General features: G+C 39.5%; 1 pseudogene; it reads left to right on the top strand.

Annotated features, from left to right (window-relative positions):
• The first annotated feature begins 19,081 nt into the window (after positions 1-19,081).
• On the top strand, positions 19,082-64,550 carry LOC149208560 (OBERON-like protein; annotated as a pseudogene).
• The last annotated feature ends 7,539 nt before the right edge of the window (positions 64,551-72,089 follow it).

Raw genomic sequence — 72,089 nt, 5'->3', positions numbered from 1 at the left:
ATGCGATGAGGATCATTGGACAGCAGATTGTCCACACAGAGCTGAGATTAAAAAATTCTTCAAGAATTCAAAAACCTCGGCAATATTAACTAATCCGTTTCCAAATCCAAGAACAAATCTGGATGACAGTGGAAATGCTTCCCCGTCTCAAGTACTGATGTTGTCGGTTTCCAAATAGCAAAATGATGCTTTGATATTGACAAGGAATAAAGATTACGAGAATCCACAACTATCGAACAACAAGGATAAAGATCAACCTAGTAGTTCGACAACATCTTTGACAGAAGTTGCACCGCCCATCATTCCCGAGTTGACAATAAAACCGCCAAAGCAAGTAGTACACAAGTCGATGTTTAATCCTCGTGCTAGAGCAGCACAACATTATAATATAGTGGAAGACTTGGCCCAATCGCCATCCGATATGTCGACGCTTGAGGTACTGCAAAATTGCCCATCCCAAAAGTAGGCTTTATTATCAGCCATCGGTGGGATAGACCCAAAGGATTCCAATCTTGTATCCTTTGATCATAAAGGATACGATCCTCAGTTACCAGCTCAACTAGCTTTACTTATTCAAGTGAAAGCCCTCAACAAAACTGTTCATCAAACAATTATTGATGACGGGGCATCTACATGTATTATGTCGATGAGTTGCTCGAAAAATTTAGGCTCACCACACTTGTCGCGATCGTCAACAATGTTAAAAGCATTTGATGGATGATCATACACCCCATATGAGATTTTAAGTAACTTGCAAGTTGAACTAGGGGGAAAAATAGTAGGAATTGATGTTGAAGTAATCGACGGAAACCTCAATTACAACATCCTACTGGGAAGGCCCTGGATATATGCCATGGCCGCAGTTGTGTCGACCTACTTCAGGAAGATTGCATTTCCCTTCCAAGGAGGAATTACAATCGTTGACCAACAAACATTTCTCCCCAACAGTTCACAAGTTACGGGAAGCATTCCAATGACTTGTGGAAGTAATCATTCGCTTCAAAATATCGGAGTAGGTCTCCTAAAATACCCTGCCTTAATGGGTACTTTTTCCCTACCGCCTCCGAGTAATCTGGCGGAAGTGGCCACAGTTGAAACCTGCAATATGAAATCTTCTATATCTAATGGACTCGGAAGATTCCTAAACATTTTGTCAGCATGGATCATCGCCATTTTAGAAATATTGTAGCAATCAATTTTCTTGGCCTGGGGGGCAAACCCAAATCAATGCTCATTGAGTGTTTGGATAGATAGGTCTAAGGAATATGGTACCTCTTCAGATCCTTGGTCACATGTACATTTTACAGACAAAGGAATCATTCAGTCAATGATGATAGGAGAGGCACCATGGGAGGATTACCACCATCGCTCCCATCTTCCAGATTACCATGAAGATTATTATAGCAACCTTAATCATCCATCAATTTTTTATTTTCTATCAAACACTGTAAATACGGTGGATTTCGAGGATGGTTATTATCTCGTGTCGACCTCGTTGAAAAATGAAACAAGGAGTCCTGAGGATAGTTCTTTTCTAGTGTCAACCTCATTAAAAAATGAAACGACTCCCTTTCCAAATCGAGTCTTTGATTACGATCTCGTAAAATCAAAGTTGAGTCTTTCGAAGATCTCAAAGGTAAAACTTCATTCCAACCACCGAGATGAATGTAATGAAGCTTGGGGGGCATGCACCTCGATTAGCGTTATTATGCTGGGGGCATGCAAACTTATCACGAGCAGTGTTACTGCAGGGTTCAAGCTCGTTAATAAATAAACCCGCCACGAGCAGTGTTACTGCAGGGTTCAAGCTCATTAAAAAATAAACCCGCATCGAGCAGTTTTAACGCGGACTTCATGCTCGTTAAAAAACATAAGCAATGAGCAAATGTTTCCTCGAGCGTTTAAGCTCAATAAAAAATGAACCAATTCCCGGTAAATAATCATTGTAAATGTAGTACTTCAGCCTTTAAAGCCTTGGTCGTGTTCCCATCATCACCTCCACTCTGTATTGGCTGATCACTCACCTTCATTTGATTGTTTACCCCTTTTGAGGAACAGCTGCGAAGAGTGATCCCACTAGCCATCCTTGTCACACTGCCGTGATTGGAAAATTCCAACCTTACCTGGAATCATCTCCTACCCAATTTTATCACTCGTTCCTCAAAAGATGAGTCTCCCTTAAGCTCTTTTCAACTGACCCGTAAAATATGAAAAGATTGCCGAGCCATTGGCCTCTCCAGCTCGTTAAAGGGATCGGAAGTGCTATCCCTCCTTTAGATTTTAATCTTTTTGGACCTGAGGGATTATTACACAAAAAGATCGAGCGCTTGTTTTGTTCGGCTCGTTAAAAGTATCGAAAATTCATCCCTTCTGTATTGTTTTATACTTTTTCGGACTCAAGGGATTAGATGACAAAAAAGGAATTTTGGAGTTTCCTTTACATCCCTTTTCAGACTCTCTAAAATTGAAAAGGACTGAGTTATCTTTGTCGTTAAAATCGTTAAAACCTAATAGCGACAAACTTGTTCATAGCAGACAAGAGCGAATTTCACTATCGCTAGGCTCGTTAAAACATAGCGATGGGTTTGCCCGAAGGGAAAATTATAGAACAAGCATATGTTATCCTCCTCAAGCTTGACAAAAATAAAGAGGTACTGGTCAGCAATGACTGGGGAAAAATTGGGAAGAAAACTTGAAGAAACTTTGTTGGTAGCAAGTCGCTCTTGAACATAACACTTTCACTCCGCATCCAAGTCGGGTTGGGTTGTTTCATTCACCTGTCACATCACCATGGTCCCATCACACCATCCACATTTGGGGTTAATGATACCAATCCATCACGTCAGTTTCGCCGATATGTTCAAGAGAAGTCACTCAGAGAATTCACCTGTGTCTCACCCACTGCAATACATTTATGCTCCATTCTTTCATGATCGCCACCCTGAACCTCATATCACGAAATCGTTTTCACCTCCATTAAAATCATTTGCTCCGTTTTGTGTCATTGATGTGGGATTCATTAAGGCCCTCCTATGATAGATCACTTCTTGTCGACATCAGCTCATTATCCAAGAAGTCGATCTAGGGACACCCCTTTCAGTACTTTGAAGCTTGCATGCCTCAATGGCAAGTTTCTCACTTGCAGCGACAGGTTTACATCAATGGCCTTCAACCGAAAGATTTTGCATGGTGTTCGATGCCAAGTCCTTTATTCACACCACGTGAATTGTATTGCAGTACCTTGAGGGTCATTATCATTATTGGTGATTCCTCTCGTGCCTGTTAACAACTTACATCATTGGCTGGTAATCAGGCGATGTCTTTCCATGTTCGATTCTAGAACATCTCTCACATCGATCGACTTGTACTTTGAGTGAAGATCGAATGAGTTTGAAGACCCCGGATCTAGTTTTATCCATCCAGGCTATGATATATATTCAGGGAAATAAAGACATCAAATGTACATCATTGCTGTACAGATAATCATCCAATCAAAGGGATGATGGCACTACCAGAATCATCAGTCTACACTCAGATGATTGTCTGTCCTATGTACATGAAAATGAATTTATAAAGCTGAGCATGGGAATGCCCGCCTCAGCTAGATGATGAAAATATTATGAAGATAATGTATTGTATTGTATCTTATTACAGGTCTCCTCCTAGCTTGAAAGAACTTCAGACCCTCATGATAAAGCATTTCACCCGTCATCAAAAAAGATTAACGACCTCATGCTTTAGGGGGCAACTGTTATAGACATTTTTGGGCACTGCAACCCCAAGCATAAAATTTCCATAAACCAAGGGCTCCTAAGTCCCTAAAAGTGTTGTTCCAACCCCTAAAGGAACAAGGTCAACTGATTACAACTTCTCCCAGAAGTTCTCCATGAAAAACTACTCAGAACTAGTCAAAACTGGATCATCTCACTTGCTCCATGGCTAGGGTGTGATGCATCGCACCTTGTACACACGGGAAGTGCGATGCATTTCAAAAATCCCTTCTATGGGGTGTGATGGATGAGAGTACACAAATGGCGGAAGCAGTTTGCTAAGTGGATGATCTTGGAATCTTCCAGAAACTTCTCTTGGGACACTTGCCTCTTAGAATCGCCCAAGGATGAGTAAGAGATCAATGAGGTCTCCAAGTGGAATCAAGAACTATGAAAGAGAAGACACTAATAAAAAACCAGAGCTAACTCACACCTCTGCAAATATCTATATATATATCTCTCATCCCAGAGATCTGGAGGTAAGAGGCTGGAATTTTGCATCTTGTAAGGAATTGTTGTTAGTTTCTTGAGGAAACATCATAGTGTTGGGTGATCTAAGCTTTGTATGAGGTGAAGAAGGTCTTACTTGCTGAGAGGATGATGCTGGGTCAGAACAATTGGTTGTAACTCTCTTGGCTCTTTCTTGATTATCAATAAAAGCTATTCAAGTTTTCCTCCATACTCTTGTGTCGTTTATGTTTTATGCATTTGTATGGTCAATTTGCATCTGATCCTAGATTGTTTATGATAATAGATCCATGTTCTTGTATAGCGTTATGCTACTTTGATTCTACAGGTACTCTGTGAAGCTAGGTGTACAAGGAAGCAAGTAGCAAAGGACTATCAAAAGAGAGAGGAATCGAACTAGGATCCAAGCGCAAGACAGAGGTTGGTCTCCTTTATTCTTCTCTCATCTATCTTTCATAAAGGAAAACGAAATTAGCTTTACTTTGTTTGTTTCTAAGGTAGCTACCACACCTTAGTGGGATAAGCAGTTCTGTATAGACACTTTTCCCTATAACACAGAGGTGGTATTAGTGGAAGACGCTGCTTAATCAACCGGACCACACTTCTTGGAGAGAACCTCGCGAGCTCCTCCTCGCTTTCCTGTGAAATAGAAATTATCGGACTGTTCTCTAATCCTTCGGTTCCTCGATAGCCTCTTCCACTCCGTGTTACGCCAGACATCAATAAATGCGCATAATCTATTTTTCACACAACAACATCTTAATCCAAGTGTTCAACGATTTAATATACTTACCCCGGGGTCCTTGGAGAAAGCGCCTTTCTGCTTCACTATAACTCACAGTTGTGTCTATTGTGAACTCAGTAATAAACCCTCCTATTACTCGATCTAACTAGTGATCGACTGTGCGTGCGATTTTATCTTCGAATGCTTCTAGCCTACACACCAATTCTAGGGTCCACACAATAGGTTGATCTAGTCTGCACCTTCCCACACTATCTGCTAACCTCGCGATCCACTCATACAACTCTATCGAGAATGTTACGAAGAAGATTTCATGGATATCTATGTATAGGTAATGATCCAACCACCCTTATTCCGATATCCACAGGTTTCTATTTTCCTGAACCACAAACTCGTGAAGCTTCTGATCCATCCAATCTTCAAGTTCTTTCTTTGTAGGATTCCATTGTTCCGACATTAGACATCCCTTAGGCAGATCCTGGTCCCGACAGTGGAACCATTTGTTGGCTTATAGGGGCCTGACCCAGGTTCAGAAGAGTTATTTAGCCAAACAAATCCCGCATCTACCGACCCTTTCAGCAACAGCCCGCGGAGTGCAGACTGAGGTCTCACCCGAGGTAGCAGCGGAGGGTGTTGGAACCAGGTTTCCAGAACCTTAGGATGTCTTGATGTGGTCTAGAAGGTTTGCACACCGTTCTGTGGCTTCGCGCCACTCTGCCCCACATAGATCCGAACCCAGGAGACTCCTTAATACTTATTAATGCATTGTTATAGATTAGATCTACTTTTTATGGTCTTTAAGCAAACATTTAACAGAAATGACCAGTTCAAGCAACCAGACAGATATAGATTTGCAGGAACTCACAACATAAGCATACGCGCATAGATCAAACAGTTATATCAACCATAAATTAGCCAGATCCGCAATAATTCAAATTTAACACAAAATTTCAGAATCAACCTATCTTTATTCACTTCCTTCACCAATACATCCAGATCAACCCTTTCACTTTGTTGTAGGGGTCTGCGCATATAGTTGCGGACTCTACTATGCCTCTGCGCGCACAGCTGCAGAGCCTCTATCTACCTACCAACACCCTTGACTCAAACTTACGACGCTTCAAGACTTCGCTCCTCAAAAACCCATTACATTCCAGATGCAAAAGTACATTGTCAAAAACATACTTTCTACCCTTAGAGCCTCGCTCTATTTATACATTCCCATGGTCCGCAGACCATGGGCAGGCCGACTCACTTCCTATTATTTTACATTATTTTTGGGCAGACAACCCTTTGACCTAACTCATTTACAATTCATGCTCTGTGCACTTCGCGAAGTCCTTACCATACCTTTCCCAAAATTGCGGGCTTTAAGCCCCAAAACTATTATGCGTGCCCTCTGCTACCCAACACACACATTTACAGATATATGATTAACTCCACTATCCTCGAGGAGTATCGTGGAGCATTAACAGGTGAGGTGCTTTTGTCAATAACCCTTCCACACCATAAGACATGTTTACAAGCTATGTAGTTATAGCTATTCCTTCTGCGACGTCTAATCTTCCATGGATTTTGCAAGGCCCGATCTTCCATGGTTTTTGCCTAAAATAGGTATTTTTTTCTTCTTCTAAAAAATTAGCTCTTTGAACAAATTATCATCTCCAGTAGGTGAAAACGGAAAACATTTCTTTGGTCTCTCCTTGATAAGGATTACGTTTTTTCCCCGCAGAAAAGATAGGCGGTAAAACTGCAGGGCACTTCAATCGACAAATTTTCCTTTAAGTTAGATTGAATACACAAGAAATTGCTCCCAGTAATGGGAAATGTAATGCTTGAGACAATAACAAGGGTCAAACTAATTGACTTAAATTTAACCTTCAAAACTAGGACACCAGACAACCTGAACTTTAACCCTGCTTTCGGAACAGGACACCACGCAAAAGGCACACCAGTCTAGATATTCTCTTTAGTAGTCCATGCCACCCATACCGTCTCTCATACCTAGGACTTCCTTCTTATCCTTCAGAATCACAACAATGATGCACTCAATTGTGCTTAACAATGAAGACACACTTGCAGCATCAGCCAAAACCACTCTGATCACTTTCAGGGGATCAATAATCCCTGCCTATGTATTCACCTTAGTCAACATCGTAGCCAAGGTCAAGATTATATTTCTCAGTAATTTCCCAACAACCACTGCACTTTCCACACCAAGCATTTACAACAATCGTACATGAAAACATCTTCAATCGTATACGCAGTTTGACCTTCCTGAGGCAGAGTTTGTCATTTTTTCCTGAGGCAGGGTTTGGACCCTTTCCTGAAGTAATTTGGGCCTTCACTTCCTTATTTTTATGGGATTCCAATTCATGCAAATCTGTAGACTGAATTATAACATCCTTGACAATATCTTAGAGATCGTTTTTTTCAAAAACAATGTTACCTTGGCTTTTGATGACACCTATCTGGAGGCACCATCTAATTTGTCCTCAAATCTAAGACTTGATGCTGCCATCTCTGAGATATATTTTACAAAATTTTCAGATATGAAAATAAAACAACAAAAATATATCCACAAGAGTGATTAGTCCTTCAAGCAACAATAATGCGACCCTCTAACTGCTGGTCTTTTATTCTGGTAGTTGATCTATTGTTGTAGACCCTTGAGGGTCTCAATTAGAGATGATCCTCTTATACCATGTAAAATTTTTCTAATTCAAGAGGACAATTGTCTTGTGTTTCTTTCTCAAATAAGTCAGATCTTGAATTACTTTAATAACTGAATAAAATTCTGAACATGCAATAGTCACACATATAACTGGAAAACCTAAAAAATGGACTCAAAATATTTTTTCAAGTACACACATAATTTTTTCCTTCAAATTAGCTTATCATTAATGATTAAAACTTACAAGGACACATCAAAACTAAGGTTTTCTGCTTCCTAGACACTCAAATCTGCTCTATCTCCTCACTGGATACTCAAAACCACACTTTACTGAATTGTTGTACAACACTGTTCAATATGGATTCTGATCTGACCTTGGCTCCTCTCCTGTGCTTTGAATCTGCTCAACTGATCTTTCTCTGACCTCTTGTCTTTTTGATGTACAAAAATGTTTGCATTCAACTTCTCTCATCTTGTTCTATTTATGCTCTCTGACTCTAATTGAGAAAATTAATCTCCCCTAACTTAGCAACTAATCTCTTTAATCCGAGCAACCACCTTTTCTCAACAATTATGTGTACAGCTAAGATTAGATCAAATACAAATCACTAATATTCTAAAAATATCTAGAATATTTCATTTAGATTTTTAAGAGTTAGAATATCTAGTGAAATTGATCTTTCACTTTATTTACTAAGTGAAATTACAAGATGGTATTATTTCACAGTTTTACCAGGTGGTCACCAAAAGTTGTCTTGAACCACTTCTCACACATTCACACCTTACATGTGTAAAAAGTTCCTACATGATTTATACTTATCGACATACCCTGTATACCTTGTACCTAGTTCCAAATCAAAGCAAAGGTCTTAGCAGAATGCCATTTCTCACATGCTGCTGGTCACACTAGCTTCTTTAACACATATAACAACAAGAGTAATTTCTTTTAGAATGGACTCTAATAAGAGGTGAAAAATATTTTTTGCTTCATGTGATACTTATTAGAGGAATAAAATAGAGAACGTGAGAAGTCTAGGACTAATGCATGCCTTGCCCATTCCGAATAAAAGGTGAGAATCCATTAACATTGTCTTTAGAAGTTTTCCTCAGGCCGGAGGGAAAATATCCATATTTGTTATTTCTAGGGTGCTACTGAAAAATTCTCACACGTTGTTCAAATATTCATGCCACATGTCTATAGGCTTCATGGATTTAAGAAACATCAATTTGGAGTTAGAAGAGCCAACTAGGTTTAAAGAGAAATTTAAGGTTGAATGGCAGCTTTAGGGTAACAAAAATTAGTGGTATTAATTTGAAATTTTAACAAAATAAAGTTTATTGTGTAAAATTGGTTATCCCACATGCAAGAGATAAGTGAGCCTTCCTGAAGGCTTTAGATGGGCTCTTAAGCCTAATACAAAAGTATATTTGGGAATGTTTTCACGTGGGTAATCTATGAGAAACAGATTCCTAGGTCAAGTGAAGTATCCATATTCCTCTTGGACAGACATGGATTCACATCTAAACCTACCTAAGGAAGCATTTTGGGGTAATGCTTCAAAAAATGTGCCTCGAGTGGCTGCACCATGGAGCAAACTTTCATTGGAGTAAGGTGTGAATTTTGAGGGGTATTTATTGGTGCAAGGTGTGAAATCTGAGGGGTATTTATTCTGTGAACTTTGAGGGGTATTTATTTTGCCAAAATTGCTGAGGACATGCACCATGGAGCAGAGTTTCATTGGCATAAGGTGTGAACTTGACGGGTATTTATTCTGCCAAAATTACTCAAGACATACATCCAATCTAATCCCTTTAGATCAAAGTGAGAATGGAACCCTCGTGGACAAAAAAACACTTGTTCACCTCACCAGTGAGTCAATCACCCATTGGCAGCAAAAGCCATTTTATCCTATATATTGTTGAAGCATTTTCTTTTTCATATTAATAAAGGCTTTTTTTTAGGGTTTTCCACAAATATTTGAATGTTGTTCTTCTTTATTGTCAAATATTCAACGTTCTATTCCAAAATTCAGAATTTTGTTTCAGATTTCAGGTATTTCAATTTTTTTTTCCCCGGGGAAAAGTATCGTAAATTTCATTATCAAGGAAAATTACACGTTGTAAATGCCATAGGCATATGCAGAAAAGTGACCGTTGTCATCTGAGAACTATTTTGTACTGTAGAAATCTATACAAAAAACCCAAAGAAGGGTGTGCTAATAGTATCTGATCATATACATTATTATTTACATATTCAATTTTTTTCAAAATTTCACCCATGGTGATTATTGTTCTGTAGACGAAAAATAAATAAGAGAAATAGATAAGTTAGGGCTTGTCAACCCTCTGTAATTCCTTATCCATGTATGGTCTATGGAAATACTGGTAGATCTATTCTAGTGTGTGCTCCCTGATCAACCATTCCCCTCTAGGATTATGCGTTGCTGCTTTTGAAAGCCGGTGCACGGGTTCATTGCGCTCCCTGTAGATATGAGCACATGAAACATGATCAAAGTGTGTCTTTAAAACAAAACATCACCCAATATGGTTCTAAGTGTATATGCATGGCATGTAGAAATGCAGTTGAACCAGTTAGTAACAATCTTGGAGTCCCCATAAACTTGTAAATATCTATCGTTTTTGTTTATAGAAAAATATAAAAGATGACAAAGTGTAAGGAGCTCCACAAATTTATTTGTGCCATCTCCCAACCCCATAAAAATATGGAAATAATGTGTCTCAGATATATGGAGGATAATGCCACTACCACAACCTTGTTCCTGTGCTGATCCACCGAAATAGGCCCAAGGGTGCACTTTGTCTATGACCTCCGGGGTGATGGTTCGAATCTTGGCAACCTGTTCATCAACCGAAATTTCCATATAACTATTACAAATCTTAGGAATAATCAAAGGCCAAACTATATGCTTCCCACAAAATATGTTGTTGTTCCTGCTCATCCATATGTGCCTGCACACAATTAATGGAAGATTTCGGGATCCTGGGTTTGGAGCTTTAGCGCACCACCAGTTCCAAGCATTTAGTATACCATCACCAGCCCAAGTAAGTGATAAATTAAGAGTATGTAACACCTACACCTAGACCTACTGTGTTTTAGGGCAGGAGAGAAAGAGATGGTGATTTGATTCCTCCTCCTCACAACATAATACACACCATGTAGGTCCCTGAAAAGATCGTTTTCTGAGATTAGTTCCGATGGGAGTTTTGTCCATAATGATGTTCCACATCAAAAGACGAGTACCGAGCGGGCCTTTTAGATTTCATATGCTGCTCCACCAACTATCCAAAGAATCAAGTTTATGGCTAGCATGGATAATAGGATATCCATCCTTTGGAGTATAGATCCCCTTCTGTGCAAAACCCCAAACCAGTTCGTCATCCTCATCCCTTAGTATCACATGGGATTCAATTAAAGCTGCCGAATATCTCCTCCACTCCATATGCCATTGATCTAGTATATCCAGGGCCTCCACTAGTATATGTAGTGGTGTTTTATAGGTCCCCTATCTTTGTGATGTTTTCCACTCCATTATGATTTAGGAAGGTAGTCAAGCCAGGAGGGAGATGGTGTGAGTTTCCGCAACCAATCCATGGATCAGTCCCAATGCGGATAGACATACTGTTTCCGATCTACCAAGTAAGACCCCTTCTTATGATGGGAAGGGTATTTATAACAACCCTTCAAATCACTAACATTCCTTTCCTGTTCCAAGCAGGTAACCTTAACCAGTCCATGATTGTTCGTGATGTTGGGTAGCAGAGGCCCCATGTAACAGTTTTGGGGCTTAAAGCCTGTAATTTTGGGTAAAGGTATGGTAAAGGCTCTGCGAGATGCATGGAGTGTGAATTCTAATGAGTCAAGTCAAAGGGTTGTCTGCCCAAAGATAACGTAAAATAATTCGGCCCGCCCATGGTCCGTAGACCATGGAAATTTATAAATAGAGCAAGGCTCTAGAGTTAGGAGTCAGTTTTTTTGGGGATGTACTTTTGGATCTGGAATGTAATGGGTTTTTGAATAAATAAGTCTTGAAGTGTCTATAAGTCTGAGTCGAGGGTGTTGGTGGGTAGATAGAGGCTCTGTAGCTGTGTGTGCAGAGCCTAGTAGAGTCTGCAACTATGTGCACAGATCCCTGCAACTGAGTGCGCAGGGCAGATCTGGTTGTATTAGCGAAAGAATTGATTAAAGATAAGTTGGTTCTAAAATATTGTGTTGAATCTAAATTATTGCAGATCTAGTTAATTTATGGTTGATATACCTATTTGATCTATGTGCTTCTGTTTACATATTGAGTTTATGGAAATCTGTATCTTTTTTGGGTGCGCAAATTGGTTATATCTAGTAAATGTTTGCTTAAAGACCGTAAACAGTAGATCTGATCTACAACAAACTCAGTAATCATAAATATTAAAGAATTATGTTGTTTTGGATCTACGCGGAAGCAGAGTAGCGCGAGGCCACAAAACGACACGCAGACCTTCCAAACCACATCAAGACATCCCAAGGGTGTGGAAACCTAGTTCCAGCACCCTCCCCTACTACCTCGGATGAGACCTCAGTCCCTGCTCTACAAGCTGTTGCCGAAAGGGCAGGTAGTTGCGGGATTTGTTTGGCTAAATAACTCTTTCAAACCTGGGTCAGGCCCCTATAAGCCAACAAATGGTTCCGTTGCCGGGACCGGGATCTGCTTAAGGGATGTCTAATGTCGGAATGTTGGAACCCTACGAAGAAAGAGCTTGAAGATTGGCTAAATCAGAAGCTTCACAAGTTCATGGTTCAAGAAAACAGAAATCTGCGGATATCAGAAGAACAGTGGTTGGATCATTGCATATACATAGACATCCACAAGATATTCTTCGCATCATTCTCGACAGAGTTGTATGAGTGGATTGCGAGATTATCTGACAACGTGGGAAGGTGTAGACTAGATCGGCCTATTGGGTGGACTCCAGAATTGGTGCGCAAGTTAGAAGCATCTGAAGACAAAATCGCACGCGCAGTAGATCACTGGTTGGATCAGGTAATAGGAGGGTTTATCACTAAGTTTGCAATAAACACAACTGTGAGTTATAGTGAAGCAGAAAGGAACTTCCTCCAAGGACCGCGGGGTATGTATATCAAATCGTTGAATAATTGGATTAAGATGTTGTTGTGTGAAAAACAAATTATGTGCATTTATTGATGTCTGGTGTAACGCGGAGTGGAAGAGGTTACCAAGGAACTGAAGGAGTAGAGAACAACCCTCTGATCTCCATCTCACGAGAAAGCGAGGAAGAACTCGTAGGGTTCTCTCTGAGAAGCATAGTCCGGTTGATTGGGCAACACATTCCGCTGATACCACCACTGACCATGCCATCACCTACTTCACCTACATAAAATCCATCTTCACCGACTCTGCCTCCACCTCCACCACCACCGAGGGTTGGGATGGAGAGCATAGTTAAGTTTTTGATATTTAAGGGTGTAGGAAATGAGGAACCAAGTCAGTTCTGGTTTGTGGTAAGGGCTGTATGGGAAGCCCAAGGCATAATGGATGATAACATCAAAAAGGCTACTCTAGTTAGCGCACTACAGGACCGAGCATTGACGTCATATATAAAGTACTCAAGCGATCATCCGAATGTAGGAATAGTGGCGATCCAAGATGCATTCAACAAGGAATTTGGTTAGCCAAAATCAGAGACATAGTCAGTCATTGGGTTCAAGGAGATCACAATGTTACCTAGCCAAACCCCATGGGACCTAGATCAGAGATTGAAAAGAAAAATCCGCGAGGCTAACATGACACTGAAAAATGCGCAACACTGCACATGGTTTGTGGCGTCTTTGACACCACATATGAGTACAACACTATCACAACAAAAGATCTCAACCCAGGCTGAAGCATTAGAGATAGCGATGAAGTTGCATGAAACTCCAATCCAGGATCCGAGGTTGGGAGTTCAACAAATCCACATGCAAACAAAAAACCTATGCTTAGAGATGTGAAGTTTGAAGCAAGGAAAAGCACCTTGGTCAGAGGTGTGCAAAGAGGTGTGGTGTATCAAATGTAAGGGCCAGGGGCATGATAAGGATCATTGTCCGGTCTTTGTGAACTATATGATGGTGGGGGGGCCAATACCATTGCAACTAAAGGTTCAGGTAGGGCCAAGAGCGGTGCCTGCACTCTGGTGCATGATATGTCAGGTGGGCAGAAAGCATGCGATGAACAACTGTCATCTATTACAGAACCTGAGACAACCTCCCCTAGCAGTTATTCTGCAACTTTTGTAGGATAGTTGGCCACGATGAAAGAAACTGCCAAAGTTATGAGTTATTGATGTATAGAATGCCTTCTTATAGGATGCAGATGGAGGTGCATAGGCAGGATCCCGCCACAGCAATAGCACAGTGCGGATTCTAAAGACGCGGACGGGGACGAGGGGGAATGGGACCCAAATGCGAACTGGGACAATTAATCTGCTATAATTGTGGAGGACAAGGAAATTATGCGCATGAATGCACAAACCCTACCAGAGCCTGTTGCCTGTACTGTTACCAGTTTGATCACAAAGCAGTTGATTACCCCACGCTAATTGCTCAGATGTGGTAAAAAAGGGTGCTTATGGCTATGCCCACTCAAAACATCCAAATGATGAAGGCTGAGCTGCACAAGGAAGACCCTAACATAAACATGATGCTCAGAAGTGGTGCAAGTACAGGAGAAGATAAGGGGAAGCAACCAGAGGAGGATGCATGGGTTCGTAAGGCCCCTGCAAAGCAACCGGAATTTGATTTAGAGTGCGCAAAGGAAACTTTTTTGGAAGCCAAGAAGAACTCTGCAGAAGCTTCTACTTCGGGTAGTGTGGAGTGAACAAAGCCAAAAAAGGACACTTCTATGCTAACTACGTTCTTGGAAACTTGCATGAAGCTACTAAGGGATACTAACGTGGTGAAGGGATTGCAAGAGTTGATAACCAGGTGTGCAGGATCAGATGAACCTCGAATGGTCCAGAAGCTAGGCAAGCATGTGTTGCACACTGGAAGGGAAATGTGATTGACTACCCAGATTGGGGACTATGAGATGGATCAGGTTGTTTTAGACTTAGGGTTGAATGCAAATGTCCTACCTAAACAAACATGGGAGCGCATGGGCAGGCCTGCACTACAATGGTCTCCTATCCAATTATGGATGGCAAATCAACAGAAAATCTTTTCAATGGGAAGGATGCAATGAGTTATAGTAGATATTGACGGTGTAAGTACACAAACCGATTTTGAGGTCATAGAAATTGTGGATGATAGTACCCCATATCCCACATTGTTAGGAATAGACTGGGAAATAGATATGAATGGATTCATCAACTTAAAGAAACGAAAAATGATCTTTGAGAAAAAATCTCTCTGTGTAGTGGTTTCACTGGACCCAGCCGAAGGGGTGCATTATACCAAACCAGTACGCAAGAAGGGCAGTGACGATGAATTGGATTGTATCTACCAGATCACAACACAGGATCAAGACATAGTGAATCCAACAATGATAGTTCTTGCACCTTGGACTCAGATGAAGATATTGAGCGATGGCAGAACCAACTGCATGAGGTAACAACAGTAAATTGTAATAGGATGGTTAGGGAGCGACCCATTGATGAGGATGCCACGAAGGACGAGGAGCCAGTCGACCCATGTGAACCGATGAATCTGAAGGATGGACCCATGAAGACAGTGTGCCCGACAATTTTTCACAAATGGAATACATGCCCAAGGGTTCAACGCGGATGTGAGAGGCAAGTACGCATACAGGTTAGAGGGAAATCCAGTTTGCCAGTGGTCTGCGATAAAGTCAAGAGGGGAACAGGGGGGAGCACGCTCAACGTCCATTCGAGAAAGTGACCTACTGGGAAGTTGTAGATACCATGGGTGCACTGGGCCTCTAATAGAAGAAAAGCACAGATGAGAGGGTCAATAATTAAACAAAAGGAAGCCCAGAATAAGCGAGGTAGGAGCAAGCCTCACGAAGTTAAAGCACTATGGGCACGGCTAAGAAAGAAAAACACACTAGTCGAGAGGGAATCAGCAAGATGAAAAGCAGTGATGCCCATGAAGGCCGCGCAGGTCCACACCTAAGGGAATCAGGCCCGGTCAGGTATCCCGCAGAATGGGAACCAACCGCCACCCTGTTATCATGGCTGCACCAACATCGACGGAGGGGTACACCCCACACAATGGTGTATGAAGAACTAATGGCTACAAAGACACTCGGGAGGAGCTCACAGCCTAGGCTCGCATGCGAAAATCACACCAGGGGTGCAACCACCTGACTAGTGGAAGACGACACAGTCTCAGCACCCCGAGTAGTTGAAAGAAGGCGTGGGACTATAAACAAGTCTGCGAGAAGCCAACGCGAAAAAAGGGTTCAGCACAAAGTCATTCAGTCCACAAGCTCATGGCTGCAGCTGACAGACGATGCTACCGTGCGGAAGGGACAAGAGGTGACTGTTAACACCACTATTCCTAACAAGAAAGTCGAGTTACGTCAGGGAGGAGCAGGCGACGAGCCATTAAGATGAAAGTTCCGAGCTAGATACGAAAAGATCTACTGCCTAGACATTGTTAATAAACTGGAAAGGGAGGGAAGAGATCCATTCAAAATTACATGTTCCTCTAACAAGCTATGGACGACAAGAGTATCTCTAAGATTTAAACCAGTAACGATCTGCAAGCACTTGGTTACAAGGTATTCCATGGGTACCATGGCAAGAACCTGACTACGTTCGCGGAAGAACTATACTCCACACAAGAGGAGCTAGATGAATCCGCCACGATCCCCAAACTCCTGAAATCCCCACGCACTCCGCGGCCTTGGAAAAACAAGCAGACCATGGGGCCAGTCAGGATATCACAGAGATTCAATAAGTTATCAGGAGCTGAAAAGGGCAAACCAATCACCACTAAACCTGAGAAGGACGACGAAGATTTGCAAGCTTTGATTGATCAAATTGACACACAAGATGAGGACAAAGGGGGTGCTTTCCAAATCCCTGCATGACCCCCATATCTCTCCCCGTGGACCGGGACGGCCAAGATACCAAAGGATTTGGACGCTGCAAAGAATACACTCCAGACCCCACTTCTTCTAGATGAAATAAGGTTTGATGGGTTTCCATTGGGCCGAGTTCCGAGCATTAAGTTTGAAGATTGGGACCTTGCAGATAATGACAAGTTCCCTAAATTTTCCAAAGCCCAATTACTGCCACGGAAGTGGTCACTAGGTGTGGAGTGGGCGGGACTACTTAATCTAAAGTGGATACCTCACTATCATTGCATGGCCATCACCATATTTGTTATCCGGCAGTTACTATGTCTGGTACATGATGGGTATCTCTAGTTGGAGGAGCCGATTCCTATCACAACTGATTTGGTACATTGGATTACCCACTTGCCTGTAAAAGGGAATGACCCCACAAACATAGCTGGAACAAGTAGCAATGTGGGTCTCGCCAAAAAAATGAAGGCTAAATATAAGTTGGAAAAGCGGAAGCGGGGATATGAAATAGCAAGCATCAAAGATTGAGGGGTGCAAATCACCACCCAGTTACTAGCCATTAAAATAATGAGGAAATGTCATGCAGATGAAATGCCAGCTCCTGTCATTGCGCTTGTAGAACAGTGCACGAATGGGGTTCAGTTCAATTGGGCGCAGTTCTTATGTGACAAATTTTTAACAAATTGTCAAGAAGCACAGGACAAAGGTAATAAATTTTATTATGCATGGTTTCTACTCTCAATCCTTCTGGTTGCAGGAGAACTGCCACAGGGTAGCCAATTTCCCAGAATTGAATATTGACTACCGGAAGTAGTGCGGTATTATTTGCTCTGGGCTATAAAGGACACAGCAAGGGTTTCTGACATCAAGGTTTTTTGGACCTTCATGGAGGGGAGTATCTGGACAAGGATCGCTCATAGGCCATGGATGTCTCCAACAATCTACAACAATTTCCAAAGCATGGCAGTTCAAAGCGGACATGCATCACTTATATATCTAGGCACAGAAGGATCCAAAGAAAGCATGGGTCACACTTCCATTCATTACAATAGACGATGTGATTTACGAGGTACTGGCAACATGGCCTCCAGAGTGGCATGCCCCAAACAAGGTTGTATTAGAAAAAACAACAACGCAACAACGAAAAAAGGAACTCTACCAGCGACTCAATCAATTGGTAGAAAAGACCCATAAGGCACAACAGGCAGCTTCCCAGATGGAGGAATCCATGGAAGTAATAGCTGAAGGAATCTTAGAATAGGACATGCAACTGGAGAAGGAGATACAGGAATGCACAGACCATATTACCAAATCACCCTAGGTCAAGCGATCGCGCAGCAAGGAATCACCGCACACATGCAAGAAGTCCAAGACAATAAAAGCTTTGGAAAAAGATTTTATTGACAGCAGCAAACCAGCGAGTAATGTCCCTACCAAGGCATGGACAGACCTGATCACAGAGCAGACAACTATGTTGGGGGAGATCCGAGCATAGTTGCAGGCATTACAAGTGTGACCCCCGGGTGGGGTAACCCTACAATTAACAGAGGACACCACCACAGCTGACTAGATGATGCACACCAATACAATGAACACATTAGTGCTACTAGCAGGCAATGTCTTAGCAGAAGTAGAGGGGGATGTGCAAAGTTGGGGGTTGAATCTGGCCGCTCTCCCTAGAGAAACCCTGTACCAACTGCAGGATGGGGTAACCACTGAGCTTCGAGCTAGGGAAGGCCGCGCCCTACAAACATTGATGGAGCACAAAGAAAATCTGGAGCACGTCAGTCTCCAGCAAGATGACTTGATCACACGCAACCAAGAAGTGGAACAGGCCATGATGGAAGCTTGCAACAAGGTACTGGAGTTAGCTATCCTAGCCGAACTTCCAAAAACTAACAAGGTTCACCGCATGGCCACAGGATTCCGGGAAGTCCAGGAGGAGGCTGTGAAGACTCAATGGGAGTCAAATCTCCAAATTGCATAACTAAGGCTAAAGGCACTGCCAACCACACTATTGGAAATTTGGGAGCGGCACTGCGGTGAAATTCAAGCAGGACTGGAAATGATAAAGCACACTATCCAAGATTGTTTAGGACTATTAGATCAATCCCTCCTTACACTCACCTCCCTCCATGAAGACCCAACCATACAACAAGTTGAAATCAAAGCATAGGAGTTGCAATAGGCTTATGACACCACCCGAGGGGATACACAAATGATCGATATCACACAGATGTTGGCTAAAATGAAGGAGGCTCAGGCTCTCAAGGCACAAGTTGACGCTGTGTGAAAAAAGGAGGCAGTGCTTAAAGAACGCATCCAACCTTGGTTAGATGAATCATTCATGGTTTCCACAACCATCGAAGGAAAGTTAGCACACATGCATGCAATAGGTGACCTCGGACAGGCAGCTACAAGTGATATGGATGCATCAGCGGCTCGTGTAGAACAGGTACAGAGGATAGCAGCAGAGTTCATTGCAAGCACAAGTGACACACAAAAATTATTGACCGACCTCCACACAAAGATTACCGCACCAGCCAAGTGACTCGGGACAAGTCACGATGATTGTGTTGGGGAACTGTTGGGTTGCAGCGGCCCCACATAATGGTTTTGGGGCTTAAAGCCCATAATTTTGGGTAAAGGTATGGTAAAGGCTCCGCGAGATGCGCGGAGCGTGAATTGTAATGAGTCAAGTCAAAGGGTTGTTCGCCCAAAGATAATGTAAAATAATTCGGCCCGCCCATGGTCCGTGGACCATGGAAATGTATAAATAGAGCAAGGCTCTAGAGTTAGGAGTCAGTTTTTTTTGGGGATGTACTTTTGGATCTGGAATGTAATGGGTTTCTGAAGAAAGAAGTCTTGAAGAGTCTGTAAGTTTGAATCGAAGGTGTTGGTGGGTAGATAGAGGCTCTGCAGCTATGTGCACAAAGGACTGGTAGAGTCCATAGCTGTGTGTGTAGACCCCTGCAGCTAAGTGCACAGGGTAGATCTGGTTGTATTAGAGAAAGAATTGATTAAAGATAAGTTGGTTCTGAAATATTGTGTTGAATCTAAATTATTGTAGATCTAGTTAATTTATGGTTGATATATCTGTTTGATCTGTGTGCTTATGTTTACATATTTAGTTTATGCAAATCCGTATTTTTTCTGGGTGCGGGAATTGGTTATCTCTAGTAAATGTTTGCTTAAAGACCATAAATAGTAGATATGATCTATAACAAACTCAGAAATCATAAATATTAAGGAATTGTGTTGTTCCAAATCTATGTGGAAGCAGAGTAGCGCGAGGCCAAAAAATGGCGCGTGGACCTTCCAGACCACATCAAGACATCCCAAGGGTGTGGAAACCTGGTTCCAGCACCCTCCCCTGCTACCTTGGGTGAGACCTCAGTCCACACTCCACGGGCTATTACCAAAAGGGCCGATAGCTGTGGAATTTTTTTGGATAATTAACTCTTCCGAACCTGGGTCAAGCCCCTATAAGCCAACACTCGACCATATGTATTTATAGGTAACCACCTCTGACCAAAGGCTCTTTTGCTTCAAGAGAAGCCATCCTAATTTGGCTGTAAGTGCTTAAGAAAAGGCAGAGAGGTTCTTAAGGCCCAACCTCCCCATTTTTTGGGAGTTACAATTCTACTCCATTTGACCCACGCATAGGGTTTTCCCTCCTTGTGACCCTTCCATAAGAAGTGGCAGTAAACTCGTTGAATCCTTTGTAATATACCTCGAAGGATCCAGGCCTAAGACATCTAGAGTATTGGTGTTGCTTCAAAAAACGATTTAATGAGCACCAGTCTACCTGCTTTGGATAGTAGACAATGGCTCCAAATATTTAATATTCTTTCCACCTTGGCAATCGATCGGGTCCAATCTGTAATTTTGTATCCATCTACTTTTATCCTGAAACCCAAGTACTCCAATCCATCCTCCATTGTCAGGTTTTGGAAAGGGAATTTTTGGAGTGCATGGTAGGTCTTCTTTTGAGTACAAGTTGAGAGAGATATAGTGGATCTGGCCCCATTTATTTCCATCCCTGTTGCAGCAGAAAAAATATTTAGCACTTTAGAGAGGCTGTTGTTGTCCTGAATGCCTCCATTTAAGAAGATGAGCATGTCATCCACAAAGAGTAGTTTTGTTAGAGTGAATTGCTCCATGATCTTGAGACCCTTGGGCCTCCCAACTCTTTTTTCCAATGCAATCAGCCTACTTAAGCCTTCCATCACAATAAGAAAAAGCAATGGGGAGAGAGTACACCCCTACCTAATTCCTCGGTCCACCTGAAAGGAATGGGAGACTGATCCATTGATTAAGGTTCCAAAGGATATAGATGTAATGCAACACATTATCCATCTGATAAAAACTAGTGGAAAGCCCAGGTGAGTAAGGATCATCCTTAAGAATAACCAACTGACCCTGTCAAAGGCCTTTGAGAGGTCAATCTTGAGCATCACCCCTTTAAGCTTCTTCTGTTTGATGGAGTGTAAGGCCTCTTGTGCTGTGCCAACGGCCTCATGGATTTTTTGATTGTGTAGGAAGGCAAACTGTTCCGAGGAAATGTTGCCTGATAGGATCAGCTTGATGTGGTTAGAAATGATCTTCACAATAATTTTGTATAGGCAGTTACATAGGGATATAGGCCTGAAGTCATTGAAGGATGGCAGGGAGTCCATCTTGGGAATGAGGGCTATATAGGTGGAATTTATAAGTTCATACATTCTGCCCGATGAACGACATTCCTGTTATAGACATTTTTGGGCACTGCAACCCCAATCATAAATGTCCATAAAGCGAGGGCTCTTAATTCCATAAAATTGTTGTTCCAACCCCTAAAAGAACAAGGTCAACTGATTACATCATCTCCCAGAAGTTCTCCATGAAAAACTACTCAGAACTGGCCAAAATTGGACCATCTCCCCTACTCCATGGTCAAAGTGCGCTGCATCCCACCTAAATACACACGGGAGGTGCGATGTATACTGAAAATCCCTTCTATGGGGTGTGATGGGTGAGAGTGGACAAATGGCAGGGTCAATCTGTGAGGTGGAGGACCATGGAATCTTCCAGAAACTTCTCCTATGACACTTGCCTCTCTGCATTCGCCCAGGGATGAGTAAGAGATCATCAATCTCCAAGTGGAATCAAGAACTATCAGAGAGAGGACACTAATCAAATCTCAAAAGCTAACTCACCCCCCTTGCAAACATCTATATATGGATCCCTCACCCCAGAGATCCAGAGGCTGGAATTTTGTATCTTGTAAGGAAGTGCTGCTGGTTTCTTGGTGTAACATCATAGTGTTGGGTGATATAAGCTTTTCATGAGGTGAAGAAGGGCTCTCTTGCTAGGAGGATGACGTTGGGTCAGAACAATTGGTTGTAATCCTCTTTGCTTTTCTTGATTATTAATAAAGCTATTCAAGTTTTCCTCCACATTCTTGTATGATTGATGATATATGCATTTTTGTGGTCAATATATATCTGGTCCTATATTGTTTATGATAGTAGATCTTTGTTCTTGGATTGTATTATGCTACTTTGATTCTACATGTACTCTTTGAAGCTGGGTAGACGAGGAAGCAAGTGGCAAAGATCTATCAGAAGGGAGAGGAATCAAGCAAGGAACCAAGCACAAGAGAGAGGTTGGTCTCCTTCTTTTCCCTCTTATCTACTTCTCATAAAGGAAAACGAAAGTGGTTTTAGTTTGTTTGTTTCTAAGGTAGCTACCAGCCTTAGTGGGACTAACAGCTCTGCATAGACACTAGATTTCCCGATAACAAAATGGTGACTCCACTGGGGAGCGAATAGATTGTTTGTTTGTCTATATTTGTTTGCTTTATAAGCTTACAGATGGAGCCTGAAGTCAAGCCAGCTAGCCTTTGAACTGCATTTGCTATGCAAGCGCAAAGTAGATCAACGCTACTTTAGTCTATCTCCAAGTTTTGTTTATAAACTGAACAATCGATTTACAAGCTCTCTAATTGCCCTTGTGGTGGCTCTAGGAACCTCCTTAGATCTACCCCTGTGATTTGTTTACTGATTACCATTTGCTCGGCCTAAATCCCTGAACTGAGCTGCAAACTGTGACCCGGAACCCAGTTGAAGTCTCGTCCCTGGATCATTGCACTGTCTCGTCTCTGGAATCTGGATGCATCACACTTCCCGAGTGTGGTAGGTGTGCTACATCTCACTTTCCCTGTGTTACAGGTGCGCTGATCAGACAAGACCTCTTCTGCTCTTAGATTTTGGTTTCTATGTTCACTCTTTTCAACTCTATTTAGGAGTTTTGCTGTCTGTAGTCAGTATACCTCTATTGAAACCCCCTTCCTTGCCATTATTCCGCCTCCATTGTGCAAAGAACTATAAATGTTTTTATGTATTTTGAGCCGTTTTCAGTTCTCTTTTACAAGGTAGCGTAATTGAACCGTCGTTTCTTGATTTGGAAGTGTCGCAAGTGTCATTTTCAGTCATAGAAGAGAATCCGATTGTTCTTGATAGTCGATTACACTGTTACTCTTGTATTTGATTTGAATTAATAGTTTTTCAAGTGTCGAAAGCAAGTTTTCAATTCCAAATCGCAAAGTGTCGTCATTGTCTTCATTTTGTCTTGGAAAGAAACTTGTTAGTAATGTCGCTTTGAAAAATAATTCAGATTTGCGCTTAGCTTTCTTTTTATCATTCACACATTAAGAAGGCTAAAAACAAATACATGCATGTGCATTTGCATTTAGACTGTTTGTTGGTTTGATTTAGGACAGTGCATATAGTGTGAGCTCTCTGCTCTATGTTTAAATAATATCATCTCTCTTTCCTTAGTAGCTAGTATTTTCATTGCAAAAAGAAGAATAAACGATTGTTTATCATCTTAGATTGCATTTTAGGAATTGTATATCTACATCACGCGGTGAACCTGAAAGGAAAATTTCTTAAGAAAGACCAACTGTAAAATAAATTTAATGAATCTCAAAATGCTTTGGAACCTAATGTACAACATTTAGAAGTCTAGGCTAGAGACGTATTCCAACATCGTAAAGCATGGTAACTATTGTTTTCATTGCTGGTTGGGTGATTCCTCCACTTTGAGACGATAAGTGCCAGTACGGACTTGTGCTCCCACGTACCGTCGAGTATATATTGGGAGACCACAATAGGCTTTATCCTTTATCCATAGGAAGCCGTGTCTCCCGCCCTATCGATCGAAATGCACTGAAAACAACATTCAGGAAGATTGATTGTCGTACCGTAAAAAGTATTCTACAGTTTTGCAATTGGTTTGGTAATCCCTCTGTCTAGATTTCCAGAGTAGTCTCTTTCATTCCTTTTCAGACTCCTTAAAGGAAAAGGTCCATCTGAGCACTTGTCACTTCAAGCTCATTAAAAATCAAAGGCAACTAGAGTCATCTTTTGTTTTTTCTCGAATCTTAAAAATTGAAAAAACAAGTTGTGTCAAAGCATCTAAAATTTATTTTAATCAAAATAAATATCACCTTTCCTACATTGGTCTTAGGTTGAGAAAAATGGATTCCACCAACCAAGGAGTTCCCCTTGGGGGAAATCCTAGTCCTTTCTCCTCATGGGGAGATGTTGGTGCACCCCATATGGCCACATTGTCGCTTCTAGGATTGACAATTGGCTTGCCCGTATGGCTCTTCTCGACCTCTGTCGTTCAGAACACTGTGATTCCTGAACAATCAAGTCAACAACTAAATGATACCAAAGTTACTCCCCAACCTTCTACTTCATCAAGTTCTCCCTCTCCTCCTTCCTCTTCGCTTGATAAAGCTGGTAAAGACAAAAATCAAGTAACTGAGAAGAAGAAGGAGCCAAAGGCGAAAAGGGGCGACCAGGCATTGTCTAGCGAAAATCCACACACTGCACCATCCAGGCCTAAATCGCCATGTGTCATTTGCAAAGGAGACCACTATCATCGAGATTGTCCTTTCATCCCTTGGATCTTAAGGGACTGGTCTCCTCGTTTGCACAATCCGGTGTCATCAACCTCTGATGATCATGTTGAAAATACACCATCGACTAGTGAAAGTGAAGCCCCTGGACAAAAAGGAAAATGTAAATTTCCTTGTAACTTGTGTGAAGGTGATCATGCGTCCACCGTTGTCCCTTCTTAGACGAGGCTAAAAGAGTTTTGGACAACCGTCCGGTTTCACTGTTACAGCTTCCTCCTAGATATAAGAAGCTCTTGCCGAGTCCGTCACTAGTTGAAAATCTAGCTGACACGCCGTTGTGGTCGGCCGAAGCATCTATCATTGAAGATAAACCATCTGAATCCACACCAGACGAAAGTCAAAAGGTCGAGGCGGCAGTTGACCCAGTGTTGCCTTCAGAGGATCCATCTTCAGATGATACAGTCACCAGAGAGAATAGGAATGATACCATCTAGATTCTCTTCGTAAGCATAGACTCCAATGAACATGGGGGCAGTCTACCCATTCCTTTACCGCAGGAAGGAAGTTTGTCAGAGTCGTATCCGGCGTCTATTCGGTCCCACCTCCAAGAAACCTAGTTGTTTCCTTCGATTGGAATCTGCTAGGCAGACCCTGTTTACCGGCTAGTGTACCATTTCGAATCATTGCTCAAATATATAGAATGGTCATGGCCGGTACCATCATAGATGAAGGAGATTCTTTGAGTATCCTTTCCTAAACTTCTTGGAAAGCGCTTGGTTCACCACCGCTTTTGCCTGAAATGAGAAATCTAACAGGCTTTGACAAAGAAACCAGTCAACCGTTAGGGATCCTTCCCAATGTGTCGATAACATTGAGAAGGAAAACCATTCACATGAAAATAATGGTAGTCCAAGGACCCCTGGATTATAATCTACTCCTTAGATGTGACTATATTTATTGCATGGGAGCCATTGTCTGCTCACTCTTTAGATTAATGTGTTTTCTGCATGAAGGAAGAGTGGTCAAGCTCGTAGACCAGCTTTCATTCCCCCGTTCACACATCGCAAATAGTCAAATACCATCCATGAATGGTCTTTTCACGCAAGGAATGTCTCATCGATCCCCAGTTCGTCCTCCAAATGAGCGCGAGTGATTCAGTGGACGTGACTGAAACCCAGGGGGCATGCACCCTGGCCTGTTCCGACAGGAAAACCTTGGGTATAGAGTAGGTTTCCGCGAAGGATATATGACTAGTTTATGAAATTAGACTGGAATAAGATTCCTTTGTCAAAGTTATGTGAGTGGAGCCAGTTGTGCCACTCACCTTTGTTTATTTCGATAGACATCGTCAAGGAAGTGTTTTGCCTGAAGTATGGATAGAACAATCTTTGGTAACCTGGAAATTTTTCGCTATACCTGGGGGCATGCAAACCTTTTGGCATGCAAGCGAAAAGTGACCATTTATTTTTTAAATTTGTAGGTCCTCTAACCCTTTAAACTCATAGGGTTGGTCGTTTCCTAACTTGCACAAAGAAGGATGTGGGGCAAAGCTTTGAAAAAATTCCATTTTAAATGAGACATCCTTATTATACGACTGGATCGAGCAGTTTTAACGCGGAATTCAAGCGTGTTAAAAAATAAATATAAGCAATGAGTAAATGTTCCTCCAGAGTTTAAGCTCATTAAAAAATGAACCAATTTCCAGTAAATAACCATCATGAATGTATTATCGTCAACCTTTGAAGCCTTGGTCGTGTTCTCATCATCACCTCCACTCTATTTTGGGCAATCATTCACCTCCATTTGATTGTTTACCCTTTTTGAGGAACAGCTGTGAAGAGTGATCCTGTTAGCCATCCTTGTGACACTGCCATGATTGGAAAATTCCAAACCTTACCTTGAATTAGTTGCTACCCGAATTTATCACTCGTTCCTCAAAAGACGAGTCTCCTTTAAGCTCTTTTCAACTGACTCGTAAAATATGAAAATATTGTCGAGTAATTGGCCTTTCCATCTCGTTAAAGTGACCGGAAGTGCTATCCCTCCTTTAGATTTTAATCTTTTTGGACTTGAGGGATTATTACACAAAAAGATCGAGCGCTTGTTTTGTTCGGCTCGTTAAAAGTACCGAAAATTCATCCCTTTTGTATTGTTTTATACTTTTTCGGACTCAAGAGATTATATGATGAAAAAGGATTATTGGAGTTTTCTTTACATCCCTTTTTCAGACTCTCTAAAATTGAAAAGGATCGAGTTATCTTTGTCGTTAAACTCGTTAAAACCTAGTAGCGACGAACTTGTCCATGCAGACAAGAACGGGTTTCACTATCACTAGGCTCGTTAAAACATAGCGATGGGTTGGCCCGAAGGGAAAATTATAGAACAAGGATATGTTATCCTCCTCAAGCTTGACAAAAATAAAGAGGTACTGGTCAGCAATGACTAGGGAAAAATTGGGAAGAAAACTTGAAGAAACTTTATTCGTAACAAGTCGCTCTTGAACATGACACTTTCACTCTACATCCAAATCGGGTTGGGTTGTTCCGTTCACTGGTCATATCACCATGGTTCCGTCACACCATCCATATTTGGGGTTAATGCTACCAATCCATCATGTCAGTTTCGCCGATATGATCAAGAGAAGTCGCTCAGAGAATTCACCTTGTTCTCATCCACTGCAATACATTTACGCTCCATTCTTTCATGACCGCCACCTTGAATCTTATATCATCAGATCATTTTCACCTCCATTAAAATCATTTGCTCCATTCCATGTCATTGATGTGGGATTCACTAAGGCCCTCCTATGATGGATCGCTTCTAGTCGACATCAGCTCATTATCTAGGAAGTTGATCTAGGAACAACCCTTTCAGTACTTTGAAGCTTGCATGCCTCAATGGAAAGTTTCTCACTTCCGGCGACAGGTTTACATCAATGGCCTTCGACCGAAAGATTTTTCATGGTGTTCGATGCCAAGTCCCTTATTCACACCATGTGAACTGTACTGTAGTACCTTGAGGATCATCATCATTATCGGTGATTCCTCTCGCGCTTGTTAACAGCTTACATCATTGGCTGGTAATTAGGCGATGTCTTTCCATGTTCGAATACAGAACATCTCTCACATGGATCGACTTGTACTTCGAGTGAATATCGAACGGGATTGAAGACCCCGGATCTAGTTTCATCCATCCGGGCTGCGATATATATTCAGGAAAATAAAGACATCAAATGTACATCATTGCTGCACAGATAATCATCCAATCCAAGGGATGATGGCTCTACCAGAATCATCAGTCTACACACAAACGATTATCCGTCTTATGTACATGAAAATGAATTTATAAAGTTGAGCTTGGGAATGCCCTCCTCAGCTAGATCATGAAAATATTATGAAGATAATGTATTGTATTGTATCTTATTACAGGTCGCCTTCCAGCTTGAAAAAACTTCGGATCCTCATGATAAAGCATTTCACCCGACATCAAAAGATTAACGACCTCATGCTTTAGGGGGCAACTGTTATAGACATTTTTGGGCACTGCAACCCCAATCATAAATGTCCATAAAGAGAGGGCTCTTAAGTCCCTAAAAGTGTTGTTCCAACCCCTAAAAGAACAAGGTCAGCTAATTACATCATCTCCCAGAAGTTCTCCATGAAAAACTACTCAGAATTGGTCAAAATTAGACCATCTCACCTGCCCCATGGTCAAAGTGTGTTGCATCCCACCTAAATACACATGGGAGGTGCAATGCATACTGAAAAGCCCTTCTATGGGGTGTGATGGGTGAGAGTGGACAAATGGCAGGGTCAATCTGTGAGGTGGAGGATCATGGAATCTTCCAGAAACTTCTCCTGTGACACTTGCCTCTCTGCATTCGCCCAAGGATGAGTAAGAGATCATCAATCTCCAAGTGGAATCAAGAACTATAAGAGAGAGGACACTAATCAAATCTCAAAATCTGACTCACCCCCCTTGCAAACATCTATATATGGATCCCTCATCCCAGAGATCCAGAGGCTGGAATTTTGTATCTTGTAAGGAAGTGCGGCTGGTTTCTTGGTGTAACATCATAGTGTTGGGTGATCTAAGCTTTTCATGAGGTGAAGAAGGGCTCTCTTGCTAGGAGGATGACGCTGGGTCAAAACAATTGGTTGTAATCCTCTTTGCATTTCTTGATTACTAATAAAGCTATTCAAGGTTTCCTCCACATTCTTGTATGATTGATGATATATGCAATTTTGTGGTCAATATATATCTGGTCCTATATTGTTTATGATAGTAGATCTTTGTTCTTGGATAGTATTATGCTGCTTTGATTCTACAGGTACTCTTTGAAGCTGGGTAGACGAGGAAGCAAGTGGCAAAGATCTATCAGAAGGGAGAGGAATCAAGCAAGGAACCAAGCGCAAGACAGAGGTTGGTCCCCTTCTTTCCCCTCTTATCTAATTCTCATAAAGGAAAATGAAAGTGGTTTTAGTTTGTTTGTTTCTAAGGTAGCTACCAGCCTTAATGAGACTAGCAGCTCTACATAGACGCTAGATTTCCCGATAACAATTCCTCGATCACATCGGGTAGATCTGGTCCAATAATGTCAAAGAACGTAAGATAGAATTCCATGGACCAAGCATCTGGCCCCAGACTTTTGTCCTTATTAAAGCACTTCAGGGTGCCCTCCAGTTCCCTCATAGTAACAAGTTTTATGCGATCCTTCACCAAGTCAGCTTCCACAAATCTAGTAAAATTCCCTGCAATGTGAATGATATCAGCTAGAGGTGTGCCTGGTGGGGCTTTGAACAGCTGCTTGAAGTGAGTGTTACCCAGCCGTGCTAGCTGATTATAACTTTTAGCAATTAGACCTTGTTTCGTAGGCATCTGCTAGATAGTATTGCTGGCTTTCCTTCCATTTGCAAATTTATGGAATAATTTTGTATTTCCATCCCCCACTTGTAACCAAATTGGCCTGCTTCTGAGTCTCCAAGTTTCTTCCCGATCCAACAAAATCTTTGATCTCTGGGTTTCCAAGTCCACAAGGTGTAGTTTTACTACTATAGAGGTGTACCCTCTTCCCTATTCATCCATTAGAGTGGCCAACTGATTTTCAATGGCACCAAGGGTATGTTCCTCCTTGCCCTTTTTCCTTCTCGCCCAATCTATGGATAATCGTTTGATTTTGATCAGGTTACTATAGAAACCCTCAGCCTTCCTCTGGACATTTGGTAAGGGATGGGCCTTCCAAAATTCTGAAACCAACTTGAGATATTCATGGTCCTTTAACTAGGTTAAATTAAACTTAAAAGGAGCGCTAAGTTTTTTAAGGATCCTGCCACTTCCAGATAAATAGGGGAATGATCTGATATTCCTCTAATGCCCACCCACTGTCTCTAATTTGTGAGGGAAGTAAGCAGATATTCATGAATGAGATACCTATCTAGTCTCCTCCCTAGAGATGCATCTCTAGTCCTTCTGTTGTGCTAGGTTGGCAGCTTCTTGTTCATAGGGACATCAATAAGACCATGTTGCTCCAAGAGGATGCCAAGCCGATCCGAGAGTTGATCGAGCTATGAGTGGTGTCCCCAGAATTCTTCATGTCCGATGGAGAAATTAAGATGTCCTCCTAGAATAGTGGATTGGTCTATCAAGGGATTCTCAAGGAGCTGCTGCAAGAAATCCAATATACTGTGATTGGGTGCATAAATGTTCATAATATATAGATTTCTACCCAATTCAGCTGAAAATATATCAATACTCAGGAAACCGTGACCTCCCCAAGCTGATGTAACCTTGATGGTTCGAGGGTTTATCCCAAGAGATAGAACCCCGTATCTCTCAGCAACATCCAGGGCTTGAAAGTGCCACCCTGGCACAATAGTTAGAAAGGTCCTAACAATCAGCTCAAAGCTACCTAGGGTTTCTTGAAGAAAACTAATGTCACAAGGCTCATAGCTCAAGAGTCTCTTAAGGGCTAATTTTTTAGAAGGACTAGCTAATCCCCTACAGTTGAAGGACAGCCACTTCATGGGGGAACATTTCCAAGGGTGTCTAGTGCTCTAAGTACCCTTTCAATGGTGTTCTGTCTGCCCTGAGCTACATCATCCTCAAAAATATTAATGGCTTTGGACATCCTGGAAGGCCTCCCTTGGGTGGGTTTATGCTCAACATTAAAGGGTGTGATACCCAATCCAAGCGAGTCAGAGATTTCGTGGTGGCGGGAACGGAGGTTGTAGGAATGTGAACCCGAAGCAGATGGGGAAATAGGATAGTGTTGGAGCCCATGTCCAAGGACAGTCAAGGGGGGTGGTTGAAAAGATAGGCAATGTGTGATCAAGTGCACAGGTAATGGGAGAGGTAACTAAACAAGGTGAAGATGCAGATAATGATAATGAGAAAAAAATATTGATTAAAATTCAGTGTAGAGGATAAGGGAGAAGAAATTGTACCCAATGTCAGAGCAGCCTCCGCAACAGACCGAGATCTAGTCATAGGAGGGGAGATTGGCAGCATCTGGGAAGCATTGGATGGCTGAGCAGTGACCCCAGCCACATCCTTTGGACTATCCTGACCTGTGGGTTGCTCATCCACAATCAGGTCTTCCGTCTGACGATGTTTGGTTCCCTTTGTAGCAGTCGAAGTAGTAGGCATGAGCAGTGGGAATTCTTTGAAAATATGTCCAACCTTATGGCATCGTCTACACCTGAATGGAATGCCTTCGTAATCAAGATCTTGTCAGCGAGAGAAATGCCTACATTGTAGGGTAATATTTTCCTCCAGGACTTCTCTGGTGTCCAAATGAACCAGGATGAGAGCCATAGTCATATTCCCTGACGTTTCATAGGACTGATCATGTTTCAAATAGGTACCTAGTGCGTTGCTTATGCACTTAAAAACAACTGGAGACTAGTATTGCATTGGAAGACCTAGTAATCGAACCCAAATTCGCCCAGCTCCCATCTGTTCCCTCTTAGGATCAAATAAGGGATCCCATCTTTTCAGTAGAACAGGGGCTAATTTGATATGCCAAAATCTAGAGGGTATCCAATCCATGTACTCTTCCCTATCGAAATGAAGGACAAACCATCCTCGCGTAAGCACCCGAATGATGGGTAATTTTTTGAGTAAAGAACCCAAAATCTCTAAGGTCTAGAGATGAAGTCTCTCCATAGTATAGTTCCGCCCCCGAACTCAGCCCACCAAGAACTTCTTGGCTATATCTGTAACTTCCCCCATCGAGAGGTCTTTGCCCAAGGATAGGTTGATGTCCCTATCGACAGCTTTTAGTCACCTTCCTTTCTTTATCTTGTCAGATCTGTGAGCCGTCAGATAGTCCCAAAGATGTCCCTGTATGCCCTGGTTAACCGTCTGTGGGGTGGATGGGCTCAATTTAGGTTTTGGGACCGGGGAGATGAAGCATCCAGAACAGATAGGGGTGCTGGGAGATGGGCAACTTGGGTTAAGGGTGCTACCAGATAGTGTAGGGATAGGGTAGGTAGCAGTCCTAGGAGGGAGGATGCCAAAGGAGGAAGGGTTGTAGGGCAGGATGAAGATGTGGGGTAGACAGGACAGCGACAGATCAAAAGTGGGCAATGGTTGTAGGCATGTACCAAGGAGATTCAAGGTAGCCAGGGAAGGCAGTGTGCAGTCCAAGCCGAAGGCGTCTTCGATGTTGATAAAGGGCAGAGGATGGGGCACAAATGGCCCAGGTTGGTCTAGTGCAGAGCTAGGAGCTGACAGAGGTCGTAGAGATGCAACAAAGGGACAAGAGCCCAACATGGAGCGATGGCGAGACCAAATGACCTCATGGGGATTAGGGTCCTCGATATAGTCCACCTCGTCCAGGTCCATTGCAATCGACAGGAAAACGGTTGTTGGTGGTTACGGACTACGAGGAAGGTGGGAGGACCACAGGAACGGAAAACGCCAGAGAGCTCGCAGGAAGGAGGTAAGGTTGGATGGAGTCTGGAGAGTCTTGGAGGTTAACCCTGACCGTTAGGTGCCTGGAAACAATGCCACAATAGCTCCATTATCGCTGACCATCAGAGCTCCGCTAGGGTTTCTTTTCCTCTTCATTTTCCGTCATTTTCAAAACAATTATTTGTTTGTGTTCTTGTCTATATTTTTGTTTGGAATAATTTATAAAGATAGAACAATCAATGGTTTTAGATTTTAGTTGTTTCATTAAGTATATTCCAGTATAATATTGTATTCTAGATTTGTTTATCAGAAAGTATTTGTTAACCTAACATGTCATATTTGGCCATGATATAACTGTTTACTATTTTAGTATTACAGTGACTTGAGCAATGGACATAGTGTGCTTCTAAGAGATTAATTGCATACATGAGACACATTTTGGCCCTATTTGGGTACACCAAAGTTTATTTATAAGATATTCAATACCTGTTCAGGTACACCAAACTTTGTGTATAAGATCTCCAATAAAGAGAGTTACTTTACTTCATTATTACTCCAGAATGAAGTTTTTTCTCTTAACCTGTCATTAACTCTATCAGTATTAACTATTTGACATGTTATTTAATTTGTTTAAACTATCAGTAGATTTTTGTTGTAGTCGGTACATTTTTAGTGGGAAGATACCATTTTGTTTGAACGCTTTATTTAGTTTATTTTTTATACAAATGTTCTTATGAACAATATTTCTATGGATGTCACAGTTTGTTAAAAGTGAGGACTCATAAATAGTGAGCACCTTATTCACATCTACCTACTCATTCTTTAAACTTTATATTGAATCAAAATGCAGGAAATTTTAGGGATGCTCCTCGCTTTAGTGCTCTGTTATGATTACCGAAAGAACATCTTGGCAATGATACAAAATTGCCTGTTATGAGGGGCTGCAAGTATTTTTGGCATGCACTTTCAGGATATACGACTAGTTTGATTACTGCTCTTGCTGCAGGAATCTTGACACAATTACCACAACCTGCACTTCTGTATTTGGTATTGATTAGCATCATGCGCGATTACCACAGACAATGACATGAAAACTTTCTAGTTTGTAACTGAGGAATACCAGAGCACAATGAAGATGCCAAAGAAATATATTTTTAAAGTTAAAAATATGTTTCTTTGGCATCTTCATTGTGCTCTGGTATTCCCCAGTTACAAACTAGAAAGTTTTCATGTCATTGTCTACTTTGAGAATATGAATGAACTTGCATAGATTCCCTTTGAGAATATCTTATTGGGAACCTGTTTTAATTTTTTTTGTCAATTCACTCACTTATTTCTTCCATTTTATTTTTAGTATCCTTAGATGAAATGGCATTTTTTAATTTTTGGAATGGGTTATAGTTGTTAGGAAGTATTGAATAGTTCAGAGAATTCCTTCTTTCATGTATGAATGTAGTTGTTTACCTTTGGACACATATTAATAGAAAGTGTATTCTATCTCCAATTAAGAGATTTTTGGAATTGCCTTGCACTATATTATAATCAGTATTTTGACCTTTAATCAAAATGAATAAGTCCGTCTTCCATAATTTTCCAAGGTTCTAACATTAGAAAATACTCTGACTACATTTGATTTCATGTATAAAACATATTTTCCCATTGGATGTTACATGGTATTTCTGATGCTCACCTCTATTATTGTGTAATTGCAGTGATGAATGGACTGATAAGTTTGACCCAGGTAATGGTACAAAACTTTTGTTTAACATCCATTTTTGTCGATTTAACTTCATCCTATTGCCATTGAAAAATTATAGCCTTCAAGGTCATGCACATTTGATCCAGAAGACCAATAATACCCAAAAATGGTTGTTTCTCATTCAAAAATTGAACACACAATGAGGGGAATTAGAAAGATGGAACCTGATTGTTTTATAGTGGTCCACTATAAGTAACGTCTTAGAGTCTGTTTATGAAATATAATGACCAGAAATTGATACACAGACACAACACTTCATAACGGTGCTTATATCACCATCAAACCCTAAACCCCATAAGCTGAGTGGTGAGAGCAGCCAGATCTATTTTATGACTAGGTTTAGAAAACATCCTCTTGCTAGTTTCAAGATCATTTTGACCTATATCATCGATCATTCCATAGTGCACCTTTTACAGGCCCCAAAATTTTCCCTCAGCATTGACTTCATGCGGATTTGTTAGAGGTTTGTTGTCTACATTTCCTTTTAAAAATATAGTGCATGAATGATTGTCCACTTGTTCATGAAGAAGAGAACATCTCTGCATTTGATGTGGTCCAGAGAGAAATTTTTTATTTGGTCAAGCCTGTATTATTCATCAATTATTTTCTTGACATCGTTTTCATTCTCGGCACTGTAGTTGTATATGTTATCAAGGGTCTCATTACGGGTTTCATCAATATGCTGGGTTGTCCAACTTTGTTATTGTCAACAATAGAGCCATCTAGAGGTGGAAATGGATCTGTATGACTGAAAGCTTCAATAATTATGTGTTTATAACATACCCTTTGTTCGTCTACCAAGGAATATCCATCACATATGTCAATAACATTTTCTTCCAGATGAGTATTGACAGTAAAAGGAAGAGACTTCCCTATCCCATCAGGCTTGAGGAATAAATTCAGATTCTAGGCATAAAAAATAGCAGGACTATTGGATTCCATGATATAGGATCTTTGAGGATTGAACTATAATATTAATTGTTTCTTCACTCATATAATAATAATGGTCACATTATTACTTTGCTGGGTTTTAAAAACCTTTTGAGTTTATTGACCTCAAATTGTAGGATTAACATCAAAGTGCAATGTGGGGGTTACATTACTCCTCAAACTCACAATCAAATGTTGAGGTGCCAAGTATATTACCATGAAATTCTACAGCTCCCTTATTTTCAGTGTCTATGAAAATAGGATTAGTGTGATTGAACTATTTTTTTGTGACCTCAAAAGTGTTTTCAGGATTTAAATTATCAACAAGGGAAGCATGATCTTCATCATCCTTTTCATATGGTTGATCTTTGTGGTATAAACATGGTTTCTACCTATCTAGAACTGCATATGGGTTGTATCATTAGTGGAAATATTAAAAAATTCTTCATTTCCTCTCTTTATCACATTGTCATGTAGGAAATCATGACTGGCATCCTCACAATGGTGAAAATTATTATCATGCTCCTTGTTTTCATGCAAATCATTCATAGAATATAGGACAGAGAAATCAACACATAATTTTTCTCTGATGAGTATGGGGTTTAATGTGGGGCCACGTTGGTCAGAAGTAGCATGTCCATCAAGAACTAATCTTGTGAATTTGGAGGGTCTTTTTCAGTGATACTATTATCATCTTCAAGAGAGGTGGGAGATTCGTCTTCTTGTATGTCTACCACAAGGTCTTGAAGGGTATTTTCATATCATCAGAACCCAGGGCCCCAATGCTCAAGAAAGCCCTCAATTAGATTAGCAATATAAGATATTCCCTTTGGACTATTGGATCTAACCCAAGCCTTTTGTTTTTCCTCGAGATAGCATAGAATTAACCTCATGCATAATGTATATATATTCTTTTCAATCCATGCCCTTGCCTTGCAGGACCTTGAGAGTGATATATATATTCTTCTCAATGGAAAACAAATTCCATTTGTATGATTGTTTATGATCTAATCATCTGCAGAATATCATAGTGCAAGGATTGTTAGGGGATCTATATTCAAAAGAAGGCTTGAAGATAATATCCACTATCAAATCAACCAAAGGTAGGCTTAAAAGATGAAATTGAAAAACATTTTACTTCTTAATTCCCCCTACAAAAGAATTTTCAATTGCAAAGACTAAGCACAAAGAATATTGTGTGACTAGTCTTTGACCTTGGGTAAGATAGTTGCTACCCTCTCAGACATGATCAATGATGATGGTAAGTCTTGGGATTAGACAGATTCCAGTGTGAATTCTATAATGCTACCTAGTACTTTGTCAATCCAAACATTTTGTATAGGTTTACAAAGAATCCATCACAAGAGCAATCATTGAGAACCAACTTAAACAAAGGGATTATCAAGTTTATACCCAAGCCCAATGATTCCAAAGTGACTATGAGCTAGAAGCCTGTCACTCTGTTGAATGTCACATGTAATAGTTTTACCAAAGCTCAATGCTCATAATCAAGCATATTCTCATGATTATTATCAAACTTGGGAAAACTTGTCTCATCAAAGGGTGATTCATCATCACCATTATTATTGCAGTCTGTGAAGGCATAGAATGACCCAGTCATTATGGCCATAACATCCTTGTCATCAAAACCAGCTTTGAAAAAACTTACGTGATAGCATGGTAACCCTTTATTATACCTCTTGCATTTGAGCCAATTTCTCTAAAGGATTTTAAGATATTATTCACCAAGACCTAACCTTGCATCTCTCTTAAAGAGTGTAAACCAGAGTTAATCCTTTTCCGATCAAGTTGCCAAACAGAGGCCAGTGTATGTCTGATATCTCATAGGGTCAAGAAAGGTGTCATTAAAATGGATTCATCTGCACAAACCATATCCAAGTAATCTTTTGAATGGGTTGAAACTCATTGTTCTAGATTGGAGTCAATTGATAATGTGTTATAGATTACTTAGGCATTTTCTGCAAGGCCCTTAGCTCTAAACATTCAATGAGTGAAAACCTATTGCTACAGGTAGAGCTCACAAAACATGCCATATTGACTTAAAGGTAGAGCTCACAGAAGATGCCAGATTTATTTAAAAGACAAGGGTGGGTTTGGGTCAAGTCAAGCCATATTTTAAAATTCCTAGTAATTCCTTTTCTTTTCAAAAAACACGTGAGGAAAATAGGATATGCTTATCCAAATGTGGGAAAATAATTTTGGTAGATAGATTTATAAGCCCAAGACCTTAGCAGCATGATTTCATATCTATGCTAAGTGTTGGCGTCTATGCATGTTATTCTTTATTGTGGGTGCCCTTGGTTGCTTCTTTGTGCCAATTTTGATGAGGGGATGGGTTTCAACTTTTCATAGATTCAAGAACCTTTAATATAGATGGAGGGAATGGAGTGGCTTTGGTATTCCCAAAACATCTGTAGAACTGTGGTTGTGTGTACCTTTAATGTATTTGATGACCACTGTAAATTTTTGCAAGAAGGCAATCCAGTTGAAATGATGTCTTTGGTGCACCTTGGAGTGGATTTGAAGGAATTAGAAAGGCTTATGATATAAAAGGATAATTGTCTCTTGTCCCAATAATTTAAGTTATTGATGTTATGCATAACAATTTTTGTTATATTTGATATTCTACCAACATGCCATGCATATTTTGTTTCTCAATGTGTATTCATGTGTTAATTCAACTATTTTCTAACTATTTTATGTGATCAATGATATGCAGAGGCACTTTCATGGGTGCTTCAGATCTTAAAAGGCTGAACTTGCATACACAAGAGTTTATATATAAAAGTGAAGATATGATAGGAAATAAATAAATTTTATCATGCTCTAATAACCAACTAGGGTTTTGGTGAACAACCTTTTGAAAATATAGTCTAATGGCTCTTAAGTGTATTTGTATTCCTGTAGCAGGATAGTTCCAACAAGATTTGATTTAGACAACTTCCAAGAAAGCTATTAAGGTAATTTTTACATGTATTAGATACAACTACAGACTATTTTAGCACACTTTGTCTTGATGCTTTTTGTTTGTCACTAATGATTAATGAGGATCATTGTTTCATTGATAGCTTTCTGCACAAACATTAATGATTAAATAGGTTATTTTAATGATACCACAATTGTGCATATTTGTTGTGATTACCCTTTTGTTCCCAAAATTGGTTAGATCTATCCAAAATCATCCTACACATTATTCATCTTTCCACTTTATTTTCTATACATTTGTAGACATATGGAAAATACTTTGAAAACCTTGGTAGCTTTGCTTAAGCTATTAAGTAAGCCTTCGAAGTTCTGATCAAAAAGTATTCCATATTTCATCTTCTTCCACATGCATCTTTTCATATGAGTTATCAATACTGTAAATCAGCTATACAGAATTTTGACATATCTCACTCAAAGACAAACCCTAGGCACCACCAAGAACATCGACTCTCAATTTTGATGTGCATTGTACTACCCTGCAATCGTAATTTCACAATTGTGTATGCAGTAGTATTGACTCATGTATAGTGATCTCAATGTCAAGACATTCACAATTCTCAGCCTTTGCAAAATGCATACAACATCTACTCTCAACAAATGTAACTATCTAAAAGTATTGTCAATAGAATATATGGAGAAGTAATTGAAGTAACCTTTCGAGCTATTTCTTTAGAGACAATGACTTGATATTTCAATCTCCAGAAGGTATATAGCAATATTCAATAGTAGTAAGCCACCAATCAATTATGGATTATCAAGTGAACAAGGTAATCATCATAGTGTTGCAAGGGTGATCTTCACAAGACGAAAATCTTAGGACATACTACCTCAAATAATATTCTTCAGATTTGAGCCACATAGGTATTTCAACTAATAAAATTAGATCTTCAAAGATTGAAATAATACAAGGGTGTGATCAACTTGAACCCCATATGATGCTTCTGTCATTTATCTTCATCCTCAGGATTGTGCCATTTATATTTATGTCATATACTAGCAGCTACAAGGTTTACTGTGCTCAAGACTTAACCTTGTCAATGTTACTTCTATGCAAGGTTCTTGTCAATTTATAACCCAGATCGAAGGAGATATATCATAGATACTGATTTCAGTGAACTAAGATAAGGTCATATTACAAGAGCAAGCTATCTCTGGCTAGATTATAGTTTATATTGCTTCAAATAATAATCACAAGTGCAAACTTGATTAGTACGAAGTTAATGAAATATGAATTATGTTATACTACAAGGTTACAATAGTATAAATATGTTATAGATGAGAATTGTAGTAACTATCATGGGATTTGCAGAGTATAAATTTTCATGTGTCATATATTATCCATTGTATCATGGCCAATATGGAGTTTGAACAAACTATTTTACATATCAAGGTGTTGTGTAGACATAATGAGTCATTGTCATGCGATTAGAGAGATCTGTAGTGATTCTTATGAACAGCAGGTGGGCGAGAGTTTATAGAATGCAAACCATAAAATGTGAGTCATAGAAACAATGTAGGTGAAGGATCTTAAAGGGTTAAAACACTTTTGTAATGATGAACCAAGATAATGCCAATTATTGATAAGGTTTGATGGAAAACTATTACAACCTTCTTTCTTTACTCCTGGACCCCTACCTGACTGTGGCCTTCCTCCAAACACCTCTGTTCCAATTTTCTGATGGGTTGGACTATTATTCAAACAAAAGATAAGAGTCACAATCTCCCAACCAAGAGATCCAAGGCCTGAGGTCTTCTACCAGCATTTCAGCCTCTTGTCCAAGGCTATCAAGGCCTATGGCTTACTTGTAACACACAGCTTGGGTTGTGGCCTGCTGTAGGAGAGAAAAATCCAACTATTGCAAGCCCAAACATCATACAGAACTCCCTCTCGAATGCACCTTCCTCCTTGCTGCAGTTTGGACCTACGAGAGATTACAAAGCAGTCCCAAACACATGGAAGAGTGCTTGACCTAGTTGCACTCCTAGGCATATGTGGCCTAGAGAGAAGGATTTTACGCCCTCCAAACTGCTAACCAATAAGTTATTGTAGCAACCCTCTTTCCATGGCTTGTAATAGAGATGCAACACACCAAATGGAACAAAATACCCAATGAGAATACCTCTGCAGCCCTATCCAACAAGAAACTCACTCTCATAATCAAGAGTTAAACTTCCCAGACTATCCTCTAGCCTCTACCCATGGTTCCTTAGTCCTGCGACTCTCTCCTAAGGAAACTTCACCCTAAATAGAGATAAACATCTTCATAAACTTGACTCTTGACACCTACATCCTTGCCTTAGATGTCCAACTTTTTCAGAGGCGTGGATGATGCACTTGGATGTGTCAAAATGTGGTGAGGGGACACCTCTATATATACAATTCGATGGGGGCTCATGGAACATGACCATTAGGCTTGATGAGTCGACATAAGGATGAGGCCGACCTTATAAATTTACTTGAGAGAACATAAATTCAAAAACCCATTTTCCTTATCAAAATTTGGCGATCTTTAGATCGATTTTGGTCTTATCAAAGAGAGGAATTTAATGTTGCAATAATCTTTCCCATAAGAGCTATCCAAAGTGGAATTTGGCCCTATTTTCCAATTTTAACAAGCCAACATGATGGAGTCTAGCTAGATTAACCCTCCAGTTGTGCAAAGGAAATTTTGGGTTGACAGACTTATCTTTTATAGGACCTAGTTCATTCTAACAAACGAGAAATTCTTGAGAATCAGTGCCCTGTGTCATTTTCAAATGCTGCAATGGATTATGAGTTCTCTGGCAATGTTCTCAAGCAATTATTACAAATATAACAAAAAATTATCTTTGGTCATTTCTCAGAGATTGTTTTCCTTTAGAAACAAAGAGAGATTGTTTTTACAATACCTTCTTTTGTTTGTGGCATGTAAGTAGATCTTGAGAGTAATATAGAATAGGAAAACCAGTTGGTCATCTTGTGATAAAGGTGAGTAACTACTTGGACACCAACTTCTAACCCTGCCACATTCTTCTAAGAACACTGGATCCAGAAATATCCAAGGCTTCAACTACATTGATTATGTCATAGAAGTTGGAAGAACCAGAGATGCCATGGATGTGTAACTATTAAAATTCTGAAGATGGTAGCACGTGTGTCTTTCAAGGTTCATCACCAATCATAGTGCAAACAACAAATTTTACCACTAATATAGTTCCTCAGTCATGGATATCAATCAAGCCTAGTTAGCCTTACTTGCTTGGTAAGGAGATGAGGCTTCATGTTTTCCATCATGTTTTCCCCAAAGAAAGTTATTCTGCCAGATTAAATTATTCATTACTTTCCCCTTTTACAAGCAAACACTTGGCGAAAAAATAATTTCACACCTGGGAGTGTTTTGTAGGATAAAGGGAAAGGTGAGTGGGTATCCTAGTAGTAGTTGCATTGGTCTTATCATCATTACACCACCTTTCATTTGGGTCTTCACAACAGAGAATCACCATTACACTTTGTTGATTTATAAGAAATGATTTGGCTTAGTGACTTGGTGCAAAGTCACTATGATAAATGTCATTTATAGATCAAGAAATCTCAAAAGATTTGCCTGGTATGGATCATACTAGAATAACTGAATTGTTTCAGAGATATGGGAATGACGACCTTATATTGTTTGACCTGTCATAGATAGCAGACCAATGCCAAGCAAAGAAATTACACATTATATATGATAAGTGGGATCACCCATGACAATCTTTGCTTCAACCGAATCTAGGTGAATTCGAGGGGCCTGCTCTCATAATTACTTTTGAAGAGATTGTGCTAAGTATGGAGGAAATATGCATTCTCCATATCAATCCTCCATGGAAACTTCGAGGTCAAACCCTTAGCTATGGCTCAAGATTACTGAGTTGTTACCTACTATGTGACCTTCCATTAATAGTTTCTGATGGATTTCTTTATTTATTTGATCCTTTGGATTTGGTCCTTAATACGTCTTTGAACCCTATTATTTATGAGATAAAAATTTTCCTGGGATATTCCAAGATCAATTTCTTCCACTTTTTGTTAGAAAAACTATTTCTTGGGGCTCATCTGATTCTACAATTATTTGTATGCCTTCAAAGTCTAACTCTACAAAATACGTTGTTGAAAGTGGTGATCAGAGAATCAAATGATTATTTAACAAATGTAAAGATCATGGTTTTGTTGCATTGTTGGTTTTTATGTCAGTTGAACCGTTGTTATTGTCAACTCGGGAAATGGGATTATCATTTCCATGCCAGAAATATGCTGTCTCTGTGGGTCCCACATTTTCCATTCTGAGGAGTTTATTTCCTAAAAAAAAGTGGAGAAAATTTCAAATATCAAATCTATTTAGTAGCTCAAGTGTTGTGACAAAATTGCATACTATAGATGTATGCATAGTTGAAGATGGGAGTGAAATTACTGACAAATGGCTTGTTGCCATTACCCTTGGCTCCAGATAGACAAGTGTGGCATTGGACAGGAGGTATATGTCTTACAACCTAGCTCAAATTGCTGGTGTTGCTACCCCTTCCATTAAATTTCTCAGTCAGCATGCTAGTGATGATCATTGTATGTTTTCTTCTATGCCACAATGCGGGATGATACCTATTTGAAAATGAAGCTTTCATAATTGCTTTAGGAAATAAACATGACACACACAATCAACTTATTGCCTCTTGGAATAAGGAATTGATGGCTTTTTTTCACGATTCCTAAGTGGAATTAATGGTGGAATTTCAAAGACTTAGAAAGGATCCTTCAACTTCATGTGTGGACTTATCTGTTGCTCAAGTTGTGAGTGGTATCTTTCATATATCTACTGATAAATTTTATTCATTTTTGCCACAGGAAGCCTAAAAGACTATCTCTTAATCAACTTCCATCTATTGAAGGTTTTATCAGTACTTCGAAAATTCCAGATGTTGAGTGGCATTACCTGACAAAGGGAGTTATAAGGCCTTTTTACTCATGTCTTGTTGAACTACTTATTTGGCAAAAATGTTGTTGTTTTCTTGTGTTTGTTCTATGTGTAAATCTAACATGTGTTAGATTTTCTTCACCTTGCAATGTTGTTATTGAAAACATGCTTCTATTTTGGCTCGAAGAAATCTAGCATGCACTAGATTTTTTTTCACTACAATGTGGTTGTTGGCAATATGCTTTTGTTTGTGCTAGAAGTAAATATTACCATGTGCTAGATTTCTTTTTTCTAGAAATGCTATAATGTGTTTTTGTTTGTGCTAGAAGGAAATCTAGCATACATTAGATTCCTTTCACCCTTCTATGAGTTTATTGACAATATGGTTGTATATGTGTTAGAAGGAAATCTAGTGTGCACTAGATTTCTTTCGCATTGCAATGTTGTTTGCAATTCAATTGTTTGTGCTAGAAGGAAATCTAGTATGTGTCACATTTCCCTCACCTTACAATGATGTTATTGGCAATGTGCTAAAAGGAAATCTAGTATGTGCTAGATTTCTTTTTCCCTAGAATGTTGTTGGTAATATGTTTGTGTTCTTGCTATAAAAAAATCTAGCATGCGCTAGATTCTTTAGCCCTACAATGTTATGTGTCTGTGTTTCTGCTAAAAGGAAATCTATCACACACCGGATTTCTTTTGTCTTGCAATGGTGTTTTTGGCAATATGCTTGTTTGAGCTAGAAGTAAATCTAATATGTGGTATGTTTCTTTCACCCTACAATATTGTTATGTGCTTGTGTTTGTGAGAGAAGGAAATCTAGCATGTGTTAGATTTCATTCAAGTTGCAATGTTTTTATTGGTGACATGTTTGTGTTTGATATATAAGTACAAATAGCATGTTAGATCTAATTCACCTTGCTATAATGTTATTTTAAATATGCTTATGTTTGTGATAGAAGAAAATATAGCATGAGATAAATTTCTTATACCCTACAATATTGATGTTGGCAATATGTTTGTGTACGGTGGAAGGAATTCTAACATGCACTAAATTTATTTTGCAATGCACTATTGGTGTTAGAAACGTACTTGTGTTTGTACTAGAATAAAATCTAGCATGCAATAGATTTCTTTCGCAATGCAATATTGTTGTTGGCAACGTGCTTGTATTTGTGCTAGAATGAAATATCACTTGCATTAGATTTCTTTTTCAATGCAATATTGTTGGAAATGTACTTGTGTTTGTGCTAGAAGGAATTCTATCACACGTTGGATTTCGTTTTCCCTACAATGTTATTGTTGGCAATGTGCTTGTGTTTATGCTAGAAGTAAATCAAGCGTATGTTAGATATCTTCCACTCTGCAATGTTGTTTTTGACAATGTGATTGTGTTTGTGCTAGAAGAGACTCTAGAATGTGTAAGATTTCTTTTACTTTACAATGTTTTTGTGAGTAATATGATTCTATTTACGTTATAAGGAAATTTAGCGTGTGGTGGATTACGTTCACCTTATAATATTGTTATTGGCAATGTGCTTGCGTTTGTGCTAGAAGGAAATCTAGCATGTGCTAGATTTATTTGACCATGTAATGTTGCTTCTAGCAATATGCTTATGTTCGTAGTAGAAGGAATGATATTTATTGTTAGCTTTCATTTGAGGTGCAATGTTGTTGTTCGAAATGGGCTTCTACTTGTGATAGAAGGAAAGATAGCACATTATATTTCCTTCATAATGCAATGTTGTTATTAGAAATATGTTTGTCGTTATGCTAGAAGGAAGGTTAGAATGTGTTAAATTTCCTTCATCTTGCAGTTGAAAATGTGTTTGTGTTTGTGATAGAAGTAAATCTTACATGCGTTAATTTTTTTTCGCAATGCAAAATTATTGTTGGAAATGTGCTTGTATTTATGTTAGAAGGAATTATAGAATGCACTAGATCTTTGTTCTTGTGCCAAAAGGAAAACTATCAAGATTTCACCCTCACCAAGGTTAATGCTCAGATATTATTCTTGGCGGTGCATTTGTGATTATGCAAGAAGGATACCTAGTGATTACTAACTTTCTTCTAGACACCATTACACTTATGCAACCAATGCTCTAGGAGTGACATTGTTTAAATAATCACAATGGTTAGAGTTATAGCTTTTGATGTGCCTTTTTATTGAATTTGGAACAATTTATGAAGATCAATGATAGTGCAAAATAATCGTATATAAATATATGTTATTGTTGGCACTACATTTGTGCTTGATTTTGAAGAAAAGATAATGGTATAGCTTTCCTTTTGGCACAAACTCAATAATCCAATCATAATTATTTGATCCATGGAGAATAATGTGAGCTTTGTATAATTTTGAAGTTTATGAATACATGTCTTATTGAGGTATACTATATTTTTCTTCTAATGCAATTTCTTTGCTTTTAGAATAAAAATGAGAATTATCTAGTATTTATTGTACCAAAACTTTTATTTGGAAAAAAACCTCTAGTTTGGCTTTCGAATATCAAGTTCAAACATCAAACATCTTCACTAAGTGAAATATAAATATAATTTCTCCTTCTCATGGGGATTTTCGACATCTTATGTAGCATCGATCTTGGAATTTCTTATATTTTCCAAAGGACCATGTTTTGGTTCTTCAACTTCTACAAATTTCTTATTATCATTATTCATACACATGCATCAAGACTACAAGTGTCATTTCTAAAGTTAAATAGGAACTTGGTGGTTTATGAGGTTATATTTTTCATTATATGATACTATCTACATCTCTAATTGCTCAGTCTTCATATATATATATATATATATATATATATATATATATATCTATTGTGTAATTTGTATGTAAAGTAATTTTTGGTAGTAGGCACTACATGGTGGGAAACAATGTTTCATTACATACAATATGACTACCATACTATTTAAATTATTGCATCTATATTACTTTTCTGTAAGTTGTGGTTTTGCAAAAATATAAAGTCACACTTTACATGGTTCAACCTTTTAATTACATGTTACGATTTAATTTTTGTTACAGAACTGATACAAGCTACAATGGAAAATATAATTTTGGCAAAAGGGGACTATGTTGATCTCCATATTAATGATAAGGTCATTGGGCTAGGAAGGGTCAAATCTGCAGAGTCTAGCACTTATTATGTTGGAGAAAGGGTTAAGGCGGGTTATGTTACAATTTTAATAATTGGTATCACTCAACCACATTTGATTGATGAGGATGTTATTGAAGAGGACATACATCCATGGAAGATCATAGATTTGAGACACAACATAGGTAAATCAAAATATTGAGGCATGTGTTAAATATTATTGATAGTATATTAAATGTTTTATTGAGTAAATACTAACCTTATTTACATTCGTTTATAGGTGCAAATGTTTCTTCTACATTTTCTATTGGAGACAAGGTAGATCTTCTGCAACATGGATTGAAGTTGGGTGAGGGCTCCATATTCAATACAAAGCTTGGGCATAAAGTGAATAGAAATATGGTAAATAAAGGATGCATAGTGGTTAAAATTGAAAAGGTGTTAAAACATGATGCTCCTCTACCACATCCAATAGGATTTGAGCATGCATTAGGGGGTGCATTGGAATCTTATGAGATTTGGCCAGAATTAGATTTGGAGCCTTATTGTCATGATCATGCCATAAATATTCCCCAAGATAGGGTTAGATTCATATGTATAAAGGTTTCTCTTACACATGAATGCATGGGAACAAGCATGTGCATTGCCAAAGGAATGCTAGTCAATGTCTGCGAGGAGCACATTGTTGAGGGTGAAACACTTGGTGAAATGGAATTTGGTGTTTTTTTGGAAGAGATAGATGGAAATTGTGAGATATAAAGAATTGGGGATAAGTTTATATAATTTTTGGTTAGATGGCCAATAAATAAGTTGGTGGACAACAAAGGTGTGATATTAAGGGTCAAGGAAAAGTTCAAGGAGCCACCCAAGGAAATGGTGATATGGGATGTTATAGAGGACACAAATCCCTTAAACAAATGGGATGGGTATCTTTGTAATGAAAAATATAGAAACTCAATTGATATGCATGTAACAAGGCCATATAAAAGGATTAAATGAGTTATGGCTACAAAAAAAATTGCAAAATGTCAAACAAAAATAGATGAAGTGAAAGCAATTCAACTTTTGGCAGCAGGTGTATGTTGTAGAAAATATTGTCTTCAACATGTGGATAGGAAGGCCATTGCAGGTGCTAGGAGGGGTATGAGACAAATAAATAAAAATGGTATTAGGGAATTTGTCTTGAATTCACTCATGTCAAACACAGTCATGTGAAAGAGCCATGGCCATGGCCTACCACCTATTGCTAGAAATGTAAAGGACATGAGATTTAATGGGAATATTATTTGTAAGAAAGCCTGGTATAAGATACATAAGATTCCTCAAAGCACATTCTATAACTACCAACATTATTTCCAACATGGATAGATCAAAGCTATTCATGGTAACACCAACACATGCAAAGCACGAGCTCACACAAAGGCAACCATAGAAATATTGCACAAAATTGTAATGGATAATTCAGAATTTTCACCAAACCAAACACGTCAAGTTGAAGAAGATGGAACATATTCTCCTTTAAGATTGCTTCCTTCGACTTACACACAAAATTCTTTGTTAAAAGAGATCAATGAGGCTCTTCAAAAGCTCAATTACCCATCAATATCACAGCCAACAATGAGCAAGGTCTAGAATACTAAGTTTCAAGATGTGGCATTTTCAAAGACCACCAACTTCAGTAAATGCAGTGAATGTATTGTGTTGAAAGCACAAATGAAGTCAGAAACTACAAAAGAGTTCGAAGAAAAGGCACGATGTAGGTTGAACAAACATAACAAGATTGTTATGTGTGGAAGATAATGCTACTATCCCCACATAATTATGTTAGAGCGGTTTCCAAAGGAGTATTTGAGAATTATCCATGATAAAATGGACAAAACAAAGACTTCAATCCGAGGGCTATGTGTCAAATTAAAATCTATTCTAGGAAAAAATTTAGGTTTGTCATTGACAGGTATGCTTACACATGGGCATAAGACACGAGGTTTTGGTCATTTCTCTTTACCATTTGTACATATGGGATCACAATTTACTATTGCATCCCTTGCAAAGTGCTTAAGGGACCTTGAAGACCCACAAATGGATATGTATGGTGATCTAATTTATGAAAGTGGAAGTTCAAGAAACCCACTTAAAAATGCATTACTTGACACCTCCATTTACTCAAAATTTCAAGTGTACAAGGATGATTTTATATCTCATGGAAGATCAAAAAGTCGAAATGTTGATTTTAAACCTCTTCCTCGACATTTGTTGTTACAATTGGACAATGCAGCAAGTGATAATAAGAATTGCTATCTTTTCATGTTTCTATCACTTTTAACTGCACTTGGTGTCTTCATCACTATTGAGGTTGGGTTCTTGCCTGTGGGGCACACCCATGAATACATAGATGGAACCTACAGAAGAATGTCTTCCAACCTAAAAAGTAAATATATATATTCTTAACCTGAAATGATGGATACATATCACGTAATTGAAGAAAATCGAGTGTTTCCACCTATACTTATTGACAAGATCTATAACTTCAAAAGTTTCATTAATGGATACACCAAGGAGGGAAAAAATGCACTAGTTGTACATCTTAATGTCCAATACTTCCAATTTCTTATACTCAATGATGTTTCAATACTAAGGTATAAAGAATCAATTAGAGATACTAAGTGATCAGAACAAGTTGAGTTATGGAGATGACGAAGGTTGACCTATAATTCCCATAGGGAAGACATCTTTCTGAGCTTCCAAACAAAATGATGTCTATTTAAAAGAACTAAACGAAGGGATAACATCATACATAAAAATGTGGAAAGACACTAATGGGAATGAGGATTCACCAACTATAATAGAGGAATGGAAAAATAAAGTAGTGTATTGGGAGAGTTCTCGATACATTAGATGGAATCCATAATGATCATAGAATAATAGATGGAAGTGATTCATCTTTTGAGGATTTTTGGCCCAAGAGAAGGCAAAGCATTGATGTTGATTGTAATGTACTCCATGTAATCTCAAGTATTATGGATGGAGATTTTGATAATGCGATAGATGAACCAATATACGTTGGATCCAAACGAAACAAGCCAAAGCCAACATTTAATCCGATGATTGATGTTGAGAAAGGAAGGATGTTGCTAGTTAGATAAGGAAATGAGGATGCAGGAGAGATGATTTGGATGGAAAAATCCATCTCAGATATCTTTAGGGATAATGAAATTGAGAATATTCATGTAAAGATTGACTAGTGGAAGCCTATGTCAGGGGAATACAATGGAATTTTTTCAGAGCAATATTGGATACCAAATCCTGATGACACAGAACTTGGTTCTATTCAAATTAATACCATAGTGTGGGCATGGATGCCAAAGGAAGAAAATTGCAAGAACAAATATCTTAAGATTAGGTTTATATGATTCATGAATGTAATTTTTTTTGAAGGATCTATTAATATACATTCAAACACACTTTTCAATATTTGTTGTATATAAAATATTATCTTCATATTATTTTTGGAGTTTTATATTATTTAGTATTTCAATATAATCATGTGTTGATACAAATTACATGACATTGCCATAAAATATTTAAGTTTTCATAGCTTTATTTGACAACATGACTTCTCACCATATCAAATATGCATAATCAAATTCAATAATACACTTAAAAACATCTTCTACACTTGTTCTATTAAAACAATAGTGGGGTACCTAATTAGTATTCTATTTAATATAAATCATTTAAACACTTAATGAATAGATGCTAGACACTTGTAATAATGTTTGAAGTGAGTTTTCCTTAATATTCCTTATTATAATTGATATAAATCAAATTTGCTATTTTGTTGCAGTCTAATTTATAAAAAAAAATATTTTGATCATTGAACAACACAACTAGACTTATAAAATATTTCCTCTTATAGTAAATTTGTACTCAACTTAGGAAAAGTAGTTAGTGTCAATTTAAAATGGTCAATAATACTAAGAAAAAAAATATTAATATATTGTTAAAAAACTTTTTAGGTAAGATTTTTTTTTTAAATCTATTATTCATGAGTCAAATTTAATACATAAATATAAATATTAATGATAATAGAAATAATGTAAGGAATCTAGGTGTTAGATGAATCTTAATATGTTCTTTTCAATACAATATCCTTAAAAACTACAGGAATAAAAACTAAACATTTGTAATAAATAGTTTAGTCAATTTTCTCTCTTTCCTCTTGTATTTGAAAATAATCAAATTGTACTACTTTGTTACTATTCTAATTCGTGATTGATTTTAATCATTAAAATGATTAGTAATTGAGTTGAGAGGCTCATCCTACAACCCAGTATGAGGAGATGTGTAAGTTTCTCTATTTGTTTGTGCCCCTTTAAAATAAAAATTATGTTCTAAATAGAAAAATAAAAAATGAATATGTTGTAAAGTAATTAGAAGAAAAAAAAATGTGTGAATTAGATGTTTAAATGTTGGGTTGCGTTATATTCTTTCCACGACTAGCCCATGTAGTTAATTGGGGGTTAGAGGGGGGGAGGTCACAGGGAGTTTGATGCGTACCCGTAACCCCACTTTATGGGGTCCAGGGCAATGCCCCGAAAAATTTTGGTTTTGGAACCTACGTTAGGTTGGGCGGACCCACCTATGGTTTTGTGCATGATTTTCGCACATCTTTTTGGACGCGATGGTTTTCGGTCCATGGTATTGGATGCTTCGGCATGTATAAATATGTATTATAACATTGAAAGGAACATAATGAAAAATCAATCTAGTAGTCCCAGTTTTGGGATCCAAGGGAAAATCTCTGTGTATATGTGTTTTATGTGTTATGCTCTTGCATTGTTTATTTTCTGTGTTTTAGAATTCGTATGCGGGTAATTTCTGTACGGGGTTAAAACCTACATTTGGTATCAGAGTTGTTTTGGCTTCAAGGGGATGCCTTTGTTGCTGAGGGGTTTTGCTCGGGCCTGTGGTAGACCCTGTTCAATGGGAGATCTGTGAGATTGATTCTGTTGGTGAAAGAAGATGGTGAACAATGGAAAGATAGAGATCGAGAAATTTAATGGTCAGAGTTTTGAGTTGTGGAAACTCAAGATGGAGGATCTGTTGGTGGATAAAGATCAATGGATCACAGTAGATCTGAGTACTAAACCAACGGGAGTGTCCGATGAATAATGGAACAAGTTGGATCAGAAGGCAAAGAGCACAATACGATTGTGTGTCTCAGATATAGTATTGTTGAATGTATCAGGGGAAGCTACGACGAAGGCTTTGTGGGACAAGTTAGGGACTTTGTACAAATCTAAGTCTCTGGTGAATAAACTTTTCTTGCGAAAAAAGTTTTATAACCTAAGGATGAAAGATGGAGACTCGGTGATAGAGAATCTGAACGCATTTAATACTGTGGTAAGTCAGTTAGCATCTGTTGATATTAAAATTTCAAATGAAGATAAGTGCATTAGTTTGTTGTATTCTCCACCAAATTCGTGGGATAGTCTAGTTATCGTAATAGGTAGCAATGAAACTGCCTTGCATTTTGATGAAATAGTCTCAGCCTTGCTGACGAAGGAGATGAGATGGAAAAATATGGAGAGCCAGAATGGTGATGCCTTGTCTGTATGAGGATGGTCCCAGAACAAAAACAAAAATAAGTCATCGAGTTGGAGATCTAAATCTAGAGGGAGATCTAAATCTCCAGGAAAACCTGTAAAGGTGGTGTGCTGGAAATGCGGAAAGGAAGGTCACTACAAAAGGGACTGTAAATCTAAAGCTCTTGACAAAGGAAAGGGATCTGACGAGGCTCCTTCTGCAGAGGCGAAAACCACCTCAGATGAAGGTGGGGATGTGTATTTGGCTTCTTCAAGTACACATGTAGATCATGAGGCATGGTTGATTGACTCAAGTGCATCCTTTCACTTCACTCCCTATAGAGAGTGGTTCTGCGAGTATGAAAAATATGATGGTGGTGATGTATTCTTGGGGGATGACAGGAAGACTAGAATCATTGGTCATGCAAAAGTAAAATTGAAGTTGCAAGGTGGAAGGGTTAGAACACTTCCGGGTGTTCTGCATATTCCTGCATTGGCCAGAAATATGATTTCTGTAAGCAAGTTGGATGATGCAGGTGTAAAACTAGTGTTCGAGAAGGATACCTGCAAGATGGTTCGGGAGCACTGGTATTGATGCAGGGAGTTCGGATTGGAACTCTGTACAAGCTGTAAGGTAGCACTGTTGTTGATGGGTGCAACAGTTCCGTGGTTCTTGAAAGTGGAGCAAAAAATCTAGTGGTCTTTGGAGAAAAGACCATGTTGTGGCATCAAAGGATTGTACATATTGGAGAGAAGGGCCTTCGAATACTTCATGGTAAAGGTATGGTAGAAGGTATGAGTAATAGCTCTTTGGATTTTGATTTCTATGAAAATTGTGTATATGGGAAGCAGAATCGGGTGAGTTTCCCCTCTGGTAGTAAGAGGGCGAAACAGATATTAGAACTTCCGCACAGTGATGTGTTTGGACCTGTGAAGGTCCCATCACTAGGTAAGTTTGTGTACTATGTATCATTTATAGATGACTTCTTAAGGAATACATGGATATATTTCCTTAAGAAGAAATCTGAAGTCTTTGACAGGTTTAAAGAATTTAAGGCTTTGGTGGAAAACCAAACAGAGAAGAAGATAAAGGTGCTGAGGACAGATAATCATGGAGAATTCTGCAGCAAGGAATTTGAAGAATTCTGTAAGAAGTGTGGTATAGCACAGCGGAAGACTACTCCATATACACCTTAGCAAAATGGAGTTGTAGAAAGAATGAACAAAACGTTGATGGAAAGGGAAAGAAGCATGCTCAGTGGTGCCGGTTTATGACAGGAATTCTGGGCAGAGGCAGTGGATACTGCATGTTACCTGGTCAACAGGTCACCTTCATCAACGTTGGAGGATAAGACTCCACAAGAATTATGGACTGGTAAGAAACCCTCTCTTTCACATCTGAGGGTATTTGGATGTGATGCATATGTACATGTTCCAAAGGAGAAACAAACCAAGTTGGATAGTAAATCTGAAAAGTGCATATTTATTGGGTATAAGGATAATTTAAAGGGTTATAAGCTTTGGAACCCAATAACAAGGAAGATTGTGTACAGCCGAGATGTGGTGTTCAGAGAGGTGAAAGATGTTATTAAACATGAAGTCCAACCAGAGGAACCTAAAAAGATAGAGTCTAAGCTAAAGGAGGAAGAATTAGACTCTATAGTAGAGGAGGAATCAGAATATGAAGAGCCACAAACTCTGGCTGTGAGAAGATCAGTTCGAGAAAGAAGGCAGCCAGAAAGGTATAGTCCATCTTCTTTGTTCAAATTTTTCTTTGTCTGTTACTGATGATGATCCCAAAACTGTGAAGGAACCAGTGGATTCAAAGGATGGAAAACTCTGGAAAGAGGCCATGGTTGATGAAATGGCATCTTTGCACAAAAATGAGGCTTGGGATCTGGTGGAGTTGCTGGCTGGAAGGAAATCCATTGGCAACAAATGGGTGTTTAAGAAGAAGACAAATGTAGAAGGAAAGGTGGAGAAATACAAAGCTTGGTTGATAGCAAAAGTTTATTCCCAAGTGCCGGGAATTAATTTTGGTGATATTTTTTCTCTTGTCGCCAAGGTAACTTCTATTAGATTACTTTTATCTATTGCTGCTTATTTTGATTTTGCGGTAGAACAGATGGATGTGAAGACAACATTTCTTCATGGGGATCTGGAAGAGGAAATATACATGAAGCAACCTGAAGGCTTTGCGATGAAGGGTAAGAAATAATTGGTATGCAAGTTAAAGAAGTCTCTATATGGGTTAAAACAATCACCAAGGATGTGGTATCAGAAATTTGATACATTTATACGGGGACTTGGCTTCACCAGAAGCAAAGAAGATCACTGTGTGTATTTTAAATTAATTGGTGACCATGTTATTTATCTAGTCTTATATGTGGATGATATGTTGCTGGTTGGAAATAACAAAGAAATTATCCGGGATTTGAAGACCCAGTTGTCCTCCAAATTCGACATGAAAGATCTTGGTGCTACAAACTATATTTTGGGCATGGAAATTAAAAGAGATCGGGCAAAAAGGAAGCTCTGGTTAAACCAGAGGAAGTATGTCGAAACAATACTGCAGAGGTTTAATATGCAGGATAGTAAACCAATGAAGGTTCCTATTCCTGTAGGTGTGAGGTTATTCGCTGAATAGTGTCCAAAAGACACAAGAAGAGGAAGAGGACATGTCCTATGTTCCATATGCAAGTGCAGTCAGTAGCTTAATGTATGCATTGGTCTGTACTAGATCAGACATTGCACATGCAGTGGGAGTATTGAGCAGGTTTATGTCAAAACTAGGGAAGGAGCACTGGACAACAGTGAAGCGGGTTGTCAGGTATTTGCGTGGCACTAGTGATTATGTTTTAAGCTACCAAGGAAGATCAGGATTGGACAGAATGTTGGATATTCATGGATTTGTTGATGCAAACTGGGTTGGAGATCTGGATTAGAGAAGATCTACAAGTGGGTATGTGTTTAACCTATTTGGAGGTGCAGTCAGTTGGATGAGTAAGAAACAATCTGTAGTGGCACTATCAACTATAGAGGTAGAATACATGGCAGCCACTCATGCAAGAAAGGAATAAAATTGGTTGCAGAGATTGTGTTCAAGTATGGGGTTAGTACAGGGAGCTATAAGGATAGACTGTGAGAACTAAAGTGAAATTTTCTTGGCAAAGAACCTCGCATATCATTCAAAAACAAAGCACATTGATGTTCAGTATCACTTTGTGAGGGATATGATAGAAGAAAAAAAGGTGTTGCTGGTAAAGGTGGACACTTTGAAGAATACTGTTGATCTGAATAAAAAATGGCATCAACCCATGGTACTCATCCACCCATATTATTCATCAACCCATGGCATTTACCCGTGGTATTGTAAATGGCATCCGCCCGTGGTATTGTAAAATCCACCCATGGTATTCATTCACCCATGGAATTGACCCATGGTATTATAAATGGCATCTGCCCGTCGTATTGTAAAATCCACCCATGGTATTCATTCACCCATGGAATTGACCCATGGTATTGTAACTGGAAAAATATTATAAGTAACAACTCACATTTTGTAAACAGAAAAATTGTCCGCCACAATGTATCCTTTACAGTTCAGAGGCATGTAGCCACCACATCTCTTCTCAGAGATAAGCTACCATCGCCCTAGTTGGTTTATTTTCATTACTATTTTAAATAAAAGTTTCTTTGTGGTTTTGTTTACTGAGGATTCTCCTATTTTTCTTCTGGAAATGCAAGTTTTCAGATCTTGGGGGTCTCTCCTCCCAAGATCCGGATCAGTGGTATCAGAGCAGTCTACTTTTTCTATGTTTTTCTTTGCATGTCCCCAACGAGGTCGGGATATAAGGAGTTAGGGCTTGAATTGGTCGAACCTTTGCAAGACCAGCCTCGCAAATCTCGACGACCTCCCATGGCAGATGAGAAGAAAGACGAGGGGGCAGGAGATCCTATCAAAATCTTGCTCGAAGAAGCCCTCGAGCGGCAAAGGAACGCGATGATGGATAGATTTGCGCAGATCCTTCAGCGGCTACCCAGAGGCGACGCATCGGCTTCCAACAGCTACTCTGGGAATGCCACACCGTTTGAGGTACAAGTTAATTTTGAAATCCCCATCTTCGAGGGTCAAATAGATGCAGATGTCGTAGATAAATGGTTAAATCTGCTAGATGGGTATTTTTCTGTTCATGAATTTTCAAGTCAGGAAAATATTATTTTTGCTCTTCTCAAAGCAGCCCCCCACGTCAAGGACTGGTGGGAAACATACTGCGAGCAGAAGGATGAAAGTACAGGATCACTATTTTCAGCCGCCCCCACTTGGAATGACTTCCGGGATGCCATCAAGGAGCAGTACTACCCTGTCAAAATCTATGAGGACAAATACATCAAATGGACCACACTGCGGCAGGGACGAGACCAAGATGTGCCAGAGTTCACACATATTTTTCATACCCTTCACACACAGTTGGGTATCAAAGATTCTGAGCTGCATATGGTACTAAAATACCATAGCTACCTACACAGATACATCCAGGAAGAGATGGAGTTCTTGAACATCTCCTCACTCGGCACAGCATACCGATACGCTGTCAAAATCGAGCAAAAGTTCAAACAGAAGAAGCAAGACTTTGGATCTGCAAATCCGAAGCCCAAAGGACAAAGCCAAGGCGGGGTGACCCAAGACAACCCCTCGAAGCTGCAAGAAAAGAACAACACCACGAAGCCGAAGAAGAACACAGGAAAGTGGTGTGAGTTCCACAAGAGTCCCACTCATAACACAAGTGAGTGTCGGACCAAGCAGTCGCTGGTGGCCGAGTTGAAGGCTTCCAAATCAGATGCATGTTCCGACTCTGAGCCAGAACCCGACTAGGGGGATGGCAAAGGGAAGCAAATCATTGATGCGGATCCTAGTGCCATTGTTGCCACTACCAAGATCTAGAAGAATGAGCCTGAAGAGCCAGAGGGAGGAGAGACCCCCAAGATCTGAAAACTTGCATTGCCAGAAGAAAAATAGGAGAATGCTCAATAAACAAAACCACAAAGAAACTTTTATTTAAAATAGTAATGAAAATAAACCAACTAGGGAGATGGTAGCTTATCTCTGAGAAGAGATGTGGTGGCTACATGCCTCTGAACTATAAAGGCTACATTGTGGCGGAAAATTTTTCCGTTTACAAAATGTGACTTGTTACTTTATAATATATTTTTTCCAGCTACAATACCATGGGTCAATTCCATGGGTGAATGAATACAATGGGTGGATTTTACAATACCATGGGTGGATGCCATTTATAATACCATGGGTCAATTCCATGGGTGAATGAATACCATGGGTGGATTTTAGAATACCACGGGCGGATGCCATTTACAATACCACGGGTAAATTCCATGGGTCGATGAATAATATGGGTGGATGAGTACCATGGGTTGATGCCATTTTCTATTCAGAACAACTGCAGATGCATTGACAAAATCTATGAGCTCTGAGAAGTTCTCTTGGTGTAGAGAAACAATGGGTGTTGCAAGGCTAGATAAATGACTAAGCTCTCTTGTGGCCCCCTGTGGAAAGAAAACAACAAGTGGGAGTATGTTGGGTTGTGTTATATTCTTTCCATGACTAGCCCACGTAGTTAACCGAGAGTTAGAGGAGGGGAGGTCACAGGGCATTTGAGGCGTACTGTAACCCCACTTTATGGGGTCCAGGGCAACGCCCCAGAAAATTTCGGTTTTGAACCCTATGTTAGGTTGGGCAAACCCACCTATGGTTTTGTGCATGATTTTTGCACATGTTTTTGGATGCGATGGTTTTCGGTCCATGGTATTGGATGCTTCGGCATGTATAAATATGTATTATAACATTGAAAGGAACATAATAAAAAATCAAGCTAGTAGTCCCAGTTTTTGGATCCAGGGGAAAATTTTTGTGTATATGTGTTTTATGTGTTATGCTCTCGCATTTATTTTTTTTTTGTTTTAGAATTTGTATGAAGGTAATTTCTCGATGGGGTTAAAACCTACATTAAATGTTATACTTTTCAAAAATATTTCAGCTAGAGATTCAAATAAACTATTTGAAGATCTATGTTAACTAATTTATGTCAATATCAACTTCATATCTATATATATATATATATATATATATATATATATATATATATATATAAAAGAAGTTTTTAAGGTTAAACTTTTTATTGGTCTTATGTATACTCTATTTAGCATTTCAAAAATACAATTTCAACAATGAAAAATAACACATTGTATTTTTCACTCTAAAAAATTTTGCACGTGAAGAAATTTGATCCCTACATTCATACTTAAGATGGATCTATGTTGGTATATATTGGACACATTACTATGATAATTTGTCATTAAATAATTTTATACTTAATATGTATCTTGCATATTAATCTATTATTCATTAAGTAAGCTTCAATCAACTTAGTTTTTAACACAAAAGTACAAATAAAAAATAAATATAAATAATGCTACTACTCGAATTCAACATTTAATTTGATCCTAAAAAAATATTTTCTCCTCAACTCTAAAATGGTGCAAATTTCCTACAATAGTATGAAATGATGATGGTGATAATGATGATTATCATCCACTAAGACCAAATATGGTATATAAGAAGGCAAAAAGATATTACCCAAAATTATTTCGAATTTTATTGTTATGCTCAAAAAGCATTAAAAGAAGTGTTTCAAGCTCATCATAATTTTGCTTAGTTAAAAGATTAGGAAGGTTGGTAGCGTCACAAATATTTTGAAATTTAAATCCAATATGAGTATAAACTAAATGATCTATAATATTTTTTAAATCTTCAACGATATTACTAGTGTTGCAAAGGTGATAGACTTTTAAATTGTGTCAACATTGTCTTAGTAATAACTGTAACTTAACACATACATGATATTTACTATATCAGATTATAATTAAATGGGTTAATAATAGTAAAATACACATCATTCTTTTCATAAAATAACCTTAACAAACTCATATTTTAATACAAACCATAAAAATATTAAAATAGATAATGTAAGGAATCCAAGATTAAGACGTGAAATATTTGCTTTTGCAAGTTTATATGAATTTGTTTAATAAATTTTATCATGATAATTTTTTCACAAAAAATAACGAATATCTACATTAAAATTAGTGAACCAAGTGAATTTCTAATTCCCCATTTTGAAAAACCTTAATCTAGTTAAAGTTATATATTCTAGATCCATTGAATACTTCCAAATTTAATGAAATATGTGTTTTTTCATCATGTATTTGATGGACATTGAAATTTATAACAAGTTCTGCGCAGTGGCTAGAATTCTAGGCTAGAAATGTTCCTTGAATTCTTCGGACACTGTCACATGTTTGCTGGGAAAATCCCCTAAAAGTTGGCTTGCAGGCCTATGAGAGCATCGAAAGGTGCTTGGATGCTGGCATGAACATAACATGAGAGCGTCCAAAGGTCAAGAGGTACAAAATATTAGTAGGAACCAAAGGCAGGATGTTTGAGTGGCTGAGAAGTCTCTTGGGGGTGTTGTTGCTAATGTGGAAGGTATGGTTGATATGCTATGTCAATTCCATTTCCTTAAGGTCACCAAGGAGGCTGAATCCATTCATATTTTCCTCTCTCATCACTTGTTTACCCCAGTTGGCCGGTTATTTGGGTGGATTTTGGAGGAGGGTGGTTACATAGATTGGGTAAATAAAGTCATTACAAATCCTAGGATAGTAGTGAATATGGTTCAAATTCTAAATATTTTGGAAAAATGCATTAATTGGAAGATAGATTCTAGATCCAACCCAAAGAAAATGTTAGATAATGTGTTAAAGAACATATTTAACAATCTTATAGGTAAGAGACATAAATAATTTGAAACATTAACCAAGGAAATGATTCTTAAACTTACCTATACATTAACCAAGTTGTTGGAGATGATTTGCACGTCATTGAATATGGTTTTGTATTCATAAATTCATCGAACACAAGGATACAATTCTTGTAGAAATGTATTTTGTCTTCCTCTCTATATGATATGCTCATTAGGACCATGGAATCTTAAACTGCCAACTTGAAACTCGAAGTGGAGTCCAACACTTGGCTAAATTCCTTGAATGAATTTGGTGTTATCCCATCACTTCAATAATGTCTTAGGGGTCATTTGTTTCTCTATAGTCTTAGTATTTCATTGGTAGCTCATGGTGTCAATCCATTTAGAGAGCTAAAATCTACTTACTCAGTGCAACCTGCTTTTGTTATTAACAATAACGTTCCTCCATGGATGTCGATAAAGAGGGAGCACATAATATTAGCAATGATTGTTCTAGGTAATTGTTTAGAATACCTTCAAAGGCCGTGTTCATGAGATGGTTATTCAATGATAAACATCGTAAGATTTTAAAATATTGAACGATTTCTACAAACCCTTCAAGTAGAGGTTACTTATCACATGATCTAATTTTTTGGATCAATAATACACAAGAATAAACAAGTAAGAAGAGAGTAATTTATTTTATTGTAATAGTAACCAAAGTTGCATTTGTCATTTGACAAAAGAAGGTAGTACATAGGTGAGCCTAGGCTAACCCCTTAAAAATAACCATAAGGCCTTCCCGTTTTGCAACTCCTTGACCATAAGGGTCTAATTGAAAAACACATAGTTCCTTTAAATATTTATAGGTTGAGGCAACCACTTCAAGCCCTTGAACTTGAAGATAATCCAATATTTGCAATTGTTTACAATAATAAGTCCATTATACACACTCCTCATCTTGGAGTTGGGAAGAGAGGGAGAATATTTGATTGATGTGAACCTTGTAAATGAACAACCTTGCCTACTCACTGGTTGAACTCTCCATCACTAGTTGAAGGAGTATATGTGCCCTGAATCAAATATGATATCTTAACATGATTTATCGACACTTGAACATACCTTCCATGGATCTCATGGAAAAATGATGGAGAGACTCTTTAAATATTATGAAAATTTTGCTCATACTCTACTTAATAGGTAGGTGGTACGACTTCAATTTTTTCCATTTACTGGGAAATCTCACCAAAAAAGTCAATCGTTGAAGAATCAATCCTATGAGAAATCACTCCCACCTTCTAATTTTTAAGATCTTTGTGAGATTTCACCTATGACCCTTAAAGTTAGTTCCCTTTAGCACCTCGAATGGTTGAATAGGAGGTGTTGTAATAGGAGGTGAACTCCATTCCCCTTCAACTTTGTCGAGACCTCTAGATGAACCTAAAATCTATAACGCTCCTTTGAATCAACATGAATTTTTTTCTTTTTTCACTTCCTTTACATACAGTCTCTTTAGGGGGATCCTCATAAGAAGATCTTGTGGTTGAAATATTACAACAAAAAAATGGGGTACGCGATCTATAGGGTTTCAAGGGAGGGGTATTGGAAAATGACAATCTTATCCCCTATAGCCCTTAAGAACTTCTCAACACTTAAATGAAATGACATATTGATAACTAGACCCAAGAATAGATACAAAGTTCAAGGCCAAGCCCAACTAGAAAGAATCACACCATTGATTAAGCATTGATATTAAGTTTTGGTAAAATCAAGGACCTCCTTTCAAGATCTTGACCTTGTTTTTAGCATTCTCAAATGGAAGCGTTAAAACCCACATTAAAAATGGGATATTTGCACCTTAGCCTTTGCAACCTTTGTCGAAGACGAATCTATCTAATGGATTAGCTTGGATATGTCAAGTCTTGATTTCTAGAGTACCCAATCAATGCTTTTGAGGCCAACATCATTTCTCCAACTAAAATTTAGTCCTATTGAAGAGGAAACTTGAAAAACCCCACTATTAGGAGACATTTTTCCTTACTTTTGATTGATTTACAACAAACCTCAATGCCTCTCGTTTCTTATCTTTCTCTTCCAATTTCTAACAAAAAAAGCATTAATCATATATCATAAACACTTTATATAAGTAAACATTGCAATCATTAACTTATAGAGTATCTTTACCCCTCAACCCATGCAAAAAGAAATTGCACTCTAATATGGTTCTAATTGTATCCTCAAAACACACCTTGCAAACTCTTACAACTCTTGGATTCTATATCAAATTAGTGTAACTGCGGGGAGGGTGAGCCGGTCAAATATTATTGTTATTTTTATTTGGGGATGGTGCAAAAGGTACAAGGTTGAATTATGGTGCCTTCATTTGAAATCAACCATTACCTTTCGATTCTAAATGTGCACAATGTCTGACTATGAGGTAGGGTTTTTCTTCATTTCCTTGATTTTCTTCAGGTTTTTTGTTAAGTGGGGTCGTTGATTTCATGGGACCTCCTCTAGAGCATCCTTTCAACAACAAAAACAACAAACCCCTCCACCTCAGAAACAATATAGGACTCCTAGCCTATGAACCTCTCTTTCCCTTGCATCATCTGAAGCTTGTGGATCAACAGACCTACGGGGGCCTATTTCCCATCCTGACAATGTACGTGAGTCACCCTCAGAGAGTGAAATCTCATAGGAAACATAGTGTACTATGAAGACACACGTGGAGGTGGTAGCAGAGCATTCTCATCATAAGAAGGAAATGGAGAGGTAGAAAGAAACATTGGAAGAAAGTGAATGGCCAATGAAGACAATGGGACATAGAGTAGCCAATTCAGATCGGATCTTGCTTCGAGATGTAGCAGGGGGAGGGCTTGATGTAATTGAAGATAGAATGCGTGAAAAACTAGAGGAATTTCTAGAAGATCTGGAAGTGGAGCTTTGGGTGATCCTTGAAGGCACAAGAGGTCTTCAACACAGGGAAGAATTTTCCCTTTTGAAAAAGCTTGTATAAGGCAAGAGTGATCTTACACCTATGTCAATGTCCAGGGCACACAGTTCAGCTAGAAGTATTTGTTGCTATAAAAACAGGGATTCAAGCCTTTTTTCATCTAGATATCAATGTCACTCAAATGGTCCTCATTAAGATATTTTCCCACAAATGATGTAGAAATATAAAATGTGAGAGTCAAATTCTTGTGGAGGATTGTAGCTGTGAAATTTATTGCACCAAGATCAGATTCTATAGCATTTTCATGTTGGCTATTTGTAGCAAATTTGACTTTGAAGTGAAAAATTGTTGATGGGTGGGTTGTGATACTTGTTTCCACTGGACAAAAACATATTGTGTAATTCGTGCCAGAAAAATAAGCATAGGTACCAATCTTTTAACCATTTTTTGGGGATGAGATGAGAGTTTGTAAATCTTGTAGGTTCTATACTTAGTTTTATTTCTTGCTTTTGTTAAGTTGGTTTTGGAGAAGAGAGTTAAGCTTAGTGTCTTGTAATCATTGACCCGATGGATATGAAACATATCCAATTGGGACTGAAAAATATGCATCACGAATTTCTTAAATTCCATGGTATTTAGTATAAATCTTACTTGCTGAATTTACAATTTTAGAAGCAATTGGAAAACATTAAAAATTGAAATGATGATGAAAGATTATATATATTTGTTTTATAAAGTTTGAAAAAAAAACAGTTTCTATGTCAGAGAATTTTAAGTTTATCATATTCTAGCTAGATGAGGATTTAAACAAATTCTAGTACTGCCAACATGTTAATAAATTTTAATACTGTCAATATACCTCCTTGTTGTGATATATTTATTCATTGAAAATAAGTGATGATTCCTTTTAATATGCATATCAGGATGCTATATGTAGACTTATTTATTGCTATAGATATGGGAGCGTGGTACATGGTCATCTAAAATTCTTTTCAGGTGTAGGGTATGTAAGAGGACATCAGAACTATTAGGTTGGTTGAAGGATTTGTTTCAACACTGTGCCCCTGATTGCGATAGGGAAGTCCTCATGAAGGAATTTTATTTTGTTCAGAGGATATTTCATGCAAGTGAGGAATAAGGGAAAAAAACAATTTTGGAAGTTTGGAGAATTATTGGAAAGTCTGAAGACTGGATCTACTGATGAGGCTGCATTTTACAAAGTGTGATGCAACATTTCTTTCAAGGTTTGGTTTCTCCAACACATCACAATTTTTTTGTCATATAAATTCTTTTGATGCACAATATTCAATTGATAAGCCTACTATGCCATCTAAATTCTCTATTTTATTTCCTTACATTTTGGCTTTGTCATGCTTGTAAATCCTTGTAGAAAGTATTAGGCATCTTGGCCCAACCAAAAGAGTTATAAAAATAATGTTTAGAAATGTCAATTGAATCTAATACTTGCATGTGTGGTTATAAGACAATCTAGGATGAACCTTGTAGTAAAACACCACCTCTTGAACTGAAATGCTAAATAGAACCTTTTTTTTGAAAGAAATTTCACTCCATTGCAATATTTAGATTTTTTGAAGCTTTATACACTTTTATAGGGATGGGGATATTTTCTTTTGTGTGAAATCCTTCCCTCCAAATATTCATGCATGCCATTTTTGGGTTTGTTATAAATTCTAAGGATTTTATGCAACAGGCCCTTGGACACAATGTGTGGAGGATGAAGGATGGGTGAAGGATGTGTTTCAACACCATGCCCCTAATTGGGATAGGGAAGCCCTCATGAGGGAATTTGATTGTGTTTGGAGGATATTTCATGGAAGTGAGGACTCTAGGGGCAAAAAATTATTTTGGAAGTCTAAAAAATTATTGGAAAGTCTGAAGACTGGAGCTCCTGTTGAGGCTACAATTTGCAAAGTGTGATGCAACATTTATTTCAAGATTTGGTTTCTCCAACACATGGAATTTTTTTTTTGTTATATGAAATCTTTTGATGCACATTATTCAGTTGGTAAGCCTACTATGTCATCTAAATTCTCTATTTTCTTTCCTTACATTTTGGCTTTGTCATGCTTATAAACCCATGTAGCAAGTCTTAGGCATCTTGGCCCAATTGAAAGAGTTATAAAAATACTATTTAGAAATGTCAATTGAATCTACTACTTGCATGGGTGGTTATAAGACAAGGTGTGTTGAACCTTGTAGCAAAACACCACCTTTTGAACTGAAATGCTAAATAGAACCTTTATTTTGAAAGAAATTTCACTTCACTACAATATTTATATTTTGTGAAGTTTGTTGTACTTTTATAGGGATAGGGATATTTTATTTTGTGTGACATCCTTCCCTCCAAATATTCATGCATGCCCCCCAGATGTGGGTGATAGCTTGGATGGGACGCGTGTTTAAATGCGGCCACATGCCAGCCATGCGCCGCCGCAAGGGAAACACATGGGCGCAAGCCTGTCTTCAACCGCGCGGGAATGAACTGTTTGATATTTTCCAGAAGCGCATAAATGCTCTGTCCGGCTCTTCAGCTCGCATGGAGGTTGCAGTAATGGCAGACGGATTTCGAGGTGGAGTCAGTTATGTTAAAAGCAATGGTGGGTTGGATCTCACTGCGCCGGTTCATGGTCTGTTCATGGTTCTTCCTCAGGGTATGCTTTATGCAACCTCTAAAGCGGTTGTCTTTCCGTCTGGGTCAATTCGCCGTCTGTTTGTGGTTTGATACTCAATTTCGCGCTGCGCATTATCCATTGGGACCCTGCAATTATGGTCAGGCCTCGACAACGAATGCTCAGCCGTCAAGGCACCTCCGTGGAGGGTCTTCACGCCCTCCTGCAGATGTTACCTATCCCCATTGCTGCCATTGCAATTGCTATCGAACCCTTGAAGCCAACCCCCTTCAGTCAAGTCAATTCCTGGACTCAAGCGCTCTTGATTCTGCTTCCTCACCCGCCTTCGGCTCTGCCATTTTCAATTTCAACAGTTCTTTGAACTTCCCCCGGATCAATGCCCATGTGTCGGTTCTCTTCATCGAAGACTCCCCGGATGGCAGCGATACTCAAGACAGTCGGGGGAAGCAGCCAGCTGACGACTCAGAGAAAGTCATGAAGACACCTACGGCAAAACCAGAGAATGTCTCAAATTGCCCTCTGGCTCAGGAGGCGATGATCAGCAAAGGCGAAGATGTCAACATGGAAACCGCTCCCACTACAGCGGAGGTGGAGGAATACGGGTGGTACCGGGTGGTTCAGGAGGAACCGGACAAATAGCGGCGCCTTCATTCCAAGTCTCTGCGGCACATCTGTTAGGACTTTCGGCCTCTCTCACTGTTTTGGTTATGTTTTGGTCTTTATGTTTATGTTATGATGGTATCCTGTCTATGTTTGGGTCTTGGGTACCGAGATCTTTTTCTATGGTTGGGAAGTGTCTGTTTTCCCCTGCGCGGGATTATTCTAATGTTCTGTTGGCGCCCCTGCGAGGGCTGGTTTATTTTTGGTCTGGTTAAGTCCTCGGACATTGCAGTCTCAGTTGTTCCAAGCTGCCATTACAGGCAACTGGTTCTTTCTGTCTTGAAATGATGTAACTGTTTTCTGTTCATGTATATAATAGAATAGTTTTAACGAGAAAAAAAATATTCATGCATGCCATTTGTGGGTTTGTTATAAATGCTAAGGATTTTATGCAACAGGCTCTTGGATATAATGTGTGGAGGATGAAGGATGGGTGAAGGATGTGTTTTAGAACTGTGCCCTTCATTTGGATAGGGAAGCCCTCATGAGGGAATTTTATTGTGTTCGGAGGATATTTCATGGAAGTGGGGACACCAAGGGTAGAAAACTGTTTTAGAATTCTGAAGAATTATGGGAAAGTATTAAGACTGGAGTTGAAGATGAGGTTGTAGTTTGCAAAGTGTGATGCAACATTTCGTTTGAGGTTTTGTTTCTCCAACAATATAATATTCCTAATTAGCCATGGCTAATTGGAATATTTAATTTTGTTCAATTTTTTCCTTCTATAGTTATTTGTAAATAAAAAAAGTGAGGATGGGGGACATAACTCACTTTTAGAATAAAAAGTCACTTCCTAGTAGCACAACGTTGTGACTTAGAGGGGAGCCAAGGGGGCCAAAGGGGGATGCAGAAATGGAGCCCACGCAGACACATGGAGGGACTACGCAGGAGGGAAGAAACACTTGGCAAGAGAGGAATCATGCAGGAGGAGGTGAGCCTTGGGATTGAGAGAGGAAAAGGTTATAAAGGAGAGAGGAGCCCCCTCATTTTGATCATTCTAGTTATGAGCATTTGTGATAATTATTTCCACTTGAGCACGCTAGCTGTTTAGCTAGTCTGTAGCACTATTAGTGTATTGAGTGTCTCCGTTCGGAGATCTCACTCTTAGCCCCGGGGGAATTCAAGTGCCTTCTCGAGAAAGGTATTTAATGGCATTCCAATAGTAGTTTCATCAGAATTTCAGCAGCAGTTTCATTAGCGTCTTTGAGGAACTGCACAGAACCCCAAGGGGGTGATTTTCGGGGGTCAGCCATTTCAGAAAATCTTTCTTGGTTTTTTTGGGTTGTTTGAGTACAGTCTAATTCCAGAGTTTCAGCCTTTTCTGAGAAGAGGAGAATCCCAAAATCCTCATTCGATTTCTAGCAGCATGGTAGTTTTCCAGCAACTGGGACGCAGATCAGTGTGAGGTCATTCCTTTGTTATTTTGAATGTATTTCTTCACTTTCCTTGTGCAAGTCGAGGTGTCGTCCTTCTGATCACCTCTGTGCTCATTCCTTTACTCAGTATAATAAAATGGCTTAGCATTTCTCACTGCATTTCGTGTGTATTTGTTTATATTTCATATGTTCATTATTGTTGTTGCACTACTATTATATCTTCGTCATTATATCTCTGTGATTTTCTCAGCTACTATACCACTTGTACATTTTCCTGGTTGAGATTTTGCTGGGGTTTGAGGAATATTCTAGGTTAGGGATATTAGAGTGGTATCAGAGCATATATCTGGCTCAGCCTGTGGAGCTAGCAATCTATGACACCAGGGAAAAAACCATATATCTATTACAGAGGTCAGAGATACAGAGACACTAGGCGTAGGTTGGAGAACACTTACGGAGAGGGAGATTGTGTTATGATGGTGGACGTAGAACAAGAGGAGCCTGTGGTGCACGCAGAGTAGGAGCATCCGATGGCAGATGATGACGGGAAGAGATTTTCATATATTCTCCTCAAATCCGTGCAGGATCTGTCGAGGAAGATTGAGGTGATGGGGCAAAGATTCATGGCAGTAGAGGCCAAATAGCGTGAGATCCCATGGGTTTTTTAGGTTGGTGAGGGATCGGGCACATCCCACCATTTGCCAAAGTAGCGTGATACTGCGCAGCAGGTGGCCTCACATGCCCCTACACGCTCTACCATGCCCACTTTCCTAGGAGCTGACACAGGGGTCACAGCCCAGCAGGAGGCAAAGCCCAGACATATGGGCGATTATTTTGCAGAGTACCAGGCCTATGGGCAAGAGTTCAGGGAAGCCCTCTCATTCAAAGATTTTGTTTAGCTCCAGCGGGATAGTAGACCCCGCGACCATCACAGAGGGTACCGGCATTACCATGATGGTGACACCCATCGTGCAGCGAGTAGATTCCACTTGCCTACATTTGATGGTTCATCAAACAGTTCGACAAAGTCTTGGGTGGAGAAGCTGTAAATTTATTTCCAGCTTAACCAGATGTCAGAGACAGAGGCCATCAAGGTGGCAACATTGCATTTGGATGGTGAGGCCCAGGATTGGTGGTTTCATGGGATGGTTACACTAGGGCACTCCACAGTGATGACATATGTCAATTTTTCCAGGAGATTGATGGAGCAATTTGATCGGAGGGATCCAGAGCAGCATTTTGTTGAGCTGGTAAGGCTCAAACAGACAGGGAGCCTAGAGACCTACATTGCAAATTTCTTGAGGATATCTGTGATGGTGCCAGACCTATCCATGGCACAGAGGGTCTATATGTATGTTGAGGGGTTAGAAAAGCCACTTCAGGGTTTAGTTCGATCCACTAGACCAGCCACACTACAGGACGCTATCAGTAGGACCCAAGACTTACAGGATGTCTTACCCAAGACCTGGACACCTTACCCCCAAAGACAAACTTTCCAATCTAAGGGGAAGGATGTGAGGATTCCACCTCCAAAGGGGAATCCAAGACAAGTACATCTTGACAATGATGCCAGGAGGGAGCTGAAGAATAAGCTGTTGTGCTTCACTTGTCAGGAACCATGGGCACTAGGACATATATGTGCTACTGGTAAAGCACATTGTATTGAGGTATTCTCCAAGAGCAGTGGAGAGGAGGATGACGAGGATGATGTGAAGGTAGGAGATAGCCATGCCGTACAGGGTCCTTTGCCACCACCACCGCTAGCAGCAGGTGGTGCATCATTTGCACCCACTGGAGGGGCCCTTGTAGCATTGCGAGGAGTTCCCAAGTATCTGACGCTACGTGTACAAGGGATAGTACATGGCCAAAGAGTATCATTTTTGGTTGACAGTGGGGCGACCCACAACTTCATCGATGCCCAGATGGTTGAGCGGAGAGGTATACAGACAGAGAGCTTCAATGGGTTTTCAGTCTTGGTCCCAGGAGATCAGACCATGACGTGTGCTCGTTATGTTCCAGAGCTTTTAGTGACGATGGGCACCTACACATTGACTGACCACTTTTTGTGGTCGATGTTCCGGACACCAACATGATACAAGGTGTTCAGTGGCTTATCACTCTAGGGAAGGTCACGAGAGATTGGAAGACCCTTGAGATGGAGTGGGATGATGAGAAGACAGGGAGGCATGAGAAGATATGGGGACAGCACACATATCCGCCTCAGACTGTTTTGGCTCATCGGATGGAGGCAGTCTTCCGAAATGGAGACATAGAGTGGGCAGTGGAGCTGCGTGCATCAAAGGCAAGGAATACAAGGCAGATGGTACACCCAGATATATAATCTATCCTTGATCAGTATGCCATAGTGTTTGGGGAGATTCCAATAGGACAGCCACCGGATTGGGGGTTTGAGCACACCATCGAGATTGACCAAGGCATACAGGCCATGATTACCACCCCCTATAGGCACCCCAAGGCCTATCGGGATGAGATTGAGCAAGCTATCCATGAGTTGTTGGCTCTTGGACATATCTGACCGAGCATAAGTCCTTTTGCTTCTTCTGTGGTGTTAGTGAAGAAGAAGGATGGTACATTGAGGATGTGCATTGACTACAGGGCCCTGAACAAGAAGACCATGAAGAATGGGTACCCCATACCCAGGATCGATGAGTTGATGGACGAGTTGAGAGGGGCACGTTACTTCTCAAAGATTGATTTGAGATCTGGGTATCATCAGATTCATGTGAGGGAGCAGGACATTCCCAAGACCGCCTTCAGGTGTCACTATGGGCACTTTGAGTTCTTGGTGATTCCTTTTGGGATAACCAATGCCCCCGCTACATTTTAGTCCTGCATGAATCACATCTTTCGTAGTCACTTGAGGAAGTTTGTGTTGGTATTCTTCGATGATATTCTCATTTACAGCAGGACTTGGGAGGAGCATCTCTAGCACATTGAGACAGTATTGCGTATCTTACAGGAGCAGCAGTTCTATGCCAAACTCTCCAAGTGTGATTTTGGGTTGACGGAGATGTTGTATCTAGGACACATCATAGGGGTGGACGGAGTGAGGGTCCATGAGGAGAAGATCAGGGCCATCAAAGAATGGCTAGAGCCGAGAAACATGACGGAACTTCGAGGATTCATTGGCATTTGTACTTACTACCAGAAGTTCGTCAAAAGTTTCTCACAACTTGCTGCACCCCTGATAGATTTGATGAGGAAGGGGGCTTTCAGTTGGTCGGATACAGCGCAGCGAGCATTTAATAGGCTCAAGGAGGTTATGAGCAGCTGCCCAATGATTTCATTGCCAGATTTCACATAGCCATTTGTTTTGGACTGTGATGCATTGGGAGAGGGGATCGACACAGTATTGATTCAAGGAGGTCACCCTATAGCCTTTGAGAGCCGGAAGCTCCTTCCACATGAGAGGTTGTATTCTATATACAACAAGGAGATGTTGGCCATCATGTATGCATTGGCTAAGTACCGGCAGTATTTGGTGGGTAACAGGTTCAAGGTGAGGACTAATCACAACAACCTCAAGTTATTTTTGGAGTAGAAGCAGCTACAGGAGAGGCAGCAGAAGTGGATCAGTAAGATCCAAGCATATGACTTTGACATTGAGTATGTCAAGGGTAAGGAAAACATAGTAGAAGATGCCCTTTCACGTAGACCAACCACATTGTCTCTTATGAGCTTGGATACAGACTGGAGGGCTCGAATCTTAGTAGAGTACTCCAAGGACAGGTTTGCATGTGAGGTCCTGGATGGGCAGGTGGTAGATGACAGGTACAGGGTGGTCGATGAGATCATCTATTACAGGGACTGGATCTTCTTGACTGAGGGGTCTCAACTCATGAAGAAGATACTCCAGGCATCACATGATTCACCTTTGGTAGGACATCATGGGTTTACCAAAACCTACAGGGCCATTAGAGAGAGGTTCTCATGGAAGGGCCTCAAGGAGGACATATTCTAGCACATCCGAGAGTGCAATATTTTCTAGAGGAACAAGGGAGAGATGAGCCATCCCGCGGGTTTATTGCAGCCTCTTCCCATTCTGGAGGGGAAATGGGAGAGTATTTCGATGGACTTCATCACAGGGTTGCCCATGGTACAGGGCAAGGATTGCATCTTTGTCGTCGTTGATCGACTGACAAAGTACGCACATTTTTTTGCCATATCAGCACACTATACAGTAGCACAGGTGGCCGAGCTATTCTTCAAAGAGATTTTCAGGCTACATGGTCTTCTTAAGACCATCGTCAGTGATAGGGACAGCCATTTCATGCGCAGGTTTTTGCAGGAGCTTTTCCAGTTGGTGGGGACGGAGTTGACACCAAGTACCAGTTATCACCCACAGACAGATGGGCAGAAAGAGATAGTTAACAAGTGGTTGGAGGGCTACTTGCGTAACTATGTCAGTGGGTAGTAGTGAGCATGGCTGAAGTGGCTACATCTGGGAGAGTACTGATATAATACTTCACATCACATGTCCATTGGTATGTCACCATTCTATGCCTTATATGGAAATCATCCTTTATCTTTTGCTGACGTGATGTTTGGTGATAGCAAGGCTCCTAAAGCCAAGATTTGCATCCAAGAGAGTCAGGATATCCTCCGAGCTCTCAAGGATAACATGGCTACAGTGCAGAACCAACAGAAGTTGTATGCCGACAAGGGTCAGATGGAGAGACAGTCCGAGGTAGGGGACATGGTCTACCTACGATTACATCCATACCGACAGTCGTCACTGAAGTAGAAGGGGGTTGGGAAGCTCAAGCCCC

Source organism: Pinus tabuliformis, chromosome 1_2 (genome assembly GCF_031772625.1).
Source record: "Pinus tabuliformis cultivar Carrire ecotype Pingquan chromosome 1_2, CPIR1, whole genome shotgun sequence".
Taxonomy (NCBI): domain Eukaryota; kingdom Viridiplantae; phylum Streptophyta; class Pinopsida; order Pinales; family Pinaceae; genus Pinus; species Pinus tabuliformis.
Note: the sequence above shows the minus strand (reverse complement) of the source record. Positions and strands in the feature narration are given on the sequence as shown.